Below are 64,594 nucleotides of genomic sequence, written 5' to 3'. Positions count from 1 at the left end.
ACCTTGAAAAATTGCCGGGGGAGAACCCCCGGCAATATAACGTACGATTGTGTTTTGGGAACCAAAATTTCTGTAAAAATTATTGGATATATTGGACCTCCTCTCTACTTACTTCCTCCCCAACTTAAAATATATTCTAAAGCTGCGTTTTTATATCTTCAATTTCGAAAAAATTCCAGGAGGTAGCACTTCGACACCCCCTATTTCTGATTGAATATTCTCCTTACAATTAAATTTATATTGCTTGTATTTAGGTCCAGTAAAATGACTATCCCTGCTAAACCAGAAGCTAAATCTCTCTCTCTCTGCATATTGGAACATGCGTTTTAAACAATTAAGGGGCAGCCAAATGTGTACCCCCCTCCCAGTTTTTTGACCTAGTGACGGCCCTGATCAAGATCTATCAAAACTGCGTTTTTACGTAAAGCTACAGGTTCGAAAATTTAAGTGGAGCGCCACTTTCGTCAACATTATTAAAGATCGTCTTAAATTTCAATTTAGGGCTTCAATTTCGAGAAAATTCCGGGAGAGCTTCCAAAAACTCTTTTTCTTAACGTCACAAAGGTCGGCTACAATTGTAATATTAGAGGATCAATTTCAGAAAACTGCCTGTCCCCTAACCATAGATAGCCTAAAATATGGTTTTAAAGACTTTTATCACAAAAATTTTCCGGGGGCGAGCCCCCGAATCTCTTTTTTCCCTAACATTACCACTGATAGTCAAAAACTGCGTCTTTAGAACTACAATTTTGAAAACTTATCGGAGGGGAGCCCCCGAACCTGCCTTTCTCCCTAACACAACGGTAGACTATTTACAATTGCGTTTTTGAAGTTTCAATATTGAAAAATTACCGGAAAGAGGCCATCAAACCCTTTATCCCCCAAACATCACCAGAGATCGTCTAAAACTGGTTTTAAAAATACATTTTCTAAAATATTTCGGGGGAGACCCCCCCCCCCCGTACTTTCTAGCTAACTGACTATTATATTTCTGTTTCAAGGTTCATATTGCATACATCTAGTAATCACTCCATCGCTAAACAGAAAGTTGAATCCATTCTCCCTGTAATTATTCATACCTTTGAAAAAAAAAAAGGTGCAGTAAAACTCAGGGGTCTCCAAAACTTGTTTACTCAAGGTCCACGTTGCAAATTTTGCGAAAGCGAGGCGGAACAATCCAACAATATTTAAGTTAAAATGATATTTGTTAGCGCTCCCCCCCCCCCGGGAATTCGACTGGAAATTAGATATTTTCAAAATTTTTGTTTAACCCGATTCGAAAGCGAGAAAAATTTCGGGGGGGAATTTGCGCCATTGAGCTTGGGGGGGATGGGCACCCCTGCCCCCCCACACACACATACAAACACACTCTCGTGATTGCGAAAAACATAATTTGAATTCAAGATGACAAAATTCAATTTTTTTTTTTTAAGTTATTCAACAGTATTTTATAAATTGTTTGCATTGCATTTCGCAAAATCAAGAAAATGTTACGAGACCAAAGCTTGTAATGGTCATGTACCACATTTCTAATGCATGGCTCGCTAATATTTGTTTAAAGCTTTAATTAATTTTCATTTGATATGAATTCCTCCTAAAAATTGTCCACAACATTTAAAATATATTATTTTGGAAGGTGCTTTAAAAGTTAAAACAGTTGGTCTTTCTAACAGAGCCGCGGTGTAATGTTTCTATTAAACTGCACTCTCTTCGACAATGTTAAAAAGTTCTTTGAAACAATAGTTCCAAAAAAAAAAAAAAAAAAAAGAAATTAATTGCTTAAAGTAAGGGCAAAAAAGCTTCGTCATTAAAAAGGAAAGTAAAAGTGTACCTTACAGTAGTAGAATACAGTACCTTACAGTAATAGAAGCTGCTTTAAACTATAAAACAGTTAGTCCTTTTTAAAAGCAGCTATCTATTGTATCTATTAAACCGCACACTTCAGACAATTCATGCTAAAAAGTTCCTCGAAACAATTCACCAAATTCCAAACCACGCTTACTCTTTTGAACACTAGGTGGCAGGGCTGCCGGGGTCACTCAAAACTTCCGGCGGAAGTCTTATTTGTATTGCTTCTTACGACGAATTGCTCTGTTTACGTATCTGTAATTTGATTGAATTTTTAAAATTAATCATGGATTTCAAAGGCGCAAAATTTTCGTAAAAAGAGCGGATGTTGTTCTGCTTTCGGGTACAGCATGATGACATTAGCAAATAAGATGTCAGAAATAAAGATGTTCAAATTTCTAAAGGTCCTGATCGTCGAATCAAAGCCAATGCTTTAAAGCGAAAGGATTGAATCTTAATGAATATTATGTGGTAAACACACTTTGTGCGAGGTATTTACGAGCTGGAAACATTCACCTTAATTTCATCAGCTTTGTATTTTTACTGTAATGTGTGAAGATCTATATTGATGTATATTAAATTGATTATTAGAAAAACTCAACCTGAACAATTTTTTATTTGCTTCCTGCAAAGCTGAAAGTTTCCAGTGTTTTGACGGGTTTCAAACAGTTTGATTTGTGTGATTAAAATAAAAAACCACTATTCATTACTTCATGAGAAAAAACTTCCCATAGCTCGAACTATCAATAACTCGAACCATTTAGCCCGTCTCTTGGGACTTCGAGTTATTGACGGTACTTTAATATTAGGCGCTCTAATTGTAAACAAATTTAGATATTCGACAATCGGTAAACAAACACATTAATTAAAGTTATAGTATAGTATCATAGTACAGCTATTGGTATTACATTCAAAGCAATTTTAACGCAGGAGAATGCACTCGGAGATTAAATTTAAATTTTGTTATCTTTCAATTTTTTTTATGCCTATCAATCTTGCTACAGAAGCAAGTTGATTAAACAAAAAAAAAAGAAAGAAAGAAAGTGATGAACAAATATGTAATAAAATATATTAAATATCAAACCTGAAAATTAGGTAGCAACTGTAAACCAATAAGTGTGTGTGAACTGAAAAGCTACAACAGGAGAATTGATTGAATATGACACCAAAACTCCCTGTCATAGCCATTCTGTGTGAACACAGTGCATTAATAAAGCATCCATCTTTGAAAAAATAGCTTCAACTTAAGAAGAATAGATTCGCCATCCATCTACTAAAGGATCGGTAAGGTCACAGCCATTGAAAGATAATTTTTAACAATAACTAAGTTTGTCTTTCTCATTTAATGCATTGAAATACGCAGAAGACATTATTCTGCTTTTTAAAGAAGCACAACAAAATCGCTTTCGCTATGAACACCTATCTCTAGCAATGGAGATTGGCGCTTAACCGGAAATAAGACTCGCTACTTCCGGTCTACGTCAGTGGTTTGTTTGTTTATTTAGGATATTTGGTGAATACCCACGCAGCACATTCGTCCATAAAACGACTATTTCTCGTCGATACTCATTCTAGTCTGCCAAACATAATTTCTAGAAGCAAATAAAAGAACGAACAGCCCAAATCTGCAGGAAAACTGCAGACCCGTGTTTCAGCTTCACAAGGAACGTATTTTTCAATGCATAAAATGTGAGCTCATGGATTCATCCATTTTCTGGCAATGCGTTAATGAAATTGCAAATTGCAAGTGTGCAAGAAAATATCAACAGCGAAAATAGTAACACTGAAATTTAATATGAAAAGCAAGTAGAAAAAGAAATGGAGGCTTTCTATGCAGGAAAATTGTGACGAACAAACATTTCATTTGCCTGGTGAAGAAAACCGTTTTTAACGATCAACGGAGAAATTTGAGGAAGTTATTTGGTTTGGTTTCTTGGGGCTATGGCGGACGTCACTCCAGTTATATAACATAACTTCCGAATAAATACATTTCTTTTTCGAAAGTAATATTACAGATTAAAATTGAGGATGCCGAAAATTTCAATGAGGAAACTAAAAACAAATCATCCCCATGAATAAAATTTTCATTTATGATGTTTCAGCAATGAAAAAATAAAATTCGCTGTTTTGTCTGGAACTTGTATGCGTAGTCATGCAGATTGATGTTTATTTTTTTTTTTAACTGGAACTGTCTCTAATTGAGTCTAACGACGACATGGAGCGGTACGTCTGGGAAGTCCTGTATATGATATTATATTCGTTTAGAAATTACGAAAGATGTTTGTCAATCGTGCGATGTTGATACAATTCGTTTGTATGAGCTTTATTCAAGTAAATTCTCAGGCAATCGATTATCATGGCGAGAGGAACGTTGTTCCGTAAGCTTTTTTACAGAATGATAAAGTGTCATCGCCTTTATAGACTAACCATGTTAAAAATTCGTTCCAAACTTTAGTTATGGCTCTTTTCACCGTTGAACAGATTGAACTAATTCGTCGATTAAGAAGTAGCGGTATCACGCGGGAGCAAGTCTTACTAGCGTTTACCGAGCTGGAACGATTAGATGCCGAATTCGGCAGATCTGGGTCCTATGGTAATCAGATGCAGACTCATAATATGGAATTTTCTTTTAGCAGTACAGCTGTTGTAAGGAATAACTGCAGCACTACAATTCACACTGGCCCTCCTGTTCCTATCGTTTCGGCTCCTGTTCCTAATATAAATGACAGCTCTCTTCATATATCATTCAATCATAACGAATACTACAGGTCACAACCAGTACCGAACTCCAATCCATGTGAAGATATCTCCAGTCCGAGTATTTTGAACGGCGATTGTTCTGTCAATGCTCCTGATCTACAAGCAGAACTCGAAAATGGACTAGCTTTGCCACAAGTTAATGGTAGCTCATCACTTGTCCCCTGCTCTGATTCTCTTCCGCCACAAAACGTGACACCCAATTCTTTTAACTGCTCTTTCTACCCCATGGACGTTCAATCCGAAGAGCTTGCTGAACTACAAGAGTTAAAAAAGTAAGTTGAAGCCATAACACATAAGATGGCCTTGTAGGTGCTCTTTTTTTTTTTTTTCTCTTGCAATTAAAATTTAAGGCTCATTTTCACTGGCTTCATTCACTTGATGTGAAACCTGGTTGTGATTTTGCAATCAATTATGTTGAAATAAGTATTTTTGAATTTGCATTTAAGCAGTATTGCAGCTATAGAGGTTGACCGAATGACAAAGCCCAAAATGCCTGTGACCAATGGGGGTTAAAATTCTTTCAGCCAAATGACGACTTCTTATGCAATATTTTAAGCTTCTATGTCATCTCATATTCTAGGAGATATAATTTTTTTTTTAATTCCAATACATGTGTTTTTAAATATTTTAACATTTCTGAGTAAATACTTATTAATATCATGATTTTATTTGTTCTGTTTCATAATACTTTTATTTCTTTTCAATTTGCTTTTATTTGATTTCAAGATATTTTTTTGCATTGTATATAGTGAAAAGAATGGTTTTGTTTTCGTAGACAAATCTAGTGTACCTGGAACTACTTAAACTACTAGAAATATTTGCAATTGTGAAATATGATGCATTGGAAAATTATTTTATCAAATGTGACTTTTTTATTCGTTCTTATTCCAAAGATACTCATGAATCACACAAGCTAGTGAGTTAAATAAAAAGATATTCAAATATTTGACATGCATAAAGATTTACTTGCAGAAGATTTCAAGTACTTAAAAAATTGAATGAAATGCTTATATTTTAGGGTTGCTATTTTTGCATTAGTTCATTTTTTATGCAATAAGGGAAAAATTAATTTGATTTTGGGAAATTTAGTTTGAAGAAAACATGTTCCTAATCTTTACAATAAAAAAAATTAATGACAATTGTGAGTAAACTTAATTTTTCCAGTTACATACTTAGTGAAAGATGCTCAAAGAGATCAAATCATCTTCTAAAAGAGCCCTTGTATTTACATGTTAAATATCTTTTTGAAAAAAAAAATATATATGGGTGATTATGTTCTATGGCACCTTGAATTTTCAGATCCTCTAATGGGTCATGACTCACCAGCCCATCATCATAAAAATTTAAACTGGTTTGCTTATCTCACAAACATTCTTAATCAAACTGAATGGCATGTATTATGAATCAAAAAAATTAGTTTGCTAAACTATCCTTGAAGCAAAATTTCCTCAGGTGTAGTGACCTCACACTTTGGTACTAAACCAAATTACTGATCGATAGCAGCTTGGGACTTTCAAAGAATTTCAAATTCTACATAATGTACTACTGCTTTTTTAGTCCCAAATTTTGTCACTAAATGCTTACCAACTAATAGGGGAGAGTGTTGTACCTTGGGACACTTTTCATATTTAAATGTCTGTTATTTAAATCAAATTTAAAATCTATAAGTCAGATTAAAATGCCCCGATATATTTCTCTGCAATATATTTTTTTGCAATTCAGACAATTAGGAAATAAAATACTGCTAGCCATTTAAAGTAGAAGTTTTAAACTGTCCCACAACATCCTATATTGTACCTTGTGGCACATCCTGTTGCACCATGAGAGCCCTTCATGATTCAGGACACAGCCATATACTTAAACCAACTTTGATTGAAAAAAAAACCTGTATTACCCCACATTATCTGGCATGCCAAAAAAAAGCGAGGTTTACCAGCATGCTGGGAAATACAAATTTTCTGGCCTGCAGGATAATTCAAGGTTTATTTTGCATACAGGGTTCAACAGTCATGATACATATCAGTCAATATATATCATGATATATATTCGATATTTATTTTGAAAATATGATATTTTGATATTTTCAATATTTATTTTTTCAACTTTTCAATACAAAAAATATATTAATCATTGTAATATTGTTCATTTATTAAAAATAACCAAATTATTGAAAATAACCAAAAAGTTATGGACATTATTTTTTTTATGATGTATTTATACATCATTGATGTAACGAAGTAATATAATATTCATTTTTACATTCATAAAATTATTTGTAATGTAACAATTTTAATTCATATTATAAGTACCTCATTAATTTTAAATGTTCGTCAGAAAAAAAAAGAAAATGTCTTATGACTGTGCACTGAGTAAAGCATATTTTTTATTTCTGAATCATATAACTGTAAAAGCGGCTAACTGAAGAAAAATGAGTACCACAGCTAATACTAAACGATTTCTATTTAAATTGATAAAAAATAAAATGATTTTATCTCATAAAAAATTATGTCTCATATTTTAATATAAAATATCATATTGAAATATGAGATATAAATAATGAAAGAAGTGTTGATTTTAAGTCTACATATTGTAATAACAATGTAAGAAAATAAAAAGTGATTTGAGGATTCATTTACTATTTTGAAGACTTTAGGTTATGCGGGTTGAAAACATGGGATAGATATCAAAATATCTGATAGGTATTAAAATATCGGATATTTTTGATATTTTCGAAAATATATTATCAAACCCTGTTTTGCAGCGAAACAAACGTAAATTTCCTCATTCAGTTATAATCAGAAAGCAAACCACTGTAAGGAAAAAAATAAACCGAAAGTAACCTTCTTTAAAAAAAAAATATGTCTTGCACATAATATGTTCTTTTTATTTATGGTAGGTCATTATTAATGGATTTAATTATCTATACATATAATAAAATAAGATGTTTGTGTGTGTGTGTTTGTGGCGCGCATCCCGGGAAAACGGTAAGGTCTAGAAAGATGAAATTTGGTACACAGGTGTAATTTTTGCTGAAGTTGTGCACCCCGGGCTTCGATTTTTGATATTTTAACTAGAAAAAAAGTTATTTAATGTTTTATGTGATTTTTAGCACTTTTTAGTACTTTTAACCTCACAGACCCCGAACCAATCGGGCCAGACAAATATTGTTTGCACTATAGTGTTCGAAATTTAATTTTTAATATGATGAACAAAAAAATTTTTGAAGATAGAGCAATTTTTGTATTTTTTATGAATTTTTGAAAAAACCTTTATTTTGCATTTTTTTCTGGGTTTAATTTTTTTCTAAACGCATCCCGTGAAAAATATAATAACCGCTTTTCTACAATTTTACTAAGTAGTAGCCAGAACATTTCGCCTTCTACAGAAAAAAAAAGTTTTCAAAATTGTTCAAAAGTTTTTTTTTTATACTATTTTTTAAAGGCAGAACGAAGATATGAGCTATCGCTTCACCGAAGATCTGTTGTCCGCTGACCGCTGCGAATATGACGTAACGCAACCACGTGATGTAACTGAAGTGCGTAACTTGCTTTTTTCTTTTCTTCCTTTCGAAGGATTCGATCGCTTTTTTTTCTTTCCAGGTATTTCATTTGTTTCTCCCCCTCCCCCCCGGATGTTTTGCTAAACATTCGATTTCGGTTAATCAGACGGACCACATCGGATCGTTTTGGTCCCAGTCACTTTTTTTTTTGTTTTGAATTTCAATAAAAACAATGATTTTTATACTTTGGCAAACTCTGGATACCACAAAGACATCAATTTTTTGTGCATTTTAATAAATAAGTAAGCGCGCTTTTTTTGCATGATTTTCTTTTTGTTAGGGAATAAGATTGGAGGTTAGATCAAAATAAATAGAGATAGATGAGAAAATTTAGAGATGGATCGAGTAGGTAGATAGATATACATTGAGTGTACAAAAAATGCTTTTTTTTTTTTAAATTTTGTTCTAGAATTAATACTTTTTTCTTTGAAAAAAGATTGTTAATTACTATCAGAGGTAAATTTCCATGGATATAGAGAAAGATAAATCTACAGGTCGATGTACAGTGAGAGATAGACAGACCCCGTTATTTAAAGAACAACAACGGGGGTTGGGGGGTGCGAGCTGCAATTTGAAAACATTGTTAATTACTGTCAGAGGTAGATACGCATAGATCGTATAGATAGATAGATAGATAGACAAATGCAGAGGTCGATATAGTAGATGGAGAGCAAGAAAGAGACATGCCCGTTATTTAAGGAACTTCAACGGGGTGTCAATGCCCCCCCCCTCCCCACACACCATGACTTTGAAAAAACAATGCTTTCAAGTAAAAGTGGAAGTGTTTTTTGTTATTTTTCGACAAAATTTGCATGAAGTGCAAGCAGTTTGTGTCTCCCCTCCCCCCTTAAAAAATATTCCAAACGATGAAACTGGAGATTGATCTAGAAAATACTTTATTTAAATTAGTAATGATACAGATATAGATCGATTGATACCGCCACGAAACTTATTTAAGCAGCCGCCGAAGGCGGCAACACTGGCGTAAAAAGGCAGATGATAATATTGATATATAGAGAGAAACATTGATTAATACCGTTGCTAAATTGTCTATGCAGCCGCCGAAGGCGGCAACCCTGGCATAAAAAGGCGGACCAGCTGGTAACCGAAGGCGGCTAGTAAGCCAATAAAGTAATCAATTCAGAAGCAGTCATCGATACTGCGATTTGTTCATATTTTTTTTAAATAAAATATTTTAGGTTCCTTTTAGAGAGGTATAAGTTTAATTTTTATTTATTGAATAGGTATGGTAAATTCTTTAGCACTGTTTCATGGGTGGTAACTTATGCTTAATTGTTTGCTTACTTAGTTTTAATTATTTTTTCATAAAATTATTCATTATTAAACTATATTTTTCTTGTTAAAATAACAAATGACATTGTTAGCAAATATTTTTACAAAATTATAAACTGTTCATTCTAATAAGATATGTATAGAACTTATAATTATTTTAAAGCTGAACATATACAGTGAAGCACCGTTTATACGTTTCTCTTTTATACGTTTTTGAAATTAGTCCCTGCAAAGTCTAATACACATTAACCTATACCTTTTATACATTTTTTCGTTTGTAGGCTTTTTTCATGCAGTCCCTTTAAAAACGTATAACCGGTGCTTCACTGTATATATTTTTTAGTGTTAATTTTTTTCCTAACCTCGATTTTTCCGGCGTGCCAAAAAGATTTTTGCAAGTGTTATTGAAACTCTGGTGACCGAATTTTGCAGCATGCCGAATAATGCGGGGTAATACGGTATTTTCATAGAAATGAATTAAATTATGAATAATAAATAGTGAAGTATCTAATATTAAATGTTTTTTTAAAAGACTACATCAGATTAAAACATTTTTCCATGTTCCTAAACATATCTTAATTATTAAGAACCATGCATATGTTGCACCTTAGGATGTGTCCTACGGTACAATGTGTTTGGCTGTTCCGAGATACAGTCATTACATAAGTTTAAGTAAACCAAAATGGTGGTCAATCTAGATGCACTATCATTATTTTCTCACAAGAAAATATTTAAAAGACTTCTCTTTTATCACAAAATAAAATTCAGTTGATTAGTTTTACAAATACAAAGACAGAAAATAAAGTAAAATGAAGAAAATATTTACTTTGGAGTCATAAAATTTTCTTTGTTTCACAAAATCATCAATTTAACTCTTTTGATGCTGATTGTTAATGGCACCATTTAGTGCTGAAGGTTACTGTTAGAGATTACATAATACATGGCTCTTAAAAATAGAGTATTAGAAATTAGCAGTGTCCTACACTCTCTCATACTTTGTCACCGTTTATGCATACATCATCTACATTTTCGCAAAAAACAGCACAACTTAGTCTTAATCAGCTTCACTACACTGCTATTACTAGAATATGTTTCAGCTAATTCTTTTAAAAATTAAAATTTTTATGGTTTTCTGGAAGTGGACCAACGCAACCCGGTTCTTGGTCCAACGAAATGCTATCATAATTTTTTTCTTTATGGAAAAAAAATAAAAAAAAATGACAAATAATTGTGAACCAAAAAAAACTTAATTTAGAAGAGGCGTTCAATTTACTGCTCTAATCTTGATAAAAACATTTTAAAAAGTTATTGTTGCTGAGCTCTAAAAAACTTTTAACATTGTTAAAATAACACTTGCTGAAATATTTTTTTCCCCCAGTATAACTGTACCGTGTGATTTAATCACAACTATAGGCAGGCCTGGCTCCAGGGGTAGGCGACCGCTTAGAGCGGCAGATTTCAGGGGTGGCAAATGTCAAAAGTTGTAACATTTTTTTTTTTAAGTATGAATATTTGTTTCAGCGCCATAAGATTTACTGCTTCAGTGCTGAAAAAAAGAATGTGTACCAGTGCTTGGATGGATTTGGATACGTAAAACATAGTTCGGAATTTTACTAGAAATTCAACTTAATTTTAGAGGTGGCAAATTGTATGATTTAAGTCTTTTGAAAATGTCACTATCTGTTTCAGTGCCAAAAGATGCACTACTTTAATGCTAAAAAGATAATTTAAAGTGGGCAGCAGTAATTGGATATGCAAAACCCAGTTTGGAATTAAACTAGAAACTCACTTTAATTTTAAGCACTTTACTATTATTTTCTTAATATGTATATATTATTATTTTATATTACAATTATTATTATTAATTCAATGGGGGGGGGGGGGCACTTTACAGTATCGCCTAGGACGGCAGAACTGCTAGAGCCGGGCCTGACTATAGGTGCTAGTTTTTGTGGGCATTAATAAAAAAATATTTCAATATTAAAGCAACTGAGATTGGTCCAGTGTGCCCTAGGTTCAATGAGCCCTGACTCCTTATATTGAGAAATGAAGAATTTGAGGATGAGGTCTCTCTTTGCAGCCTAATAATTTTGAGGGAATAGTTTTTGATGAGAGCTCAGGATTCAGTGGACTGTAATTTTCAAAACTATAAAAAAGCTTTATCAATGCTAAGGAGCATTGGATGGATTATGAGGACAAGGGTTCTCTACAAAGCCAGAGGGTCCATTACATAAATGTGCAGGGCACAGTTGAGGATTGCAACCTCACTCGTTGAATATCCATTTGATCCTACAAGGTTACTCTTTCTCTCTGAAGGTGCTGTTGCAGTTGGGCGTGACTGGGCACATCAAACAGTCCTATTTCAATGAAATGTTTTTTTGTTTGGTAGTTCTTGGTTCAGATGTCAGATTCTCATTTTTCAATAACAATAACTTGTAATTCAAATTCAAACAGTTAATAATATGTTAACATTTGAGCCCCAAAACAGAATACTTTATGATGTTCTGCAACGTAAAATCATTTGACAAAAATTGTTCTGCAGGAAAAATTAATGCATTATAATTTAACTATAGAACACTATCAAATATTACAAAAACGTAACGCATTAACGAGAAATGTAATTGTATACGGAAAAATGTGGTCTTTTTTAAAAACCATGATTCCAAAATCAAAACCATTGGAGACTGGAGTATGAAAGGAACATTTCATTTATTTGTTCAGTACAGTCTTACTGTACAAAAAAAAAAAAAAAAAAAAAAAAAACATGCAATTAAAATTTCAGGCACACAATCTTGACAAAAAATGCAAAACCCTGTACTATGTCTCCCTTCTCGGCACCTAAAAGTGCCGTCTCTGTTCCTCCAAAGATTGAAGAGTTTCGAGCATTTAAACACTGTCCCAAGTATCTCATTGCATTATAAGCAGCGTTTCCCCACAATATAGCAGCACATGATCAATAGTCCGGCTAATAAATGGTTACGCAAAGATGCTGAATGGGAAATTTTAGCCTTATATAGAAAATCATTTGGGGCATTCCACTGTCACGTGCGGGACAAAAATATGCTTAAATTTTATTAACATTTCCTTCATATCTCTTAATATTTTAATGAAACATGGGTAATCAATTTTTTAAATCTTTACATTTGATACAAAGATACTCCTGACAAAACCATATTTTTATTAAACAATTTGGTTATTTAAAATAAAATTTATTTACATGCGTCACGTGCGGGACATCCATAGTCAACCTCTGGTAACTTGCTTATGAATAAGCTAATATTTTTGCTTTATTAATACAGCAATGACAAAAAAAAATGTAGATTTTGAAAGCTATGGTTCCAACGCAAAGGAAACATATCGCATTAGTTTAGAAATAGTCATTCAAACCATTGAAAAAGCATATTTATATGCCCATTCCATTGAAAATGGTCATTTTGTCCCGTACATGACAATTCCTATATTTCATAAAAAATAAATTTGACGAAAATTTTTGCTTAAGAAGTCATACATGAGTTTGTGATTTCTTAAGCAACAAAATTTTGTTCATCATCCTTTTAAATTATTTTTTATGAAATACATGAAGCGTCACATGCAGGACAAAATTACCGTTTTCTGTGGAATAGCCCATTTATGGAATGGTTTTCCTATACGTTTAGGGGCATAAAGCAGGTGCAGGCAGTCAAAGACAATTTTCTGCAGAGATCTAAAATTTCTGCAAATATCTTCTAACTAAAGATGCAGTTTTCATGAAATATTCTTCAAATTCAAAGTAAATCTAAACTTTCCGCAAATGACGCATAAAACTCAACATTTTGCTCGAGTTTTCAACCAAAAGATTGTAATTTGTAGAGAAATTTCAGATTTTCCTCTAATTTGAAGAAATCTAGAAATTATGCAGAGTGTCTGCAGAAAACTTGCCTGAGTTTTCAAATCACATTTGAACAGAATTGTTCTGCAGTTCAGGTATCTGTTCTGCAACATGCATCCCAAATTTTGTAGTATTCTGTTTGAGCTTACAGGGAAATTTCAATCTTGCATTAAAACATAAATCCTCATCTAACAGATGTATTTGCTTTGAATAAACTTTAGTGGAAGATAATGTACAAAAAAAATGATTTTTTAAAATTTGATTGTGCTGCCTTGCTAAGTGCCAAATTCATATTTGCAGTCAAGTTCAAAAGGAAAAATTGCCGTTTAAAGTTTTACAGCTCCATGTATTTGATTCAAATGCAACTTAAAAAAAAAAAAAAATTAAAAATATTTCTCACTGACAAATTACCATAAAAAGTTGTACTTAGGTGAAATATATTACAGGTGTGACTGTAACTCAATTTTTACAAAAAGTGTACGTATGACTTTTGTGCTTAGCACAGCAGTATGTTAATGTTTCTTTGATTTTTTTTTTTTAAATAGCACATAAACGAGAAATGCAGTACCTCCCTCTCTCGCTCGCTCAGAGTTATTGGTGAAATAAATTAATTCTTACTTATAAGTTTTCGAAAACTTATTCCTTTCATTGATCGAAAATTTTCCCGCTCCAGAAAGTTTTTAAGTTTGCTGATTCCGAATATTTATCCACAAATTTTAGTTAAGTCTGCAGACAAATTCTTTGATAGTTTTCTTGGAAAGGTTCACAGCTTGCTTCTTATAGCTCTTGAATGGTGCTAATGGGCTAGAAGCTGACACTTAACACCGCTCTTTAAGAATGGGTCTAAAGTTTAGGTAGGTTATTATATAGACCTGTGAGTTAAACTTTGGCTGTTTTTAAGGTTTCAAAAACCTTACTGATTAAAATCAAGATAATGAATTTTCTGACAAGAATCGTCTGCTGTAGTTGCAGGGTTTGTAGTATAGTTTTAGAAAGCGTTGATTTTATTGAATTTCTATCGGAAGATTACCACAGCTTAGATAACAAATGTGCAGATTACATTGACTTTCAAAGAGCTTTCCATAAAGATGTTGTTTTTCTAAGCAAATTAGCTTATAATTCACGGTGCCCACCATGGCCCAGATTGCGCCATTGAAAGTTTTAGGGGGGGGGGGGGGTGAGGGGAATTTTTTATTTCTTGAGTGGTGGACTCTAGCTTTGAGGGGGTTTTGTGGAATTTGAGGGTGGGGAGGGGTGGGATTGTTCTTGTGTAGGGGGGGGGAATGAGCACCCCTGTGTAGTTGAGATATGAGGGAAAATTTCAATTTGGGTTAGAAAAAGGCTAAATGGGTGAAAGAGCAAAGAAGAATTCTTTTGAATAATCATGCTCAATGAACTACTAATGTTAAGTGGTGTTCCATAAGATACAGTTTTAGGGCTGCTTATTATTTTTATGAATTATATTTATAAAAGACTTTCCGGGAGTATAAATATTTTTGCAGATGACTATATCAATTATTTGCATTGTTGACAGAGGAACAAGTGAAAAAGATTTAAAAGAATTTAGATCTGATTTCCAAATGACAGTTAAGTGGCCATAGGAATAAGCTTGCATGTTATTATTACAGGGATACATTATTAGTGAAGAAAAAAATTGTATTTTAATGTCTTAATAGTGAGTGCAATTAACAGTGGCAAGCAACAAAGCCAAAAACTTTTTTTTTTTTTTTTGATTTTATCAATAAGTCTAGTTTACACAATTGTAAGGTAGTTCTATCTTTATTCAGAAGCTTGGTAAGACCTCATTTGGCGTATGCTGTTTAGTTTTGGTCTCCTTATCATAAGAAAAATATTAATTTATTGGGAAAGGGTTTAAAGCTTAGTAAATAAACTTTCAGGTGTTCATAATTTCTGAAAATTTTGGGTTGCAGTTTCTGAATATTTTCGACTGACAACACATTCTAAACCTAAAAAATAATTAAAATAAATGAATAAACTTTCAAAATGGTTTTTTAAAATGATTTCAATGATTTGTGTCATACATATTTGAAGAGCTTTTACTGGGGGGAGGAGGGGGGGTCGAGCTTCCTTGTAGTTTCCAAAAATTTCAGTCTTCAGAAAACTTTACTTGAGTCCACCATCACCCCTGGACTATAGATAGAATGCTTATGTATAGAGCAAATTAAAATTAGAGGGACTTGATCCAGTCATTTTAAATTTATTCAAATGAAAAATATTGGCTAGCTCACAGTTGGAAAAACCACTGATCATGGTTTTAAACTTTTCAAACCCCAAGCTAATCTGTAAATTAGGGAAAAAATACTAGACTTTAACAGGGCTATAAGCATTTAGAATTTTAGTTAAGGAAAAGAAGCTATTACTTGAAATGAGGAGAATACTGTTTGTTAAAAGGTTCTTGATCTTCATTCAGGACTAGCCTAGCTCGGCACAAAGCTTGTTGCTGGTTATAAGTTTTGTGTTTGTATGTTTAATTTGTTTAATATTGATTATTAGTAAGTTAATACACCACTTTTCCAATTTCCACTTTTTTTCAGTCGAAAAAAAAATGTATAGGTAACATATATAAGAATCTTTCAGCCGTTCTGAAAAAAAGGTGCTTCACACTTTCAAAAAAGAAAAAAAGCTTGCTGAAAGATTTTAGTTTTTAAAAATACTATTGTGAGTTGACATTTTTTAGTTTTAATAATATTTTATACTAGTTACGCAGTCGACATTTGTTATAACGGCCCCTGTCGTCCAAGTAAAATTAGTCGCTATAAGGTAAAAGATGTATTGCACATTTTTTAAGCATAGTTAAAAATGTTGAAATAACTTTATAAGTTAAACCATCATTTTAAAAGAGAAGTAAGAAACTAATCAAATTATAAATATTTGGAAATACAAAATAAGAAATACATCAGCAAAATTACACATGAATTTAAAATAACGCATTTAAAAAAAAGAAGTGTTAATTTTTAGAGATCATGGGTTGTTTCTACTTTGAATTTTTTTTCTTTGAAAACATTCATTTTCCCTCTTATTTCAATGTTGTACAAGTTTTCTGCTTTTTCAAAATTTTGTAAAATAATGAAATGATTATTCAATGATGATGAAATGATTTCATGATCTTTAGTGTGTATGGTTCTCATCAATTCTTCCATTTCGTCCTAGAAGCAATGAGAACTGTATCAACCTTCGACATCAAATAGATATGGTTTACCTTTAGAAACATAAAATTGTTAAATATTAATTTTTATATTGATAGTCATCTGAATTGCAAACAGTTGGAAACTTGGACATGATTTGAGTGAAAAGACAACTTTCCTCACATCTCCTGAAGTTATTTGTTGGCTTCAATGAGCACCATATTTTAACTTTTAAAACAACCAACAGCTTAATTATATAGAAGTTTTACCTAATAGGAAAATTGTATTTAATGTTGAAATTACGTATGTCAAATGAGGCCATTTGGCTCAGTTAGAAAGAAAAAATGGTCAGAGTTAAACAATGAACCCCTTCTTCAGTGGAAGGAAATGGATTTATCCAAGCTATCTATTTTTCTCTCATAACTCCATTTCCTTTTACAAAAAATGTGGTCTGCATGCTCCAAAACTCATTTTGAAATGTGTACTGTAAAACTTGACAGACCTGATCTATCTGTTGATATTGGGGATATTGCTATTATTTTGTTGCAAATGAATTAAAAAAATCTTGTCCTAGTCATGTACAGTCGAACTTGCTTATAGCAAGCCTTGTTTTAACGAGAACTCAGATATAGTGAGGAAATAAAAAATATTTGGTTGGTACAATGTTAAGTCTAAGGGAACAAAACTCGCTTTTAACGAACAAACCCCGCTTAAAACGAGCAATGTTTTTGTAATTCATAAAATGTCTGTTGATTTCCTCGTCAAAAAAGATGATTGCGCTTTTGGAAATATTCCATCAACATTTTGAATTCAACCAAAAGTTAGAGATAAGACATAAATCATAAAAACAAGTGATGACACGACCCTTTAAAAAAAAAAAAAAATGTGGAGTAGGAGCATTTAAAAATTATGTATTTGTTCAAAAGAATGTTATCATTTCTAAGGTATATTTCCGAGAGAGAAAAAAATGAAATGGACCACCATAATGACAAATGTGAAGAATTTGAAGTTTAATTGCCCTTGACATACTTGGCTTCTAAAGTACAGAAAAACTTAAAATGATTTTGAAGCAAAGGATGCAAATGACTGTTTTTTCGGACCCCACGTTCCTCAAAAACAATAACTGGGCAAAAAGAGGGTCCAAATCCAATAACCAACTTCTTTGGCTACTCTACAGAAACATAAAAACAACAAAGCAAACATGTAAAAATTTTTAGGATTTTTTTCACAAACTCATTTTTTACGGGTATTTGGTTATAATAGCAACTGTTGTAGTAGTCCCTTTGTTCTCGTTATAAAAGCGACTCTATCTGCTTTCTGAAGGAAGCAGCATGAATTTCGGCCATTCCTAATACGCTTTGTATGTTTTTGGGATCACACATTTTTTGCAGAAAGGAATGGGGAGTAGCGATACTTTTTATGTAATTCTGTATTCTAAAAAGCAGTGTCCGATGCAATTTTTTTTTCTCCTAACTAATCTTTGTAAAGACACTTACTGTTAGGAAAAAAAAAGGAATGTTCAATATTATGTCAAATTTTATCATTTAATCAAATATAAATAATGCACTTTTATTTTCAGTTGAGCATTTAGTTTAAAATATTTTGAAAAGCTTAACTAATTTGCGATTTTCTAAAACACGCTTCTTCATCCGCGTTTTGGTTGGAGGAAGCACTCACTATCTGTTTTCAACAATTATGGAATATCTGTTGATTAAAAAAAAGAAACTATAACTAACCAAGTGAGAATTTCTAGTAAAATACAGATCAATTTTCTTCATCTACAGTGGGTATAAGTGAAAGTACTCAGCGCCAATGGCCGTTTATCAGTTGATAGACTAATATGCATTAGCACAATGAAATGTACATAAATGAAAATTTTCTGCTTTTAGTTTAACTAAAATCATCCTTAATTTTTGTAGCTTAATCTAGTTATTATGACGTAGCCTCTTTAGCAAATAAAACTAATGAAGCAGAGCCTATTCTAACCCAAGCCACTTCACAATGCATAAGGTGATTAACAACACATAAGAAAAATTATAAAATAACAATGAAACAATAATAATAGGACTAATGTGTTAAAAGGAGAGTTAGAAAAAAAAAATTTTACAGAAGAAAATAAAAGGGTCATTCCACGAAAAAGTCAACCCTTTGTCCTCCACATAATATTTCATTAAAAATCATAATTTTAAAGGGAAATGAAGATATTTTTTGCTTAAGAAATCATACTTATGCTTGTAATTTGTTAATCAGAAATTTGTTTTCAATAACATTTTAAAAGAATTATTTTTCATAAAATGTATGAGGCGTCACATGCAGGACAAAATGACGATTTTCCGTGGAATGGCCCTAAGAGGTTATGAATTTAATATCTTATTCTGATCTGATGATGTTAACATTGATTCTTTTTCATACGTTTCCTACAAAAATGGATCATATTGATTGCATATTTTGCAGAATGTTATTTTTTGGTACAATTTGATAACTTCGGATCTTTAGGTAAGTTTCGTTGTGAGGCCGTAGACTGTCGCCCGCTTCATTCACACTTTGCTATACCAATGACTTTTAGCATGGAAAATTGGCTAGTAGTCATTAAGATGATTTTATCTCAATGAGTCTAGGAGTGTGAAGATAGAATGCAGCTAGGGGATTTATAAACTAATATTTTGTTGATTTCAATGTGCATCTGCTTCAAATATAGGAAATTGATAGCCCTATACAACTCCACCTCATTAGTCATCAAGCAGTATATGCTGTGCATTTGAATAGAACTGCATAAAAACTGCTGATTCCCTTTGTCGGTTCAGTTGTTACTGTAGTACTAAGATTAACGCATGATAATAATTGTAATTTACCATAATTACCATTTATTTTTTTTAACAACTAAAAGTAGTTTTTGTTTTTTCATTTATCAAATTGAGACAGATTACTGAGATCTGCACTATTTTTTAACTATTACTATTGAATAAGAAATCCTGAGAAAATAACCAAGGTATTAACAAAAAAATCTATTTCTCAAAAGATATTTTTCACAATAAAGCAAAATAAAAGACATGTTTTCATAAATGCTGTTTTTTTTTTCGATAAAACATGCAGAAATAATTAAATATTTTTCTATTTTATGATTTTTTGTCGTGCTATGTTGCACTTTTGTACAAAGTTTTTAAAGGGCTGAAAATGCGATTTTACCTCAAACTTTTTCCTCAAACTAAGGGCTACATTTTTTTTTCAAAATACCTTCCTTTGTCCTAAAGTGTCAGACTTCACCTTCTCCCCTCCTCTTGTCTTATGTTACCCTTCTTCATATTAATGTTCTCATCAAGAATGATGTCACACATTCTTTATGAGAATGTATGCCTTCCCTCTCCTTTGTCACAAACAGTCAATTTTCCGAACCCTTCCTCCCCATAGAAGCACAACTTCATTTGTAGACAGCCCCTTACTGCAATCACAACCCACATTTGACGTCAAAGAAAAAAAGAATATCTATTTTACTTCGATTTAATCTTTTTTTTAAACCTCATACATACTATGAAAAATGGCACTAGACTTTTCATATTGATGCCTAGATTTAAATTTTTTTCTTTAAAACTGGTGTTTTGTGGTTACAGGGAACCCCATTCTCAATGCAAGAAATGTAGGCTTAAGCTTACAGATGAAAAGATGTCCGACAAAAGCTAACTGGCTTTTGTTGGAATCATGATGAATGGGACAACAATAGCGTAATAAAAATTCTGCTGTTGATTTATTCAGCTGATAATTAATTCTGAAGCTACATTCATACAAGTTTCATATAGCAACATCAAAATATCTGTGTTGACAAAATTGCCCCTAGAGACACTCCTAATCTAATTGGCGCCATCCAGGCTGGAGAAAGTGTAGTGTTTCTTTTTGGGATACGCTAATGCATCACTTCTTAACCAGGGGAGGGGGGGTATGTCCCCTGGGAAGCCATAGAAAAATTTCAAGGGGGACATGAACCTGTAAAAAAATTTTAGAAGCAAAACTAACCATAACTTACGGATTTTTGGCGTCGCCTGTAAATATTTTTGACATTATCATTTTTTTCAAGATTTTTAGTGCAGTTTTCATCCACTTATGTCTATGATTTTGGCTTTTGAGCCCTAGCTCACATGCAGTCACACAAAGCTGGGCATTGAAAGTGTCCCAAGGTTTGTTTTGTCGCAGTCACAACTTAACATTCAAAAACTTGTCAAAGACAGCTCTCCTATTGATGTTTTGAAAGTGACTGGTAATACATGCCTACCTCACTTAGAACCTGAAATCAATTTGTTTTTAGTTCCTTGTTTTTTTTGTGTGTGCTCTACTATTATGTAAGTTAATCATATTATTGTTGAATTTTGTATACGAAATTACTATCTGTACCTTCATTTATTATGCATCTTCAGATGTCCCAACTCACTTTAGTTTCAAACTGCAATTGCACTGGAGGGGGGGGGGGAGGGAGACTACATCAGTGTTCAAAGGGGAGGGGCACAGAGCCTGAAGGGTTGAGAATTCCTACACAAATACATCATTGTTTGAACACATTTTTGCATGAAATTTTTAATAGAAACCACCGTATAGTTATAGCATCGAACAGTAGGTGAAGCAGTTTCAGGTTAATAGTGTACCCTATCTCCAGATCAGTCGTACTGGTTCAAATAATGTGCCATTGTTGTGTTGGCCAAAAAGATCCCTAGATCTAACCCCTTGTGATATATTCCTATGGCATTTTGTCATAGGCAAGTATTAATGCGTCCATTTGTGATGGACATCTCTGTAAGTATAAGGGAAATTGAGGCAACAGCTTGAAGCAGCAGATAGCTGAAGTGCACAAATCCTGAACAATGTATATTCTTTGACGAGTGTGGGAGGAGCTAGAACTCTATAGAAACTTGGACAAATGGAGTTTCACTGTAAATTATAATTATTAAAATAAAGTAATTGCAATGTTCACAGGACTTATTTCTTTTTGTCCCATTCAATATAAAATACCCCGTATATGTATGGTTTTGAATTTGAGAAAATGGGTTTTATTTATATTGGAGATATACCAAATATTATGTTTATTATTTGTTACACTGCATATTTGTCAGACAAACCGAATATATTTGGTTCTGCCCCCCCCATAGCAGAAACTGCGAGACGTGCGTCGCAGATTTTTCAGCGGCCTGCAGACAATTTTACAAAAGAACAAAAAGAAAGAAAGAATAAATAAATAAAATTAAAAAAAAAGAAGAAAGAAATACAACTTGGCAAAGATCGTTTAGAGGTCATTTTTTGACCGGAAAGTAGATGGATGCTTTCAGCATATCAGCTAGAAACATAGTCGCCATATTTGGTCATTCACAAGATCGAAATAGATAAGATGATTAAGTGCCTAAGTTTTCAAAAACGAAGCAGAATTGGATGTTTTATTTAACAGCAAACTAATGAAAATAACTTAAAATGTGCAGCAAATCTTTTTTTTCTTTAATTTTTATTTTTTAAAGTAATTTTCTTCAGAAATGACAAGTTTTACATTTAAAATTTCACCTTATCCTCATTGCTTTTGACGTAAAAGCGATAAAAACTTTTCAACTAAAGTGTAATTTCATGAAGATTTTTATTTTTAAATTATTTTTTTTGCAACAAATTCAAAAATCTATATCTTAATTTTCGGCGTAGTCGCCATGTTTGGTCATTCCCAAGATGTTGGTACGCAAGACTTGGTAAGTGCCTACGTTTTCATAAACATAATTGGATGTTTATTGCAATGCAAACTTCTGAAAATTATACAAAATGTGCCATTTTTTCGGATAATTCTTAATTATTGTTATAAAAAATGCAAAATTTATCTTCAGAACATTATCTTATCTTCATTGATTTAGAGGTTAATGTGCTAAAAACTGACTATTTCATCTAAGTTGTAGTTTTTTAAAGATTTTGAATATTTTCCTACATTTATGTTACAAATTCTAAAATCTATTTAGAATCATGCATTTTTCGCGTTGACGCCTTGTTTGGTCATTTGCAAGATGGAAATAGACAAAACTATTACTTCCCTAAGTTTCCAAAAACAGAATTTGATGTTTACCTCAATACAAACTTTTGAAGATTACATTTAATGTAAAATAAATCATGTTTCATTTTAAATGATTTTCATAAAAAATGTGAATTATTACCTGCACAATTGTATTTGCTTTGGAAGCTTTGCTACAAACTGAAGCATTCATCTAAATTGCAGTTTCCTGCCAACTTCTCATTTACTAATTTATTTATTGATTCATTTTCTGAAAAAAAAAAAAAAAAATTCAAAAACCTATTTTTACTTAAATTTTCCACATTTAATTAAATATGTATTGAATAATTGCTTTTCATACTGCGCAGAGTTCTTTTTATTTTTATGAAAGTAGTGAAAACTGCCCCCCTCCCCTTTTTTTATACTTTAAAACGTGACGACAGTGGTGGCCACTACGTTTTTCAGGTCTAGCGGCCACTGGCCAGTTGGAAAATTTCTGAGTCTTGACCTTTACTTGTGTATTTTATGAAAACTTAAAATGATTAAAACTGATAATGCTGCAGATTATTTTCAACTGCCCAAAATAGTGTCGCTGACTGGCTAGAAAGTTTCTGCTACTGGGGTTCTGCCTAATACTGTAATATTCGGGAACTAAATAGCAAACAAATTTAAATATGTGACAATTAACTACACATGATTTTTTTTATACAATGAATGAAAATTCTAATAAAACACCATAGTGAAAAATTAAATTGTGGCTTACTAATATTATCACATTCAAAGTAATTTTAATGATAAGGCCAACACTCGGATGTCAAATTTAAAGTTTGTTGCTTTTTATTTTAATCCCACACTTATTATACTGATCACATTAACCTTACAACTACTATTCCATTTTAAACAGAAGCCAGGGGAAAATACAATATTTAAGTGCTATTTTTTAAAAATGAAGCTAAAAATGAAGCATGCAATTGTTAAAAAAAAATAATAATAAATAAATAAAAGGTGATTTTTAATGTATATAAGGGAAAAACATTTGGACATTAGCTTTTGCGGTATTTTAATTTCTGAAATTTTGAACCTATATGAAATAATCTTTCAAAAACAAACTAATTAAATTAATCATTGTAATCAAAAGCTTAATATTGATAAAAGATGGTGCAGTCAGGTTAATTCTGCATTTTCTGATTGCAGCCTAGCACATTTTGGCTCATGAACATCTCCTGCTTCTGAAAATAGAAGTTCACTACAAAAATAAAAATTTTATTTTTTATTTAAATTAATAATTATATTTAATGTACACTAATTCAGGATGTTAAGTGGAAATTTATTTACTTTTCTCAAAACACACAAAACAGAGAAATTTTTCTGTTTTAAATTTGCATAAAATAAAAATGCAAAAAAAAATATCAATTGAATATTCGGTCTTCGACCCAATATTATTTTAGAATTTCAACCGAATATTCAGTATTCGGTGTATCTCTAATTTATATCTTTGTTGCTTTTTCCGACCCTCCTGATTTATATTCGTGTGATTTGTCTTTGCTCTCCCTGTCAGTTACAACCCCTTAGGTGAGAAACGCTGAAATAGTTTATCTATTTTGGTTTGTTTTAACAGAACAATTTATAAATGTAGATGTAATATTGTTCATGTTAAGAATTATGAACTGAATTATTAGTTTATGAAATAGCAAAAGCACAAGTTCTTTCAATATTAATTTTCAGGTCCATTTACGTTTTTCTTCTCAGTAAAAAATTATTATTGCTAGAGTAAGCAAAACTTATTTGTGTCTATATTTTTTTTAAATTAAATTTTTAGTTAAATTCATTAATACCCAATTATTTATGTATTAAGCAAGTATTAAGCATTTTTATTTTTCTTACTCTAAATAGAGCAGTTTCATTGTGCGAAAATTGCTTTGCATGGAAATTCAATAGTGCTTTGTAGAAATTATATGCTATAAGATTTAACTATAGTTATCTTGATAATCACATAAGTTTTCATAAGTTAGTTGAAAATAAATTGCTTTGGAGAAAACTTACAAAAAGGCAAAGAGAGTTGATGAGCCTGCCTTTGGTCTCACAGAAACAACATTTTAAGGATATTCCATGAAGAGTAATAAATAAAAATTATGTTAGAATTATCTGTTTCTTCTTTTTTTGTGATACAGAATTTTATTCTAATATCATTCATTGTGGTTTTTTACTTACTTAAAACTACAACAGGCTGCATTGTCATTTAATATATGGTTTATAATTCTTGACCAAAGAAGGCCAGTTGAGCTGTTTTTTTTTTTTCTTTCAGTCATTAGAAAGTAAAATCAACGTTTTTTTTTTTTTTTTTTTGCAGACCCAAAAAATGTTCTTGTACTTATTTTTTCATTTTAAATCAAATTAATTTATGTTGATGGCTTAAATTGTGCTCATCATTTGAAATTTTTTAATGAGATTTTTTTTTATAAATATAAGTGAAACATATTCATTTGACTTTGCATGAAAGTTTGTTTTGTATAAAAAACAAAAATAATTAAATGTTATTATGCTTTTGTTGTGATTTGTTCTCTATTTTCCCCCTTAGTGTTTTATTATCATTATTATTTGAAATATTTTTTTGAATATAAAAACATCAAATACTAATTTCCTTCATTCCATAATTTTATTATATGTTTAGCATATTATGTTAAATGATAGGATTCTTTTCAATTATTTTTATTTATTAAATTACAGGATAGAGAAGTCTTTTGCATGTGGATTTGAAAAGGCAATGCAGTCTTTCAATATTTGCTCCAATTGAAATGCACTGCCATTATCAAAACGCGATGCAGTTGTATAAAATACAGACTCATCTGAAGAAAGATGTTCTTAAGTATCAATTCTTTGCCTACAGGTAACTACTCTCCAGAAGCATTTTATCAGTTGAATCATGAAGAAAGTCTTTAAACAATTACAATTTGTAATCTAAAAATCATTTCTCCCATTTAATTGTATGTTTAAAAGCCAATGTCTGAGTTTCTTCATTAAAAGAAAGTTGAAGATTTGTTCATAGGCAGACCAAAGTTTATTGATATAGGGTGTTCATATTAAGGAAATTTTCACTAAATTGTTTTGAAAAATGAATTATACTTATAGTACAGTAACAGTGTTTCTTTTATAAGTTTTATACTTAAATGAAACAAAGACTTTTCATGGAGAAGCTTTTCATTTGTTTATCTACTTTTAAATCTCATTATTTTTTTGTTTTGATGCTTGAAAATAAACTTTCTTTTAATGAATTTTTGTATTTTAGAGTATGCATTTCAAGTCTTTTTGTGAGATATTGAGCTAAATACTTGTATTGTGTACCGTCTTCATACAAAATATTAGTCAACAAAATTTACCGCTCAAATACAATGCTTTAATTTTGTGTTTTTGAAACATAATTAATATTAGCGCAATAAAACCTCACCAATTAATTTCATTTTACATGAACTCTAATGGGTGGGAGGCATTCCATCAAAATATAGGTTTTGAGACATTTTACCAATCCTAGTATGGTATTTACATGATAGTTTATATGCATGTAAGGATTATTATAGCCAAACCCCTCCAAACTCTCATTCAAGACAAGAATGCAAATTCTTGTCTTGAGTGAGAGTTAAAATCTGCCTCTCAGCAGATATATTTTGTGGTTGAAAATTTTCAAAATTCGTCAAAGCTGCTGCAAAAAGCCAAGTTTAAATCTGCTTAAAAGATACATAAATTTGTTGGTTAGATGTGTTGGTTACAATGCATGCTTCTCTGAAAGTTTTTACCGCTAGTTGTGTTGCACCCAATTGTAAAATTTTAAGAAACAATCTTTCTGGAAAAGTCCATTTAATTTTTTGGTGAGAAGCAATTTTAGAGAAGGGGTGAGGGGTCATAAAACAGTTTCTGGTTTGTTGATTAGCTATTTTTATAATTAATTTTTTTTTTGCCTTTGAATTTCCTCAGGTCTTTCATAAATAAATAATAATTAAACAAAAGCTATTGTAATAACAACATGAAGTTAAGTTTATAAACATTATATAGCACATGGTATGAATATTTTATATTGATATAGTCGGGTGTACTTTTTAAAAATGTCAGCTGTGGAATGGTTTCATTCTCCTGATAACTACGCACCAACTAGGTGTAGACCTAATTGCGCGAAATGCCAACCAGGCATTAAAGGTCCAAATCATTACATCAGTACTCACTGCTAAGATAAATCTCCACACTTGAAGGGTGTAGGACTTCTTCTCTATATCAGAGAGCTGCGATGGAATTGCCAATGAGCTTGTAGAGTCCATTTTGAACATTTGTTGGTTACCCTGCCCAGACAAGTGACCCGCCACTTCTGTAATATTTTTATTGATGAGGTTCCCCATTCTGTAATGTGACCCTGGATCTTGCCATATCATTGTCTTTTTTCAACTGTCCTGGATGTTAAATTGAGACATCTTTTAAGAGTACCTTGCCCCACCACACTGGTGTACATCAAACTGCACAGTTGCGTATTTGCAGGTTTGAGGAGCCATCGCAATGCATTTTTGGGGCCCTTATGTCTATAACAGAACTATGCAAAACATTTTTGCATATCCTTTAAGGCTTCTTTGGTTGTGATAACCCCTTGCAATTGCAACATTTTCAATATGGTAAATCCGCCATTGCAAACTGTTCTTGGCAACAAAGGCTTAGAAACAGTACACCATTATGTGAACAGCCCTGTTTTATGCCATCTGTGTGATTAGTTTTGCAAGATTGGATCCTTCCTGCAGCAGCAGAGAGCTGTCACACCTGCTATCATGCTGTTAGCATCCACGCTGCTCCAGCATCTGATACATTGTGGCAGGTGGTAATCATCTGCTTTTGTTTCAACTCTTTGTCCAAACCTGCTTCTACTGTTGTTTTGATCAGCTTGGTAAGTTTTTTGCATCCATGGAGGGCACTACAGTCGAACTTTCTTATAATGAGAGAAAAGGGACCATGATATATGCTCGTTATAACAGAGTATTCTTGAAAAAAAAAATCATTAAAATTCTTACATACTTGTTTTGCTTGTTTTCAGTTTCTCTACAGTGCCAAAGAAGTTGGTTAATTCCTTTGCACTGACGTATTGTCCCTTTTCTGCATTACTGTTGCTGATCTTTTTGAGGAATATCCATTGGCCAAAACATTGTCATTTTCACCACTGTCTTGAAAAAATTGATGAACATTTTTCTGGAGATCAAAAGACATTGAGTTGTTGGTAGTTCAGCTTCAAATTCTTAACAATTTTTTTTATCGTCTTCGCTTTTATTGATTTTTTCATTTGAATTAGCTTGAATTTGAGCTACAATATAATCAGAACTTGGCGTCTCATAAGCGATAACATTGACGTCAACAAATGTGCAATTTTTCAATGCTTCTCTAACTACAAATTTAAAAAAAAAAAATTATTGTCATTGGTTGTTTTAAGGATTCAAGGCTCATCATTTTGCTGGAAGTCAATAGAAATTTTATAAATCACAAAAATATTGCTCGCTTTAAGCAGGGTTTGCTCGTTTAATGTGAGTTTTGCTCCCATAGACTTAACACTGTACCAGCCAAATATTTCTAATTTCCTCGTTGAAACAGAGTTAACGTTACTTCCGGGCTCGTTATAAGCGAGTTTGACTGTACTCCACATTCAGCTTTGTGGTAACAGCATGTCTTGCAGCAGCTTGCAACATACTGACAGCCCTCCAATGCATTTCTTCATGTAAATCTACTCATGTTTTCTACTTTGGCTATCTCTGATTCTGTAGAAATATTGCTGCTTACAAACTGAAGCATAGATGCTTTTCTGGTGTTTTGGTGAGATTTTGCTATTGAATTTTATACTAAGTTTGGTTACCTAGTTGCGTTTGGCATTGCAACCCCTACCACAAATGTAAATTCTATTTTAATTCACCATTTTGCATATAACACCTTTGTATATCGCACCTTTTCTTCTTTGTTGCTTATTTTTGGAGCTAGAGTGTAAAATAGCCGATAGCAATAGTTTTTGATGAATTTAAAAAGTTTCAATTACAAATGTTTCAGTTTTCTAGCCTTCCTTGAATTAAATATTTGCTATCAAGAAATGCACAAAAAGTTGAAATTTGAAAGAAAACATCATAAAAAATGATTTTGACATACGCATATGTATAGAAAACAGGACCAATGTGTCCATAGTCAGGGCATGTTGGTCCGCTTTTCTACTCTTTATTTTTTTCTTCTCATCAAAAAATAAATGAACAGTTTGGTTATCCACCATAAGTTTCATTAAATATTTTTTTATCATTACAGAATTTTTTGAAAATGCAGTATTTTGTTTTAATTTTTAACAGACCCTTGTGAAGTTCACCAACATGCCCGTGGTGCATTAGTCTGCTTTGCAAAAACATCTTCTGTAACAATTTTAGTGATAAATAGTCTCCAATATTGTAGTAACTTATTTAGAATGAAAAACAAACATCAATATAACATATTAGGGTTGGTTTGGGGAAGTGGGTCTCTGGGGTAAGTGAGTAACCCCCCCCCTAAAACTGAAATATGGTTAAAGTTTTCAAACTTGTTTGCACTGATCATGTTAAATTTCATCACAGTGACTGGTTTTGCACATATTTGGGATTCGTGGAATTTTTTTCTTGGTCATAGCACTTAGTCAAAAAAAAAATTCTGATTTTTTTCTTTTTTTTTTTTTTTTTTTTGAGAGTTCAAGCAACATTTTGCACAGAAGTGTTTCCAGGTTAGTTATTATTTTTTTAGGATAATTAATTTTTCACGTCTAGTTTAACTTAAAGTTCATACAGCAACAAGAATTTTTGTATAAAATATTACTAATAAGTGTTTAAGAAGAGGGGTCCCGTACATTTTTGCTATACGGGGTAAAGTGGGTTCCCATATAATAATGGGGATTTCAAAACCAAAAGCAACACTGATTAAATATTTGTATTGGTGAAATACAAGACAACTATGATGACTTAGTAGGAATGGATAGTTCAGCTACAAAAACTGTTAAAGCTGGTGATTATGTATTTGTGAAACATATATGAAAGAAACTCATTAAGATTTAAGTAGGTCTAATGTTGGAAGTTCATGATACAAATAAAAAAATACTGTTGAATTTGTAAGAATGAACAGAAATAGTGACTTTTTATAGGCATAGTGCAGATGATGTTGGAGTAATTACTGAGGATGAAGCGATAATGATTCTTCCTTAGCCAACTTTACATAGACGCAGTCATTTAGTGTTTCCAATTTCTTTTTCAACTTATAGTTATGGCAAATTTACTCAAATTGATCTTAACCAACTGTATTACGTCCATTAAACACACCTATATACGTAAAAGTGAAATATATACCTATCGGCTTTCAATAAATTTTACAAACGAAATTTTGTTTTTCGTTTTAAAATTTTCCGTGATACAAACTTAAAAGACAGTAAATATCTCATAAATGGATGCATTAACAAAAACATAATTCACACTAAAAATTTACATACTTTATCATGTAAGACCCCTTTACCCCCTTCTTAAATATGCTTTATTTAAATTTAAATAAAAGGGGGATGACCCACTTACCCCATACTATGGGGTAAGTGAGACACCCATCTGATTTTTTAAAACATATAATCGTTAAAAATATTTAAAGCATTATGTAAGAAAATAATGATCAACTTTTGTTTATTAATAATGTCCAAGATAAATTAAAACAATAAGTTTAAATTTTTTTGTTTCAAAATTTTTGTAAAAAGTTTCAAAAACGAACTATTCTCAACAGGGGTCCCACTTACCCCAACCAACCCTAAATTAAATCAAATGTTAAATTAACCAACTTCTACTTTAGCTCTATTTATGCCAAAACCATCTTCATTTTCTCAAGAATCAGCCCAACTGGGGTCTTCATCAACATCATTGTTGTATCATAGAATATATTTCTTTTCTTTTTTTTTTTTTTTTTCAAGTCCGTTTTTGAGGTATTCTAAAAGTGAGCCTCAACGTACTACAGGTTCTTGGTATGAAAAAATGCTCTTTTCTTAATTTTGACAAAAAATAAAGAAATTACATTTAATTTTAAACAGGGTTTGTTGATTTAAATCAGCTTGATTTAAATCAAGATTAAAATCATGATTTAAATAAAGTGATTTAAAAAAAAAACCTTGATTTAAGTCATTTGATTTTAATCAAATGATTTTTTAACAAAATCATTGATTAAAATCAATTGATTTTATTTTTATCAGTTAATTTTGCAATTTTAGAATGTGCTGCTCTAAATTTAACTATACTGCATTTTATAATGTTAATTTCAACTGGCGAAACTTCATAGATCCCTCTATCTGTGTGCAACAGATTTTCAAGCTCTCGCAATAATGCTTTTAGTCCAAAATTAATTCGGAACAAAATAAAAATTTGCAGTTTATCTAAAACACCATGACTAATCTGTTATAAAAAGTAATTGTTCAACACATTATTTTACACTAAAAACGTTAATGATGATGGAAACCTTATCTAAGCAAAAATTATCTTAGCAAAGTGTAAAACTTAAAAAAAATATTGAATATTTAGAAAAAATTTTTAATTTAAAAGTAAGCTAAATTTGTTCATTCCGAACAAAATAAAAATTTGCAGTTTATCTAAAACACCATGACTAATCTGTTATAAAAAGTAATTGTTCAACACATTATTTTACACTAAAAACGTTAATGATGATGGAAACCTTATCAAGCAAAAATTATCTTAGCAAAGTGTAAAACTTAAAAAAATATTGAATATTTAGAAAAATTTCTTAATTTAAAAGTAAGCTAAATTTGTTCATTCCGAACAAAATAAAATTTGCAGTTTATCTAAAACACCATGACTAATCTGTTATAAAAAGTAATTGTTCAACACATTATTTTACACTAAAAACGTTAATGATGATGGAAACCTTATCTAAGCAAAAATTATCTTAGCAAAGTGTAAAACAAAATCACATCTTTTATGTGAGCATTATAACATATATATTTTAAACCTTAAAAAAATATTGAATATTTAGAAAAAATTTCTTAATTTAAAAGTAAGCTAAATTTGTTCATTAGTTCAGATTGCTTTTTAATCAAGGTTTTTTGCCTTATTTATCCCAATTGAACAAATTTTAGGACTTTTGTTGACTCTAAGCTTATAAACATAGAAAACTACCAAATTTTAAGTTTTTTTATTCTAAAAAGTATGAAAAACTATAATTCAAGGAAGTACTGGTACCTCTGCATCCTAGAATTATAGTTGAGGGATTGGTTGTTGTAGCTGGGGGGGGGGGGATGTTAAATTCAATTTGAATCATGCATTTGTATTAAAACTGGTTGACTTATACCTATATTATAAAATAGCTACACTACCACGAAATGAAAATAGTTAAAAAATTGCTTTTTCATCTATAGTATGAAATATATTAAGTTCATCTGTATAAAGTAATTAATACCTACGGTTTTTGAAGCTTAAAAAAAAAGCCGATTTAAATTAAAAAAATTCTGACTTTTTGATTTTTAAATAAAATTCAAAGAAGTCACAAACTATGATTTTAAACCAAAAAAGTTAATTTTTGAGATAATGCATTTTATTGCTCCAATCTTGATGAAAATTTTCAAAACAAATTTTCAGACTTCTGAAAATTACCCTGCTTTGCTGAAGTAACACTTTCTGAAATAAATTTTGTCCAATATGACTGTACCATGTGACTTCATTATAATATTTGTAGGAATATAGGTGTTATGTTTTAGCCATAATTAAAAATAAAAAATATTGATAATATTGAAATGGTTGAGACCGGTCCAACAAGCCCATACTCCCTCTATACCTCATTTCCACAACAGCAAAGAAATGTTGAACAGGAAAAATGCTGTCAAAAATTGTAAAAAGAGAGAGAAAAAAAATAAAAAATTCGCCGAATCCCACACGACAAATAATGCTTTTTCATGGTCAATAATCCTTCCTGCAAGATGGTGCTCATCCTCTCAAGCTGTTACAATTGTGCCATCAATTAGGGAAGATGGTGGGGCTTGTTGGACTGCGGGGCACGTTGGACCAATCTCAATAGTTTAAATACTTGTAGCATTAATATTTGTTATTTTACTTTAGGATGAACAAGTGGCACCTATATAGTCTTACAAATCCTGTAACAAAAATCACATGGTACAGTTCTATTTGGGTTTCGCCAAATTGGGCCCAGCTCGGAAAAAACCGGTCCTGGTTTCTTTGAGTGGGCCCACTGGAAAAAACCCTTGATCTTGGTAAAGCAGGTTATTTTCAGAATTTATTGCATATTGTGAGCATTTATGTCAGAAACAAACTAAATATTAAGCAATACTAAGTCCAGAAATTGCCATCTTTTTTAGACAATTTATAAAGTATTAGAAAGTAAAACTGCATATGATTTCACAATTATTTTTAAAAAAAATAAATGTCTAAATTTTTTAATATTTTTTTTCTTTGTTGGGAATAATGCTCAGTTAAAAGTAGTAAACTAGTGTGATGGCTGCACAATATTCCTTGAATTGTAACCCATACCTGAATATTTATAAGATATTCCCATATTATTATATGCAAGATTTATTAATAATCATTAATTTTAATACTGTTAAAATTTTGATTTTCAACTTCTCGAGTCAATGAATTTTAAAATACTTATTATTCATCTTTGCTTTACGATACCCTTCTTATCTTAAAACCTAAGCATAAGTTATGAGAACAAACTGCAAACAATATATTATTAGATAATGTATTTCGTGATCATAAGGAGCAGTTTTCAAAACGTTACTTGCAAAATTGGTTTCTGAATAGAATAATTGTTTTCTACTTAAATAGCCATGTTTTAGAAAAAAAGAATTTTGATAATATTTTACATAAATATTAAACTATTTTCTAATTTATATATCTTTTCTTTAATTTCAACATTTTTTACAATGTGCTTGATTAAAAATAGATGCATGATTTAAAATTATATATAAGCTCTGTGAAAAGTAAAAGCAGCCAAGTAGTAATTTGGTGCAATGGGTTAAATAAAAAGTAAGAGAAAATTATTCTTGAAAAAACCCCGGTGTTTGACCAAAAACGCAGGTGGGCTGCGCTTTTTGAAAGTACTAACAATAATAATAATGGTTATATTGAACAAATTTTACTTCAAAACAAATTTTATCGCCATTTTTTCAGTGCTGCGTTATTTTCATAAGTCTGGGACTTTGTTTTTTTTTAAAAAATAGTTTTAATGAAGAATGGAATAATAAATTGAACTCCGCTCCAAAAGTAAGTTCTTTTAGCTCATAATTATTTGTAGTTTCTGTATTTTCCTTTCATAAAGAAAAAAATATGACAGCATTTCTTCAGACCAAGAGCACGGGGTATGTTGGTTCACTTATAGAAAACTCACGAAAAACCAGAACTTTTAGCAGAATAAGAAAATGAACATTTTAGTATTAGCAATAGTGAAGTTAATGAAGATCCAAGTTGTGCTGGTTCTTGAGAAAATCTAGATGGTTCTAGCGTTACCTAGTGTGAAAGTAAAAGTTGATATTGATCTTTAAATTTTTTTTTCATGCTAAACACAAAAGAACAAAGTTAGTTACAATATTGGATAATATTTGTCATTAAAATTGTTATAGAAGTTCTTTTTGAAATGCAGACCAACGAGCTCAGGGCACATTGGTCCTCTTCCAGATTTCTATTAAATAATTAATTTAAAAGAAGTTAATGGCTTGAACATTTTCAAAAAACTCTGAGATGGCAAAAAATGTTTTTTGGTGGAAAATTAAACTGCTCATTTAATTTTTTGATGAGATAAAAAATGAAAAGTAGTGAAGCGGATCAATGTGCCTATCTCCCCCTATTGCTTCCGAATATAAAGGTGGTCCCATCTTGTATATTTGCTAGACTTGATCTCAAAGTTTCTTTAACTGTACAAAATTGTTCAAATGATAAACATGAGTCACTGATCTAGATACCATTACTACATTTTGAAACACTAGTACTTCGACTTCTATCCCCAGCACATTTTTTAAATTGTATGTTGACCATAATGCATAGTATTAAAGGTTATTATCCTTTTTAAAATGATTTTACTGTTAATAAAAGTCGGCCAATATTTAAAGCTATGCAATGCTGTTCACATTTTTTTTTTTAGAATTTTCTCCAGTATGTGTACAAAATACTTGAGCAGATGTAGTAGTATTTAAATTGCACAGAATTATTTTATAACTTAGGTGTATTTTATATTTAGTGATTTATAAGTTACAATTTAGCTTCATGTACCTCATTTATTTTCATTTTTTTACATTTTTCTTTTCAGAAAAGGTGATATGGCTGTTCTTGCAGAAATTAGAAATTTTGTGATGGCTTATAATATAAAACAGACTTTAATAGCGGAGATGACAAAAATGAGCCAGCCATATGTTAGTCGCTTTTTTCGCGGAGATATTCAAGACATGCCTGATCGCACCAAGAATGTGTTCTTTATGTGGTACTTAACCTGCAAAAACAATCCTTTAAAACTGGGTAAGTATTTGTTTAGAAGTTTTTTTTTCCCTCGAATTTGCTGCATACTAAGACTGAGAATATGGATTAGGGAATTTGAGAGTTTTAACACGCAAACCCCCTTACTCTGCAAAAACTAGCAAATAATAGTTAAATAACAATGTGAAGCCAGATGAAATCAAATTAAACAAAAAATATTATAATAAAGTGAAATTGGTTGTCTTTCAAGTTAATATATTTTTTTTCCTTTTTTATTTTGGCGGTCATTTCCATATTAAATCAACGAAGAATTTAACTACAGCATCTCAGATTTTTATAAAACTTTCAGAAATCTTACTCTTTGACATTTTAAATTTATTTGTAATTTTTTTATAAAGTTTGTCATTCATAACACTAGTCAACACCAAAAATGCATCTGGCTCAAAAACAGCTATTTCCAAAGTATTCTGCCTCGCTAAACACGAAAATCACCAAAAAAGTTGAGATTAGCTCTAGTTTTCAAGATACAGTGCCAACTAGGATAGTGAATTCTCACTAATGTTCCTTTTTCCTGGCAGATCGAAATATCCCCCCCCCCCCCATGGGACTGACTCTCCTCTAAACTTCGACCCTAAGTTGGGGTAAAAAATCTCACTATATGAAAACCGAAATGGACTACAAGAAATTTAAATTCTGGGAAGAGAAATGCCCAAAATCAGCCAAAATTTAGAGTTTTGGTTAGATTCCACCCATTTCTGCTTCCACCCATGCTCATTCTGTTGGGGATAATGAACTTCCTGAAAGCTAGACGATTTTCAATACCTTAGAGGGAAATTTCCAAGATATATTGAAGCTAAACTTAAAGAGAGAATTTTTAACGGCCGTTCAAATATGTGTAATTATGAAAATGTTTTGGGAAAAAAATGCGAGGGGAGAAAAAAAAAATCACCCACCAAAAATCACCCAAGTAGCCTTTAAGGGTATGTTACAAGTATTTCTAAGCAGCAGAGAAAACGAGGACTAAAAACAGTTGGTCAAACAATCCCTATGGAAGTTCCGTGACCATTGATGAATGATCTATCTCTGAAACTTGATTTTGTTCACTTCTTCCAGGATATTTTGTTTAAAAACTAAAGCTATGAGCAGTGAGCATGAGGAAAAGTTTCACTAAGATATCTTTATAATTTAATGCAGATATCAAGTTCATTAGGCTGTGTAAATGCTCACCAAGTGCTGCTGAACTATTACAAGAGATGGTCCTTCTTTGACATACAAAAAGCAACCGAAAATGAAGCTTTTACAGCAATAAACCAAAAGCAACCACTGCTTTCCCCCCCAAAAAAGCATTGTTAAATAAAACAGGACCTATTTAATAACATTTATTGCACTGGATGTTTTTTTCCATTTTAACATTACCTGTAAATCAATGTGTGGTTGCTGTGTGTCTTTCTCCACTGAGCTTTTATGTATCTTGAAAACAAGAGCTAATTATAAAAAAAAATCCATATTCGTTTTTCTCGACCTAAAATTAGTAGGAATTGAATATTTTAAACCAGGATGCAGACAAAAAGTTATTTTTTTGTTGCATGGTGTAACAGTAGCAGCAAATACTGCCATCATCACAGCCATAGACAATTCTCTGTCCTTTTCATGGCTACCTTTAAATATTGTTTAAATGAGCTAAAATTTTAGCTGATGCATTTTTTCACAAAATGGATCGAGATTAAGGGGTGAGACCGCAATATTTTTGACTGTAAAATATGTTCTTTTGAATTCCCTCATCTTGAGAAAATTCTGTCTCAGCCAAACGCGAAATTTTCTGAAGTGAAATAAAAATGTAGAGAAAATGAGCTGGTTATCAAAGATGGCTGGTTACTAATACTTTAGTATATTCTATCCCAGAAATTAACCTCTGAATCTATTATACTTCAGGTAGAGAAACGCTGGTACAAATCAATGTAATTTTTTACTTATCAGTGTGTTTAATTTCGCATTTGTTAAGAACCTTTTTGATTAATAAATTTATTAGCTATAATCCAGTTGTTCTATGTTAATTTTCTTCAATTGATTTCTTAATAGCCCAAATGTGTCCTAGTTCAGGAGTTAAAAGAATGGTTTCTGAAAATGGCGATCTGATACCCTTAAAGCGTGAAAGATTCACATTTAAAGGCTCTCATCTTGCTGTTTTGGAGAAATTTTATGAACAAGATCCTTATCCCGATACCCAAGTTCGAGAATTAATTGTTGAACAGTGCAATAAAGCTGCCGAAAAATGTGGTATGTGCATTTTCAACCAATCTTCTATTCATTGCATTCTCAGCAACTATTGTTTTTTTTTTTTTTCTATATAAAATTCTTTCTGCATGTAACATATTTTCTTTAATATATAACCATTTTCTTTTTCTTTTTTGAATTAATAACTTGATTGATTACATCATCTACGCTCCCAATTGTTTCAGATGAAATAATAGAGTTTGTTTTTCAACTCTATTGGTGACTTTTCTTACAGAAACCTATGTCACTTGACATTCCAAGTGATTGCATATATATATATATATATATATATATATATATATATATATATATATATAATATGCAAGCCAAATGCCAAATATTAAACAATTTAATGTAAAAAATAATGATGATAAAAAGGAAAATTGCTGGCAGCTATTTAATAGGAAAAAACAAAGCATGAATTCAGAGCTCATCAGCCGTGGAGGATTCAATAAATATGGTTAAAAGACCAAAAAATTTAACTATGAACTAAAAAAAGAGTGTCTAAACTCCAGTATATGCAACATAGATCTTTTCAATATTTTTGCTTTTTTTATAATTATCTTGTAATTAATGCATATTTTTTATTTTTAATTCGCTTTTTAATTCTGTTGCGTTGGGCATCTATGGGCTTTTGGCATGGTCTTTTCAATATTTTTCACTTTATATATATATATATATATATATATATATATATATATATATATATATATATATATATATATATATATATATATATATATATATATACTATACAGAGCATGTCCCTTTTAGCCTGTAAGACTTTTATTTTCATAACAAGTAGTCCTAGATGCGTACTTTCAGTTACAAAAATGGTCAAAATAAGGTACAGTGTTAAGATATTGAAAGTTTAAAGTGAAAAAGAGAAAATTAGCAATAAAATATCAAATATAACTTTTTATACAGAGCCTAGGTCTCTCAACTTATATTTAGGGAAATAATCTTAATTGAAAAATCTTTATAACATAAAAATATTGACATTAGTACAACAAATATTCAGAGATATGAAACACAGCATTTTGTGACTTAAGCCACTTAACACTCTCAATCAATAACACTTTTTAGGAGCAAATGTAGCAGTTAACAATGGTTCAAAATTTTATGCGTGCATAGTGTTTTTTGAAACTGTACGAGCTTTTGTAGTGTATTTTTAATGTATCATAGTATAACATTTGAATTTATTTTTCAATAACAGTAATAAGTATTTTGAATAGAAATTATATTTATGAAAAATATAAATATTTTATTTTCTTAATCCCGCAACTTGTCATTCTTCTGAAAGGCGATAAGTTCCAATATCTCCTTGAGTTCTGGTCACAAATTCTTCAAATTTTTTGAGTTGGAATTATTTTTCAATGGAAATTATTTCCCAATGGTCCGTGTAAAAAGTTAGGGGTTTTAGAGAACCCATTATTTATGATCCCTGCATGGGAGATGCTTGATCCCACCGAGAAAACATATACTTTTCATTAGATCAGCAATTTACCTATACATTTTTTTTCTACATTATGTTTTGAAGAAAATAACAATATTTCTAATTTTTTTCCTTAAATGATAATAATGTGAACATAAAAATAACATTGTTTTAATTATATTTAATACAGTGTTTCAAATTCCACTAGGAAATTTATATATATAAAAAAAAAAGTACACAACTTCAATGAATTTATGATGCTTTTGATCAGCTACTAATTCTCCAACCCAGCTAGGAACAATATATTTTTATAAATAAAATTAATATTTTTTTTAAAAAGTAGCGTAACGAAGCAGAAATTGCAACAAATAATATTAAAAGAAAAAAAAAAGAAAAATACACTGATAAGTACAAAAATCAACTTATTTGCTTCTTGTCTTGCAATTATAAAATTAAAAGAGTTTTAACAATTGAATTAATTTAAAAAAAGAGAGAAGAAAAATGTTACTTATTTAAAGAAAAGAAAGCCTTGCATATGTTTTCAAAACCTGAAAAGTCAAATGCAAACAATTCGTTTGTTGTAGTTCTTAAAGTTCTGCTCAACCTAACTGAATACGACAACTCAACACATTCATTCTCATCTACTACACTTTTGTCAATTTCTCAGCAAAAATAGATAAATTAAGCATATTACCTTTTAAAAAACTTATTTCAAACTCTGAAAATCCAACTTTGCATTTTATTTGACATTCTAATGAGCAACTGTCTTTTTCATTGCAAAACTATAGTAAAATCATTTTTTCATTAAAACAAGGATTTGACATCTATTTTAACTTGTTCAAGCTCATTTGACTTGTCAGAACATAATTCATCAGTAGAGATAGTTTATATATAGATGTTTGAGGTGTTATCTATAAATAAAAACCCTGAGTTTGGTTACAAGTGCAAACTGATAATTTAATTATTCAGCAGATTTACTGCAGTGATTGTTTAAATCTATTACTCATACTATGATAAGTTTTATTGCGTTGACATGGTTTTGAATGTTTTCGTTGTGTTTATATTACCATAAGGATATTTTATTCCCGGGATCATGTATCCCTATAGACGAAGGGATCAAGTATCCCGAATATGAAATTTTTGCTAACGTACTTGCTCTATTATTAACAATTAGTGGCAGTTTACTAAAAATATGTCTTAATTATTAAAGACTGTATATGCTTTAAAATTACACTATGCTTCCAAGTGTTCCAGATTTGAAGTTAATTAAGTGATAATTTGTCATGTTTTGAGAGGTATTTATTTCTTATACAGGACCAAGATTGAACCACCTTGGTTTTTTTTTTTTTTTCATCTTTTAAATTAGTGAAAATCAGTTGCAATAAAACTACTGATTTTAGTTATTGTTCTAGTTGTATAGGTAATTGTTCACACGCTCATTGTGTGATATGTAATTTCTCCACATTTCCATTTTAATTTAATTTGGATTTTGTCTATCAAAAGTGGGAAAACCTTCATTTTTCTGCAGCTACTTTTATATATAATTTAAGGTTTGTATAATACAAAATTTCTATTCCAGAGACATGGCATTCTGTTTAGTTTAATTAAATGATCACTATTGTATGGTGTTTTTATGAAAAAAATTGAAATTTATGCATAAAAGTTATTATTTCTGTCCCAAAATAGTTTATTTCCTTACTTACTATCAAGTGCAATTCATTACATTTTCCCTTTTAAGTTAGCAATTTTTCAAGTATAATGAATCACAAGATATAATACTAGCAGCCCAGTTATAACATCCAGAGACAGCACAGTTCCAACCTCTTTTTTTAAAAGTATTATTTAAACTGCACCAATCACCACTGTACCAACCCTGGTGAGGATTTAGCTGGATGTGGTGATTGGGGGAACAGAAAAGTTCATGAGCGACCAAGCACTCGCTAGAATAATTTTAATATAGTACAGAAACACATGCAAAAGCCTATGCTTTTGCATGTTGAAATAAAAAACACATTGAAATAAAAAATAATTTCATCCTTGTTTTAGACTCATCAGTCTGGAGTAGTCTATAACCAAGCTCTAGGCAGATGTTCTCTCAAGCTGAGATTACCTGTTAATTGGTAGCTAAAACTAATTTAGCATACCAGTGAGAATTTGTAAGCAATGGTACAGTTCAACTTGTTAAATGAAGGGAAAAGCTTAGGTAATATGCACTTAGTTACCGCCCATAAGCCTGAACTAAGACAGATCTACATGCAATACAATGGCAGCCCAGTTATGATATCCAGAAAATGATTTCTCCCTTGTTATGGGCTCATCAGTCTGGAATAGTATCTCTGCTTCAATGAGAGGACATTTGTATCCAGCTCTGATATCAACTATTCCTGATTGATAAGCACATAACAAGGACAAAAGTGCAGTCTCTGGATATAATAACTGAGCTGTTTTAGCCTTTGCTTAAGGGTGGTAACTTACTGCTTATTATCTAAACTTTTACCATGAGTTGAACTGCACTATTGCTTGAGGACTTTCACTGGAATGCTGAATTAATTTTTACTCCCAGTTTTGAGGAAATCTCAACTTTCATAAAGGGGACATCTGCTCTCAGCTCAGTTAATGACTATTCCAGATTGTAGGATGAGGGACATAAACATAATAAGGACAAAACTGCAGTCTCTGGACATCATAACTGGGCTTCCAGTAAATTCCATGTAACTTTGCCTTATAACGGGCTTTAGGGCAGTAACTTACTTCTTATCACAAGATGAGATATTTCCTCTTCATGTCAAAAGAAAAAAAAGAAAACTATCTCCATGATATTTTAAAATTGATTTTCAAAATTGTTTGAACTGTAATCATTCTAAAATTTATCCCCTTAAAATTTTTACAGTTATCAAATAAAGGAAATCATGCTGAGGAAATCATTCTGTTTTGGGTGAAATTTCTTTGAAAATGAGAGGTACAAATCAAATCTCATACAGAGAAATTTTAGATAACAATCTTTAAGTATTTAAGAGATAAAAAAGAAAAACATTAAAAAAAAAAAAAAAAAAGTGAGGATTTTCTATGTTTTTTCAAGGAAAAAAAATGGTTCAGTTAGTATCCCTACGAGCAGCATATTTGGTTATTTGCATGACAAAGTGGAATAATTTTATTTTGAATGGCTTCATCATTTTAAAGGAATATTTGTGTGACAATACAATATTAAAAATAAAGATATTATAAGGCGAGATACCACTAGGCTTGAGCTACCCTCATCAAGTTTCCTAAAATTGTTACCGTAGATGAAGAGTAAAAGTTGTAAATAAAACTTGAATATCTCTTTCAAGTGAACTAATCAGGGCTGCCATGGGTTGAAAGGTGCCTAAAAATAAGTAATTTACCCTCATTGAGTTTCCGAAAATCTTGGTTATAAATGAACAGTAAAAGATAGAAATAAAATGCGTAAGCAAGGTTGCCTGTCTTTATCGAGTCCCTAATCAGGGTTGTCAAGGGATAAAAGGTTTTCAAAGAGGAGATAATTTATCCTTCATCGGAGTTTCTGGAAATTGTCATAAATGAAGTGTAAAAGCTGTAAATAAAATGCTAAAGTTAGGTTGTCTACCTTTTTCAGTTCCCTAATTAGGGTTGCCAGAGGCTGAAAAGTGCCCAAAAATGAGTAACTTGCCCTTGTTGAATTTCCAAAAATAGTTGTCATAAATGAAGAGTAAGAGCTGTAAAGAAAACGTGAAAGTAAGGTTTCCTACCTTTTTCAGGTCCCTAACCAGGGTTGTCAGCAGCTAAAAGGTGCCCAAAAAATGAATGATTTACCCTCATCAAATTTCCACATAAGTTATATCAAAAATGTAGGTAAAAATATTACAAAAGGGTAGTATAGGCTTACCGAAGCAAAAGTGGTCCAATCATACGGTTGTCGACCACCCTATGATTAGACCACTTTTGCTTGGGTAGCACTATACCATCAGTTTTGTAATATTTTTACCTACATTATTTTCTATAACTTACATGGAATCTGGATGAGGGTAAATTACTTATTTTTGAGCTCCTTTTAGCCCCTGGCAACCCTGTTTAGTTCACACGCAACAGGTAGGCAACCTTACTTTAACGTTTTCTTTACAACTTTTACTCTTCATTTAAGACAGTTTTTGGAAGCTCAGTAAGGGTAAATTACTCATTTTTGGGCATTTTTTAGCCCCAGGCAACCCTGATTTAGGACCAGAAATAGGTAGACAACTTTACTTTAGCGTTTTATTTACAGCTTTTACTCTTCATTTATGACAAAAAATTTTGGAAACTCGATGAGGGTAAATTGCTCATTTTTAGGCACCTTTCAACACCCGGCAACCCTGATTAATTCATGTGAAATAGGTAGAAATTCTTACTTTCACGTTTTATTTACAACTTTTACTCTCCATCTTTGGTAACAATTTCTGGAAACTCGATGAGGGTAGGTAAAGATTAGTGGAATCTTAGACTGTTAGCTCTATGCTGTTTTATATATCTGTGTATTTTATAATGTATGTAATATTTTTCTATTCCAAAAATCATTTTAGAGTGGCCTTTGTCAGATCGAGATATTGTAACCCTTCCAGTAGTGAACAACTGGTTTAATAATAGAAGGAAAGATGCAAAAAAACAGATGAGATTAAAACATGGTAATATTTTTTGAGAAACTTCTGTTTTTTTTTTAAGATTATTTATCATACTCCTGCGTGTTTATATTACTTTTTTTTTTCTCCTTTTAAAATCCTGTTTCATTTTGTCTTTAGTCTGAATTTAAACTTTTTGAAATCAAGAAACATAAAAAAGTTTTAATTATTTATAATGAAATATTTAGTAGGAAAAAAAGGCAATGTTTCTTTTGTTGTGAAGACTTTTTTCTGTCCCTAAAAGTTTAAACAAAACAAACAGAGCTCTTTTTTTTCTAATTCTGGACTCTTAACCATACTACATAAACTGCATTGTACTTATGTAACAAGGATGAAGAATGACCAGTGTTCTTTTGGCATAGAGGGATCAATGAATATTGTTCAAACATAAAGTGTAAGTGACTGGGTTTGTAAAAGGGAAAGCAAACCTGGACACAAAAAGAACCTTTTTCACAATTCAAACTAGCTTATCAGAAGTAAAATTGGTTATTCTTCTCTGAGAGGAGAAACTAATTACTCCTAACATGATGCAACAAGAATAATATTGTTTAGTCTATGCAAATTCCAAGGAAACTGTTAATCCTTCTCAAATCTGAGAGAGTTGGGGTGTAACAAATGATTGCAGCATACTCCCTTGAGGGAGAGAGAGAGAGAACTCACCAGAAAGAGTCTCAGTTGAAAGTGATTATTCTTTATTTCCATTTGATGGAAATTTTACGAAAGCATCGATTCACTTTAAATAACCAAAAAGAACAAAAATGAGATTGTCTTCAGTTAAAATTTGCTTTTAAAAACCTGGAATCAGAAGCAATCTATGACATCTATCAGAATTTTGAAAATTTTCTTCATTGGGTACAAAAAAAAAAAGGATTTAAAAAAGAAAAAAAAATCATTGTTGAGGAAGCAGATTTGCACTCGCAAACACAACTCTGTCAAATTTAATGTATGAAAAAATACAATTCAAAATAGGATGGGAGGAGATAAATAACTGAATTCAACATTTTAAAAAGTATTTCATTTCATATTTAAAGTTGTTTCATGTTTTATCAACTGTCAAGTCAGAAATTGTTAAAACCTACCAAAGTTTTCAATTTCATGTAAAAACATTATTATGTTTTCTGTAATTTTTAACCCTTTCCGGCATGCATATTTAAAATATTTTTTAAATTAAAAAAAAATGCCTTAGAATAAGTCAGATGGCCTTATGTAACTGAAGCATTTGTTGTTCAAGCTTGAACAAAATTCTGCACTTTTATTTTTTACGGTGGGAGGTAGGACATTGTATGTCCCACCATGCAACAAGTGCCAACAAGTACCAGTTCAGTGCCAAAATTGCTATATTCTGCTTGGTATTTACCCATGTACTAGTCTGTATCAAAAAAGGACAAAAAGAGGGATCTTGCTTAAAAATAAATTTTTCTGCATAAATCCTCACAGAAGGAGAACTTTGTAATATTCCATTACATAATGATACACTGCAGAATTTACAATGTTTGAAGGTACAAAGTTGTCCTGTTCCTGCAAATTCATGCATGCTCATCCCATAACGAATGTGCAAATTTACACAATCATCTTACATACAATTTCTCAAAGTCTTTCACATACCAAATCTGATCGACTCCTTCCTCAACAGATGTTTGAAACTGAGATTCATCACAAAATAATACACTTCCCTAGTCTTGCTGTCTCCTGATGAGCTTTTCTTTGCTTCAGTACAGTTGTGCACGTTTCTGCTTCATATTCATCTTTAGTTTACTCGGGAGTTCTGAGACCGAGATCCAACTGATGTAATTGTCCAAGTATAGTGAATTTGGACATGACAACTCCAGATTTTTTCCTATGCTTATTAATTTAATAAACATTTTGAAAGCGATTACTTTAAACAATTCACTTTCAATTGCCTTCATCTCTAGCAGTTGCTACAAGCTTTTTACTACACATTTAGTTGGTTACCTCTTAGTTAGATAGTTCTATATTCCTTGAAAATCTTCAAAACCATTTATTATAAAACATTCATTTGTGCAAGATAAATTGTTTTTATTCTCGGCATTATTGTTTAATTTATCAAAGTGATTTTTTCTCAAGGAATGAAATCGTGTATTGCATTATTGTTTAATGCAATACACGATTTCATTCCTTGAGAAAAAATCACTTTGATGACCCATTTTCTGCAAAAGAATTATGTAAAACTTTCTGACAGCCAAGCTTTATTCTAGTCGCAACACTCTCGGTTAACAAGTATGCAAAATTCACATTGAATGAATTAGTTATTCTAATTTTTTGACCCATATAAATATACAGCACAATTTTTAGATGAGTTACTGACCCTTTAATTGTAAAAATAATGTCTGCAAAGTTTTAAAAATTGTTTTATCACTTCCCAAATAATATGCATCATTCTTTTAATTTGCATGCATTCGTTTCAGATGAGGCATTGTCAAGTTTTTAGACAGTTCTGTATTTTTAATATTTTGAATTTGGGTTGTATATACATTTTTCCCATTGTGACATCAGTTGTATAATGCCCATTCTTGTAGACATCCTTCCGTTGCTGCTTGAACTGATCGTCTGCTTGAAATTGATGCCTCCACAGTGGCTTTTTGAGTTCTCTGAAGATGTGGGGGTCACATCTTTGGACAGGTCTGAATTATAGGAGAGGTTGCTCTACCAAATCAATTCAAGCCTCTCCACACTAGTGCCGGCAAGGCGCTGTTTTTGTTCTTCAATTGGAAGGAACTGATCTCGTCAATTCTTTGAAGCATAGTGCTATGCTCAATGCTCAGCAGTATTGTAAAACCTTATAAAGCTCAGGAATGCTATCAAATTAAAAAGTCCCTGTAAACTTTCTTGTGGTGTCATCCTGTTGCACGACAATGCTAAACCACACACAGCCAATAAAACATAAGTGTCTGTAGAAGTTCAAGCAGGAAGACAATTTGGGGAACTCAAAAAAGCATTCCTGGAACAGCAACCAAAGGATTTCTATGAGCACAGCATTTTGCAACAGGTATCATGATGGGGTAATAGCTAAATGCTTACAGACAATACTTCAGTTTTATATAACAGTCACTCTAAAATTGCCTCTAACTCATTATCTACTGAAAAAAAAGTTCTGTTTTACAGGTTTTGAAAAGAAGTGCATGGGAAGATTTTTTCTAAATTCACTGTTTACATGTGTAAATACATTAAAACAGGATTAGGATTTCTATATGCAAATTTAGAAAGTAATCTTTTGAGTTTTTATCTTAAAAGCTGAGCAATTATACATTGTATTAAAGCACAGATGTATCTCTTATTAATTGCACATTGCTTAAACCATGGGATAGTTTCTTGTAAATTCAATTTTATGATGTTTCAAAAACATGTGAAACAGTTTTATGACAAAGTTATTTTGTTTTAATCTATTTCATTTTCCTAATCATTTGCATATTTTAATCAATTGAACTTCCTGAATTTTAGCCTTTTCTACTATAAGTGTTCAATCATCTTGTCAAACATCATTCCCTTCCATTCTGCCAACGGGAAAATGGTCTCCGCGATCAGTGTCAACCCCATCTTTTCATTACCAAGGACTTTCCGAAATTACTGAAAGTGATAGCTCATCAGCATCAGAAAGAATTGTGGATAGTGATCCTTGTTCATTGCTTGATGTACATGAGCCAGAATGTTGTGATATAAAGCATATTTTATAACGTTGACTTTTAGTGATATGTTCTGAATGGTAAGTAAATATGTTTGAAACTAAAATACTAAAAAAGTATATCATCACATATTATACTATCAAGGGTTGCATTACTCCTAAAATTCCTTAAAAAAAATTGTATATCCTACAATTCCTAAAATTATATTAAACATTTGTTGCTGTTTCTAAAAAAATTGGAAAATTTTAGTGATCTCTTTGGCAGTATTTAAGTGATCTTTTAGAAGGAGGAGACCTTTCACAAAATATTTTGTTGCAAAAACAAACTTTTCAGTAGATGTTTAATCAGATGAATGGGCATCTCACAAAATATTTTGTTAAAAATCGGGCCATGCTCAATATTTTTTTGTTTAGAAAACAGACCTTTCACAATTTTTTTTCCAAAAAAAAAAAAAAAACCATTTAATGTTTAAAACGAATGTTTTTCAACTCTACCTGAAAATTTTTTACTACTGGAAGTTTTTTAATCGGGGATCTAGCTACAATATTTCGTTGTTCTTGAAAAGTATCTATGCTAATAATAATTCTAACTAACAGCTCAAGAATGATGTGATCAGAAATTTTTAGATATATTCTTTTTACTAACAGACAATATACTTCCAAAGGAGCTAATCCCCAGTTTTAAGGAGCAGTCACTCCTGAGATCAATAAATTTTTCTTATGAAGAAAGTTCCTTGCTGATGTGTCAACGGATCACGAACCTAGTCATATTATTCTATGCCAGTCAACTTGAAGTAATGCTTAAACTTTGTTCTGAATCATGGCCAAATGTTCTACCTCCATTTTAAGCTGACAAAAATATTTTTCCATAATGTTTTAAAATTTCATATTTGCTTAAACTAAAAACCCTACAGTGATTGAAAAAATATATAATTTAACTGTTTTTTTTTTTTTTTGTTTTTGTTTTTTTTTTAAGTTTTGGTTTAATGAACCTCATTATTATGCCCATCTGTACTATGTTTACAGTGTTATGTGTTTCAAGCTTGATGTTTGTTAAACTGTATGGTCCAAATTTTTAAAATTGGAACTCAGAGACATATGTAAAAACATGGTTTGTTTTCCTGGTATGCAGGTCACTGACAAGCTATTTTATTGCACATATGCAGGCAACTTTCAGCAACCAGCTAATTAATGTATTATCTCTGATCTTAAAGCATTCTTTGATCATGTAGCTGCTTCGAAGTGCATAATTAATCAAACCTGAAAATAGTACTAACTGTAACTATAGCTTTTATAAACTCACAAACTATCTTAAGGAATTTTAACCAACAGGTTGTGGCACATTCCAAAATATATATTTCTTTAACGTTGGCCATAACTTGTTTTTGCTTTCTGAAAGAGATAAAGAATGTAATTTATTTCATGTCACTTCTGTGATGATCTCTCTGCTTCTCTTTCCCTATACTCACCCCCTATCCTGTTCTCACTTAAGCCATCCAGTGATGTCAAAAGAAAATAATTTACTTTTTCTATGAGTTAGTGGCACACATTGAATAACATTTTTGTCTTGCATTCAAAAAGGGACAAAAGCTATTGCATAGAGTTTTAAAAAAATAATACTTTTTAATAACAAAATATATTTAGGTTACATATTACCAAAAGACTCAGAAAAGGTACTTTTTAATTCACTTGTTTTCCATTATATATGTGTATTTTCCATTATACATACATAATATGGCATATGTCCAACAAGTGGAAAATATATGAAAGCACATTATTGTTGTGGTCATTAAAAATAATATTTCATCCAACATACAAGCAAATCATATGTACCACTGCAAAAAAACGTTTTTTTTTTAATTTTAAAAATGATTTCTTTAATATAATTAACGATAGAAAATTAGCTTACCTGTTGCTTTTTAAAGAAATTTCCCCAAAACTAAACAAGCCTGCTTTTCTGCATGTCAACATCAATTTTCTTACGGCAACCATACTGTTCTGATCATTTCAGGTTTTAAATCACTTCAAATATACCTTTACAAAAATGTAAACAATTTTTAAGACTATATGTTTGGAAAAAAAAAGAAAAACCTGAGAAAATATAAAAACTTAAGTTGGTTCACTCAAACTGTGAGACTTCCTGTTTTATTATATTTTCAACTATTCTTTTTATATCTTATTCAATTAATATTTTTGAAACACTGATATATAAGGGATTTTTTTTCAATATGTCAGTTGCCAAAAATGGGGGAATACGAATAAACCCATTGAGGGCCTTGTCTCCCATTTTGGAAATCTTTGATTAAGATTTTTCGCTCCTCCAGTAATTAAGATAGATATTTTGAAATTGCTTTAAATTGAATAACTAAGCTTCTAACTTTATCAGCATTTCTTTTCAGAAAGTTGGTCATTTAAGTTCTAGTTTAAAAAAAAATCAATTGAAGAAAATATTCTTGTTTTTACTTTATTACAAAAATAATTCTCTAAAAATAATTTAAAAGTGCATAAGAAAAAAAGAATGAAACAGGTGGAAAACTTACAAGTTCTGGAGATTTTAAAGCTTGAATATGTTAAATATGCACTTAAGGTTACAATAATTAATTTCATTAATCAAATAAAAATGATTTTAGAATTTTCTAAATAGATTTAGCGAGACAGTCAAGTATCAATATTTTGGCAGAGATATTTATGTTTTCCTCATAAAGTGCCAAGTCTCCCATTTTGGAACCAAACCATATCTCTTTAAAAAATATATATTTTTTGAAAATTTAAGCCACATATGATTAGAAGGGCTGTGTATTGAACTTTAAAACAAAGAAATTCAAGTATATTCAATGTGGTTTGTATAGTGTCTTCTAATAACAGCAGGGATAAATAATAACAGCAAAGAAATATAAAAAATCCCTCCAAAATAAAATTTCCTGTTTCAACAAATAAAAATAATATATGTAATAAAATTCAAAGTAGGAACAACTTCTATACAAGATTTTACAAAGAAATCTAATTTTAGATGGACTAGATAATGTTATGAAGATTTTACATTTGATTTTATTTAACTGTTGCCAAAAGACAAAATTAAAACTTAAAATTTTGTTCAAAGGATTTTTTTTTTATTTTACTTAATTGTTACTGAAGATTAAAATTAATAATAATTTTATTGGGAAAAATGAAGATTTAATGCATCAATATGCATTCGTGTCATTAAAAAAATATATATATATATATATAAATAATAATAAATAAAATATAAATAAAATTCTCTGCTTTGAATTTACTTCATTTTGATTCAACCACTCTCCTGACCTTATTGTTCTCTCTAAAACAAAAATCCTAAATAAAGTGGCAACAAAAAATGGAAGTCTGGCTACATAATTAAATTAAAAGCGTCTTTTGACCACTTGCAACTGAAGAAAAGTTTGATTTTTCAAGTCTATTTTCACATATATACGTTCTTCCAAAACCATTATTTTTCAAATACCTCTGAAACCTGTTAAACTTGAGTGTAAGCTCTCCTTTTCAGATAATGTAGTACTCAATTAGACTGATCAACAGCAGATAAAGTCAAGATCTTTTCCCCTGAAACGGCTTTTGCAAGAAAAAATGAACTCATGTTTCCAAATGGTACACATGGTTTTTAGAGCAGCAAATTTTGTTGAAAATCAGCAGCGAGAAATGGGACCCAAGTTGTCAACTTTGGTGAGCTGCATCTTGGGCCTGGAATTTTTGGGAAAATTAAAAGTATGCCTTTTCCAAATTTTAACGTATTAGATGTTCTGAGTAAAGTGGATTAAGTCCATCAAAGACTTGATCCATTTTAGCACTGAACACACCATTGAACAGAAAGCAGTTTGGGCTCTTATTTTATTTACAGAGCCAAAGTTGTTCCTTGACTTGATCCATTTTAACTCTGAACCAGGGCTCGAAAATTATATTGCTCGACATGCTCAGGGTATGTAAAAATTCCAATCGGGCATGAATCTTTTAAACTTACATGCCTGGCCAGGCATGTAATTTTTTGATCAAAAGTTTTTCCTAAAACTTTATTATTTCGTATTTTATTGAAAAATTACCCTATCCTTACTTGGAGCTCAAAATTTATTTCAAGCCCTACTGCTATAGTAGTTTGCTGTTCCGGTTTGCGTGGAAATGATCTTTCCCGCTGTATTATTTAAATTTTGTTAAATTTAACGATGGCTTATTATGTACTATTTATTCAAGCTATTTTTTTAATGATTTATATAAAAATAATTTTTCTGATAAATGCTGTATGGAAAATTCAAATGCTTTTATTGATATACAATAAGGAAAACTGGACATGTAAAAATTTGGGCATGTATCTTTTAGACAAACATGCCTGGCAGGGCATGTAAAATTTTAAAGATTTTTCAAGCCCTGCTCTGAACACTTCATATGTTACATTCAAAAACTTCAGAAACTTAAGGTAAGATGTTTTCTTTGCCTGCCTGACTAGACCTTACTTTCTTGTGTTTCTTCTGCATTGGTTCAGAACTAGTTACACAAATAAATTCGTTTTCATGTTACATTTACAAATTGAAACAGTATTACTTGGTTTATTACATCTATATTTATAATTGCTATATTTTCAAAAAGATAATTGTGTAGATAATTCTTCCCTACGGCATTATTCATTTGATATACGACACCAATCCTTTGGATGGAAACTGTCATCTGTGATTTATATTGTCATTCTTATTGAATACTTAGTTCAGCATTTTGGGTAATCACGAATTAGATTCTAGGCAAATGGCAAAAAAGCAATGTTGGAAGCTGCAGAAAAGGTCAGAAATTAGAAAAATGTTCATTCAAAAACAAGTTAGATTAGGCCCCCAAAAACTGCAAATCTTGAAGGAGGTAGCTCATTTTATAAATGAGATATGTGCATCAATACTATAAACAAATAGTAGTGTATAGTTTTAAAAGTTTTATTTTTGTTTCTATTACCACCCTTCATTTTTCAAACATTCACAAATGTTAATGGTGCTTAAGTCATACAATTCTATTCCCGAAATTTAGCTGCTGAAGTAGGCTTTTTTACCTTTAGCTGCCAAAGGGCATTAACATAAGAAAATATAAAGGATGACATAACTATTAATTAAAGGGAAAAAATCTGATCTCTACATACATAGTCACCCTTGTTAAATATTTGATGTCTTTTTAGCAACTCAAAAAACATGTACTTGTGTACTTGCAGTTAAAATAACACTTCCTAAATTTATATTTTTTTGACACTTATTTAAAGTTTCACTTTCAAAGTTAAAGAATTGATGCTTTTTAGCCTTTGATATTCAAAACTTTAAAGACGCTCTATTGTTTTATAAGAAATGATGTTTATAACAACAGCAATAAAAATTAATGCTGTACATAAGGCACTGAATTTTTAGAATTCGTCAATAATAAGTTTTATTTTTCAAATAAAATAGAGAGGGAGGGGGGATGCAAAAGAATAACATAGTAATTATAATTTTTTAGCAAAAGAAGTATTGGATAACATTTTTTGGAATAATTTTTAAAAATTCGTAGACAGTTTGAGCCTTAAAAACCCACCCCTCAAATACAGCCCTGATTTAGACTATTTTTGCATCCAATGTGTAGAACAGTACTCAATGCCAAAAAAAGAAAAAAAGTTCAGTTTGAATCATTTGGTATTTTTAAATCAAGCATTAAAAAAAGTAGATTGAGGGGTTGTATAAACATTTATTAGTTTTGTTTTGCATTGTATGCTTAGTGTGTATACTTTTGAAAAGTTCTTTATTTTTATCCCCAACAGGTGCCATGTGTTCTTGTCATTGGGTGAGCTTGAAATTCTGATCATAAACTCTCAGCAGGCAAAGATATTGAAGTTTTCTTCAGATCTATCAAACTATATTAATTCATATTGTGACAATATACTTGTCTCTGGCACACTTTTATCTCTATATTTAATCTCAAGATTTTTTTCTTATTATTGTTGTTTTCATTAAAAAAGGAATCTTACCAGAGAACTAAGCATGGTAGAGCTCTTTATTCATATTGTTGAACATTTGAATCTCTATTGTATAAATTTCGTTTGGAAATTCTCAGATTTATACCAACATGTACATCTTGGTTAATCCAAATGCTCGAATTTTCAAATGTTGTATGACTGGTGATAGTTGCAAAGTATAAATCATGTTGAAATATTTATGTTATGATTTTCGTACAGTTTGACTTATTGCTGTCTATATGTTGTTATAACATATGTTGAACAATAAAAATGTTGATAAATTCTACTTCAATTGTATTAACTTCATCAAATGCAACCCCTGTTGTAGCAAAAAATGTAAATGCCTTTATCAAATTTATTCTTGTTATGATTACATACATTCTAATGCAGTTTTAAGAATTTGCACCAATAAAATTTCTAATACTAATAAATGCAATTTGAGAGGTTCTTTCATTTACTAAGTTTGGAAATGATGAAGCAAAATTTTTATGTAAACTATTTGTATATTAAATGGTCAAAATTTCATTGTCATTCAAACTGAATCTAGTTTTGATAATTTCTGTATTATCTTCAGAGTGTTTGTATCACAAACTAATTTAATAAAGCATTAACATTTTAAGTGTTTTCAAATTATTTCTTTTTCAACGGTAATCTTTTACTTCTATTGATACTATTTTAACAAAATATCTTGAGTATTATGTTTTATTTGTTTGAAACAGTTGTTAAATATAATGCTAAATTTGTTAAAAGGCAGAAAAATCTTGTATTTTTTGTGTGGGGGGGGGGGGCGATTTCTTCTAGCCAGTGATTTTGCTTGCAGTCTACCTTTTATCTCATTTCCTTCTCTTTTTTATTACAATAATATTGGATTGGTTCAAATATTTATCTATTAATTAGTTGATAATCTAGCTTTCCGTAAAATTTCAATTGGTGCTTCAGTTTTAATTTCATGTAGAAGAACAATTTAAAATAAATTCTTAGTGTACAGTTATTTGATTGTATAAAAATTAAAAAAAAAACTTTCACATTCCATTTTATGTGAACTAATCTTAAATTCCTCTTGTTATTCTCAATAGATGTAAGCAACTTAATACGGCATGTAATTTAACTCCTGAATCCTGATTATTGGCAAAATAGTGTGGCTAGACATACGAGGTGTGATCAACAAGTATGGTGAATGATTTTTTACAGCAGCAACTGCTGAAGCTACACCCAAATGCTGTGATTTGTCCAGTAGGGTGATCATCCAAGACTAGCAGGGACAATTTGTAACATGTTTGAAGTAGTTAGTCAGCTGCCAGAGCCACTAGAGTATATTGTTTATGTCGCGCAACATAGATTTCGAACAGCATATTGACATTTAGTTTTGTTTTAAGTTGGAAAAGAGCTGAGAAAATGCTAAAATTTTTGCACGGCGATAATGTGGCAACTCTGAAGACTGCATACAAGTGGTATGACAAATTTAAAAACGGAAATGAGACTCTTGAAGCTGAGTAGCGTACTGGACGTCTAGTAACCTCAAAAACAGAAGAAAATGTGCAAAAACTGGAAACAATGTTTCGTTCAAACAGATGAATGACTATCGAAGAGCTACTAGAAGATCTTAACATCTCATACGGTTCCATTCAAAACATTTTAACTGATGAATTGCAAATGAGACAAATGAGGGCAAAATTTGTTCCCAGACTTTTGAGTGGTGAACCGAAGGAAGATGGCATTTCGCGAGTTTTTAGCCGCAAAAATTTCCTGTCGGTCCATATCCACCATATTCACCAGATTTAGCACCACAGGATTTCAGGTTCTTCCCAAAAATTAAAACTGCTTGAAGGAAAACGTTTTGACACCATGGTTGACATTGAGAGGACCATGACAGAGCAGCTGAAAGTCCTTCCGAAAGATGCCTTCCAGAAATGCTTCCAATCATTGAGACAACTTTTAAATAAGTGTATTGCTCACCAAGCATACTACTTTGAAGGAGATTAGGAGATTAAATCAAATGTTATGTAACCTTATTACTTTTTCTAATTAAAAATTATTCACCTTATTTTTTGATCACACCTCGTATGATCGAATTCTGTTGAACAGCAGTTCCCAACCTTTTTATTTGTCAGGACGGCTGATTTTGTAAAAATAATGAATAAAACTAGGAGACCCACTTACTGTTAAGTATACAAGTAAATCTTCTAATGACAAACAACACATATATATTAGGGTTGGCCGAAAAACTTTCTCTAATTTTGATGATGTTTAGTGCGGAAAAGGTGCCATTGGAAGAGCAAAGTGCAGACAAAGATTTGAATTTTTTGCACAGTTTCTTGTTCTGCCGCAATTGTGTTGAAGTTTTTACCAATTAGTGTTTTTGTATGTTTGTAGCAAAATTAATAAGAAAAAATATTTTTTCATTTTTATTTTTAATGAGTAGTGAGGAAAAGTTGCCATTGGTGGCCCTAATTTTTCATGAAACATTTGAGGTGAGTGGTGTAATTCCTTCCTTTGCCACAAATGGGTAGAAGTTTTGGCAATTTCCTGTTTTTTAACGTTTTTCATAAACGTTGTCAAAACGTTAAAATCATTTTGTTGTGTTTACCTTAAATGATTTTACACTAATTTGTCACATATGACGCATTTTAAATGCTTGGTGTGTTATAAATTAACTACTAATTGCTTATACATTTGAAAATTTGAAATATGCTATTAGAAGACATAGTGCAACTTTGTTTCCTTTACGTTTAAAACAAAGGTAAAATAGCCTAGAATTCACCAAAGAAAGTGGATGAACATAAAGTTTCTGCCTGCCATCCCAGCAGAGTATTTATATACTCTGTTTTAGGCAACAGAAGTCTTTTTTGAGTTGAAATTCTACATTTTGGCGCTTTTACTTCTATTATAGCTTTGCTATAATGAAAGCATCTCTTTTTTGGTCACTTGCAGTTTCTGTCACTACCTTAATATTATTAATATTCACACCTGAAAGCTGGCGTAGGACTTGTAAAGCATACTGTATATTCTAAAATCGTTTTGGATACTATGTTTATTTCAGTTTCTTCTAATGAAAGACACATTGTGGTTGGGTGGTTTGAGGTTCGCCCATATTGGTTGAGAATTCAATCGAGTAGATCGCAGTATCCCGTAACTCTAATTTATTTTGGAACCTTAAACTCTCAAATTTTTTAATCCATGTTTCTTTGAATTGCTGCATATTTTTCCAATTAATTTTTAGAACAAAGTTTTGATAGAACAATGTTTTTGCTTTTTGTCAGTAGCCATTGCTGTGGTGGCATTGTTGTGAATTCTCAGGATGACCATATTTTTCATTTGTCTAGATCCCTTTACGTAACCCGGTCCTTTCTTAAGGCGAATCATACAGGCAAATAAATTCATTTTCTGTACAGTGTGAGATATTGTAAGGCTTTTTTAGGCTTCGAAGTACTAAAGGGAAAGAAAAAAATTGTGAAAGTAGCTGTGAACCATCTAGACTACATAATAGTCTTGCTGTCTTGAAACTGTATAGGACGCTGTCTAGTTGAAACAGTTGCTCAACCATCAAGTAAGTGTTTTTGATCTATGCTGACATTTTCAGTATTTTCCCTTTTACACATGTAAAGTTACAGGAATAGCCTTAGAGTGGTTGCGTAAGTTGTTTTTCCTATCTTATCAGCTTGTCTTCAATTGAGCTACAAAGTCCTTAAGTTCAGTAATTCCTCTATCTTATTTATTAGCTGTCAAACTGAGAGCTGATTTGTATAAAAAATGCACACAAAATGTTGCAGTTTTTTCTTTGATTATTTTTTAACACCAGCAATGGCACTTCTTTTGTTTTCTTTTTTCCCCCTCTCTCTTCCGTTTCCAGTACAGTTTCCCTCATCGCTATTAGTTAATAAGTAGTAAATAAGAACAAAAGAACAATTGCTCTTATTTAAAAAGATCTACCAGTAATTATAGGATTGAGTTCTGCGTTGTTCCTTTTGGTTTTGAACGCTAAGCAATCAGAGAGAAGCACTATGTCTTCCAATAGCATATTTCAAGTTTTCAAATTTATACATAATTAGCAGTTAATTTATAACACACCAAGCATCTAAAACGCATCATATGTCACAAATTAGTATACAATCGTTTCAGGTAAGCACAACAAAAACAGGATTTTAACGTTTTGATAAAGTTTATGAAAAACGTTAAAAAATAGGAAATTGCAAAGACTTCTACGCATTTGTGGAAAAAAGGAAGGACCTCAAAGAAGTCTACCACTCACCTCAATTTTTTTATGAGAACTTAATGCCTGTAATGGCAACTTTTCTACACTAATCATTAAGAACAAAAAAATATTTTTTTTTTACTAATTTTGCTTAAATTTTAATTTGAAAATAAAAATGTATATAATGAAGCAATTTTATCCAATCACTCTTAGACTAAAAAAAAGTAACAAATAAAAGTACCTTGTTTATGCTTTTTTCAATTTTCTTTTAGAAAACGAACACTGACCCTTGAAATTAAAAAAAAAATTGAAAATTCATAAATTTGGCGATGAAGGACAAAATAACTTCTTTAATGTCTAATCAGGGTGTGTGGAAGAAGCTCCTGAACTTCAATTTAACTTTTTTTTAGTTTTTGTCTAAACTCTGCACAATCGGTTTTGTACGGGTTTTCAAACTCAGTATTTGCAGGCTTTGTATAATTATTATTTTATCCATTGCTTCTTTATCACCCTTCAAAAATTATCTTTGATAGGGGAGAGTATTGTACCTTCAGACACAGCTAAAATCTAAGAATCTATTTTTAGCCATGTTTTTGTAATCCCTAATAGTAACCTTCACCACTAAATGGTGCCATAGTAACAATCAGCATCAAATGAGTAAAATTGACGGTTTTTATGGGAAAAAGAAACTTTCATGACTCCAAAGTAAATATTTTCTTCATTTTTATTTAGTTTTCTGTCTTTGTATTTGTAAAACTAATCAACTGAATTTTATTTTGTTATAAAAGAGAAGTACTTTAAATATTTTGGTTATGAGAAAATAATGATAATTTATCTAGCTTGACCACCATTTTGGTTTTTCTTAAACCATGTGGTGATTGTACCTTGGGACAGCCAAACATATTGCACCTTAGGACACGTTCAAAGGTAATAACAAATGCATGATTCTTAATAATTAAAATATGTTTAGGAACATGCAACAATGTTCTAATCTTATGTAGTCTTTTAAACACATTTAATATTCGATAATAATTCATTAATTCATTATTTATAATTTAATTCACTACAGTGAAAAAAAAATTTTTTTGGTGCAAAATTGGTTTAAGTATATTCCTGTTTCCTGAATAATAAATACTTTCCCATAGTACAGCAGGCTATCTCCTAAGGTACAATAGGATGTTGTACCAGGGGACAACTTGGACCTCTTATTTTAAATGGCTGGCAATATTTATTTCGGGATTAAAAAAATATATTGAAGAAATATGTTGGGGTATTTTAATGTGATTTTTAGATTTAAAATTTGATTTAAATAATTGACGTTAAAAATTAAAATACACTCTCTCCTAATGTTTGAGAGAGTCAATGTTCGTCGGAATCTCCCTCGTAAGTCATTTAAAATTGCATTTCTAAAAGTGTGATTGTAAAAAATCTTCGGTCATGCTTTGTGGAATGGCCGTTTTTAGATATTGAAGATCCAAAAACTTAATTTTAGAAGACCTTCGATGAAGATAGAAAGGGGAGTTTTCGAGGACTTTTTAACGGACACACAGCCTTAGCTCCTCTTTACGCATGGGCTAAAGCTTGCGGATGGAGGGAAGTAGGGCCGTTACTACAAGAGAGGGGGGGGGGGCATTTCTGAAATGGGGCTGCCCAGGGCCTGATTACCACACAGGCTGACTAGGTCTAGGCCTGGGGCCCCATGTTCCTAAGGGGCCCCGCATTTTTTAAAGAATTATGCATAGCATTGCAACGATATGAAAAATGCATGTATTTTTAAAAAACTAAAAAATTATGACTTATTAACTGAAAAAAAAACTTCTTTGAAGGGGAATTTTTAATCATTCTGCCAGTAACGAATTTACTTGGTCACGATTATGAGGGGGCCCAAAGAGGATTCACAAATGCACATAAGTGATTTATATTTAGTTGTGTGATTAGACAAAGAGGCCTCCAAAAATGCATTTGTGCTTTAAAAATGTAAATCAAACACTGCATAGTCTTCAGGGGGCCTCGAAATTAATGTGGGCCTAGGGCCTCACTTTTAATTAGTCGGGCTCTGGGGCTGCCAATATATTTTTAGTGGTATAATAAAAAATAAATGAATAAATTTAAAAAAAAAACAGGGAACCCTTAGCGATCGTAAAAATTTAACATACTTTTGGTCTCTTTAACGCTTTTATTTATAAATGACAATTCACAATTGCTCTAAAATGCAACTTACAACAAGGGCCGACGTGAGGTCATGTCAACTTAGTTGGAGAATAGGGGACCGGCTCGGAATTGAACTCGTACAGAGGGTAAAATATCCTAATGGTGAAAGGTGTAGAAGGAGGCTTGTGAAAAAATTGACCTTTGTCATTTTTTTTCCCGGATCCGCTTTTGCTCTCGGCGCCCCTGTTTATAACAATTGGAATAAAAGTGACAAAATATATTTTTCCGTAAAATTATTTAAAAATATGCTATCTTAAAATACCATTAAGGAGTATCCAGTTTCGAAAATTTGCTGGAGGAAAGTACTCGAACCTCTCCCATTTTTTTAACATTCCCAAAAATGGTATAAAACTGTTTTTAAATTAACAGTATCAAAAATTTTCTAGGAAAGTGCCTCGTCCCCTCCTCTCTCTCGGTATCATCAATGAAGAACGTTTTAAATCTCGTTTTTAGTGCTTCAATTTCGAAAATTTTCCGGGGTGAGCCACCTGAAAACTCTTTTTCCTAACATCACTTAAGGTCAGCAAAAATTTCGTTTTTGGAACTTAATTTTCAAGTAACTGCCGATGTCCTAGTCTCTACCAAAAAAGGCTTTTAAGACTTCAATTTTAAAATTTTCTGCTGGATGGCCTTGGAACCTATCTCGACTAAAAATCACCAAATATCTTCTAAAACTGCGTTTCTAGAGCTAATATATTTTTAAAAATTTCGGAGGAGAGCCCCCGGATTCGCTCTTCATACCATATACTCGAAGATAATTTAAAATTCTGCTTTTGGACTTCCACTTCTGAAAAATTGCAGCAGGAGAAACCCTGAACCTACGCTCCCCTAACATTACCAAATATTGTCTGAAGTTGAGTTTTTAAGACTACAATTTCTAAAATTTTACGGGGGAGAGTCCCCCCGGTACCCCCTATTTCAGACTCAATGTTAATCTTTCCATTAAGTTTATATTGCTAATACTTTAATGACTCCCCAAAGAAGCCAGAAAGCTATATAAGTCCACTCTCTCTCTCTCTGTCTGTCTCTTTTTATTGATACATGCCCCCCGTTTGAAAAAAGTCTTTCACCCATGAACATCGCTTGATCAGTTTCATTTAACAGGGCAATTAAGTTACTTGTTGTGTCTGCAGAAAAGGACATACTAACCAAGCAGTGTTATCATTAAGGAAATATTCAATCAAGTTCCGGGCATTATAAAAATACTTAAATGGACAATCACAATCACAATTTTTCCCCAAAATAAGGTTTAGCTAATACTGTATCAATTTGTTCACCATTAAAGAGCAGAAGTGTTCCTATCTGTTACATTTTGTTTAAATATAACATATTTAGTTCTTAAGAATAATTTCCTCATATTTAAGTGATATCCCAATCGTTAGGTAAAATTTAATATTTGTAAGAGCTATGGGGCCGCTACACCTCCTAATGCCAGGGTCGAATTTTTCAACCAATCCGCCACTGGTTGAAAGGAGGGTGACCTAGTCACACATGTCAAGTGACCTAGGGGTCTCTTCTCGACCTCTCCAATTTATGTTTTTTTTTATCGGATGTACTTATAAGACCAGGGCCCGACTAACTAAAACTGAGGCCCTAGGCCCTCGTTAATTTGGAGGCCCCCTCTGCAGATTCTGCAGTGGTGATTTACAGATGTAGGACTCGTTGGAAAAAAACTTTTGGGGGCCTCTTTGTCTATCACAGAACTATTTCAGGGTTCGTACGCCCTTGAAAAACCTTGAAAAGTGCTTGAAAAAAAGTTCATTTTCAAGTGCTTGAAAACCTTGAAAAAGTTTTAAAACCTTGAAAAAGTTTCTTAGTGCTTAAATTCTCTCAAAAATCAACGAATTGTGCTTAGAAGTTTTAAAAAAGTATTTCACCAATGCAATTTTCTGAACATGTGTTCAGTATGCAACATCGCGAAAAATTGCTTCCGTGTTTGGGATTTCAATCCTTTTGCATCTTGTAAATATTTTGATGTTTTTTACAACCGAAAGATATTTTGACATATGGTACCTTAGATTAGTTTTTTTTTTATTTAATTTCATTAATTAACAAAGATATTAATTTGGAAACCATGACAACATTGAACTTACTCGGGTTTCGCGGAAAATTGCTCTTGTGTTTGAAATTTCAATCTTTTTGCATCCTGCAAATATTTAAATATTTTGGCTAATCAAATGTTAGTTTCGCATATGCTACCTTAAATTAGTATATTTTTTGTTTAATTTTAATAAAAAACAAATAAATTTATTTCATGGGAAACATGCCACGTCGAACAAACTCAGACTTTGCGAAAAATTGCTTCTCGTGTTTGAAATTTCAATCTTTTTGCATCTTGCAAATATTTAAATATATTCTCTAATCGGATGTTATTTTCATATTTGCTACCGTAGATTGGCATATTTTATGTTTAATTTCAGTAAAATATAAGTTTATTTTATGGGAAACATGACAACATTAAACTTAATTCGCGAAAATTTGCTTCCCTTGTTTGAGATTTCAATCCTTTTGTATTTGTAAATATTTTTATATTTTTGGCAATTAGTAGTTATTTTGACACTGCTACATCAGATTAGCTTATTTTATTTTTTATTTTAATAACTAAAGAGTTAAAGAATTTATTACCTTGGTCTTGTTTAATTATTTGCTTATTTATTTTTGCAATTTTGAATGATTATCTTTACCTAATTTTTGGTCATAACAGATTTTTAAAAAAAAATTTAAATTTCAGCAGTTGAGCACCTAACAAATTAACTTAAAGTTTGTATTTTAAATATAAAGTTGATTTATATAATTTTATTTATAAGTACATCATTTTTTTATGTCTGCTAAAATAAATAAGGTGTATAACAGGGGTGGTTGTGTTATGATTATTCACTTGAAATCGTATAGTGTTCGTTTTTATACTTTTACCTCCCTATATCTCCAATTTTCCCCTTTTCCTCAAATGTTCAAAATTACTACTTTATTAAGGTTGTGGGTACTTGGAGCTTACTGAAAGAGGCTTTAATCAGCAAAGGGGTAAATAGCTTAAGGAGGGTCATTCATCTTCATTTGGATCTAATAAATTGACCAGTACCAGCCTAGCTAGGCCCAGTGCCTGTTGCTGGTTATCAACAGGCACTGGGCATGGTATTTCTATGCAGAATATTTTGACTTAATAAACTATTTTATGAATTGTATGCATAGCAAAAGTTATTGTTGTACATATGTATATTCAAGTAATAGGGGGCTTAGTTTTAAAAATTATTCCCCCCCCCCCGCCCCATTTTGCTCTTTGAAACTTTCAGGTAATTTTTTATGAACTCACAAATCACAATTACACCTGAATATTATTGCCTTTCTAAATTTAAATTCTAATTTCAACAATAATCCATTTTTTCCCAAAATAAAACTACTTTTGTCATAATATATGTCAACTTCTTGTGAATCTTTTCAATTTCGAAATATGGCTCTATAAATCTGAACTTGCACATTTATTGTCTATTGCAAGTTAATCAATGAAAGCTGAATAGGCTCAAGTTTGCATTCAGAGTATTTATCACTGCTTAAGCTGCTTTTGTATATTTTGAGGTGTAGAGACTGGACTGTGGACTTTCATAAACTTTTCTTGCTTCCTAATTTTTAAATTTACTCGAGGACAGTTGAAATGCCTTATTGACTGAACAGCTAATAAATACATACGAATAATTGATTTGCATACTTATAAATGATTTGCAAACCTGATATTTTTAGAACTTAATAGTGCAAACTGAAATAACTTTCTGGATAGTGTTTTTGTTCTAACCGCCCTTATAGTGTAATAAACCACTGTATAGATATTGGAAATAAATGTTGAAACCGGGGGGGGGGGGTGACTTCAAAAACTCCTCTCTGGCAATGCCATTGAACTTGGGTATTTTAGTTTCTTCCCATAAAAGTTAAAAGCACTTATGAAAGTTTTTTTTTATGAAGTATTAATTTGCTGATTCTAGAAAATATACAAACTTCTGACTGCTGCAACCTTTGAAAAACCTCAAAATTAAACCTCTTGGTATCTGCTTCTCTTTATGACCAAACTTTTCAAACATTTTCAGAAAAACTTTCAACGCAGTAGATCTTTCATCAAAACGTCTCTCGTTGTAGAAAAAGCAATTTTGTTTTCCTATACATTTTTGTATTATTGCCTTATTTCTATGTGTTTGTAGTAAATGAAATCTGCATACAATATTTTTAGTACAAATTTATGATATTGCCTTGAAAACAAAATTTTTTACCTTGAAAAGTACTTGAAAAGTGCTTGAATTTTTTTTCTGCCTAAAGGGTATGAACCCTGTATTTATATATCATAATTTATGTGCATGATGAATCCCCTTAGAGGACCCTCATAATTGTGACAAAGTAAATTCGTTTCTTGCCGAATGAATAAAAACTCTAAGGAATTTTTTTTTTTCCAATTAACAAGTCTTAATTTTTTATTATTATTTCAAAAACACATGTATTTTTCATATAGTTGTATTGCTATGCATAGTTCTTTAAGTAATTTGGGGCCCCTTAGGAAAATGGGGCCCCAGGTCTAGGCGGCCTGTGCGGTAATCAGGCCCTGTATAAGACTTACATGGAGCTATGAAAAATTACAGCTCCATAAGTCGTATGGTTCTGCCAATATCCATAGTTTGGTAAAGGTCTCTTTTTTTGCGTCGCTATTGAAATGACAAAATCACCATTGCTCGCGACCTAAGATGGTTACAAAGACTGATATTTGGTGATCCTGATCAACTTTTGGGTAGAAGAACTTAATTGTATAGCAAAAGCTTTATGCGTAGTAGATTTTCACAATTTGTTGCCTTAAGTAGGTTAAAAATCGCACTTTACAAATTCCAACTATATATCATCGGCTTGTATCCACTGAGAAAATAGTTTTCTGAAGCTAATTTGTTCCTCGTTTGTAGCCTGTTGTTATGTTCGAAAGGTATGCTAGTGGCATTTTGATAGCTCAAATAATTGCAGAATTATTCTAGTTGAAAATCCAGTCATAAGTTTTTACCTCCGTTTTGTCTCAATCTCAAAAAGCAATATCTGAAAAGGGTCCTCTTTAACTTTATTTTTCTCCGTATCATTAAAAAGAGCACAATTTTATTAACTATAAAGTTTGTTTTATTTTTGAGCCACACCAGATTGAAAACGATAGTGTAGTTCAAAAACGTGAATCCTTCCATGTCAAATCAATGCAAAATAGTAGACCTTACAAATTCAAGCTAAGCCTAAAATTTA

General features: G+C 31.3%; 1 protein-coding gene across 1 annotated transcript; it reads left to right on the top strand.

The window, feature by feature from the left end:
* Nucleotides 1-4,054: 4,054 nt before the first annotated feature.
* On the top strand, nucleotides 4,055-53,538 carry LOC129218494 (homeobox-containing protein 1-like). Its single transcript, XM_054852780.1, has 6 exons — nucleotides 4,055-4,880; nucleotides 34,794-34,999; nucleotides 37,037-37,234; nucleotides 43,220-43,321; nucleotides 46,775-47,036; nucleotides 52,744-53,538. Exons 1-5 carry the CDS (start codon nucleotides 4,306-4,308, stop codon nucleotides 47,005-47,007), a joined length of 1,314 nt encoding a protein of 437 aa, XP_054708755.1. The 5' UTR covers nucleotides 4,055-4,305; the 3' UTR covers nucleotides 47,008-47,036; nucleotides 52,744-53,538.
* Nucleotides 53,539-64,594: the final 11,056 nt, after the last annotated feature.

Source organism: Uloborus diversus, chromosome 3, assembly GCF_026930045.1.
Source record: "Uloborus diversus isolate 005 chromosome 3, Udiv.v.3.1, whole genome shotgun sequence".
Classification (NCBI taxonomy): domain Eukaryota; kingdom Metazoa; phylum Arthropoda; class Arachnida; order Araneae; family Uloboridae; genus Uloborus; species Uloborus diversus.
Note: the sequence above shows the minus strand (reverse complement) of the source record. Positions and strands in the feature narration are given on the sequence as shown.

Bases quoted from the DNA above. Each gene is read 5' to 3' on its own strand.
- LOC129218494 (XM_054852780.1), top strand. From the start codon at position 4,306: ATGGCTCTTTTCACCGTTGAACAGATTGAACTAATTCGTCGATTAAGA. The intron at 4,881-34,793 runs GTAAGTTGAAGC...TTTTCTTTTCAG, and splicing joins GAACTACAAGAGTTAAAAAA to AAAAGGTGATATGGCTGTTC. The intron at 43,322-46,774 runs GTAATATTTTTT...CCTGAATTTTAG, and splicing joins ACAGATGAGATTAAAACATG to CCTTTTCTACTATAAGTGTT.